General features: G+C 40.2%; 1 protein-coding gene and 1 long non-coding RNA gene across 2 annotated transcripts; one reads left to right on the plus strand and one right to left on the minus strand.

The window, feature by feature from the left end:
- Positions 1–9,203: 9,203 nt before the first annotated feature.
- LOC114134989 (kelch-like protein 10) lies at positions 9,204–19,506 on the minus strand. Its single transcript, XM_028001892.1, has 5 exons — positions 19,053–19,506; positions 16,365–16,851; positions 13,997–14,608; positions 12,000–12,149; positions 9,204–11,086 (listed from the first exon to the last, which is right to left on the minus strand). Exons 1-5 carry the CDS (start codon positions 19,202–19,204, stop codon positions 10,721–10,723), a joined length of 1,767 nt encoding a protein of 588 aa, XP_027857693.1. The 5' UTR covers positions 19,205–19,506; the 3' UTR covers positions 9,204–10,720.
- Positions 19,507–27,672: 8,166 nt separating this feature from the next.
- On the plus strand, positions 27,673–44,688 carry LOC114135772 (uncharacterized). Its single transcript, XR_003593650.1, has 2 exons — positions 27,673–27,727; positions 44,584–44,688. It is a non-coding gene; the product is annotated as an uncharacterized LOC114135772 (long non-coding RNA).
- Positions 44,689–58,152: the final 13,464 nt, after the last annotated feature.

Below are 58,152 nucleotides of genomic sequence, written 5' to 3' on the forward strand. Positions count from 1 at the left end.
TTCCCCTCCAACATGAGGACTTTGGTTCAGTACATGTGCTTTTCAATAATTTTTTTCCTCAACGAGAATACACTCTTCTCAGGGCCTCCGCCTGATTTGATTGAGGTCACACACTCGCTGTTAAAAACTGTGAAAAGAGTCAATTTCTATGACAAATTAATCCAACAACCTCTGCAGTCATGGTTGAAGAAAAACCCCAAGAAAAGTCAGGATGGCTGGACAAATGAAATATAGAATGCTTTCATATAAATCGTACCTGAACTATACAAACACACTTTACAGATTCCAATGTGTCAATGTTTATTTATCAAGGAGAAAGAGAAATTAGAAAAACAAAAAGTGCTCTCTCTTTACTTTGTTTTTAGGTTTTTCCCAGAATTCAAAATTAAAGTGAAGAAATCTCAATGTGGTACGCTTTCTACCACATACAAAATGTCAAGAAAGTCGTAAAAACCTCGTGCCAATTATTTCCTCAAGGGTGTTTTCACACCTGATCGTCTGGGAGACTTGGTTCGATTGGGGACCAAAAGTTTAACATTTCCAACTGGTGTGGTTCACACTCCACTTCGTCCAAAAAAAAACTTTGAAAAACTTGTCCACCTCCTCGCCTGTGGTGCCGCTGCACCAAGAACCAATGAAGGAAACAGCACAAAACCTCTGAAGAAGACATGAACGCAACTTCCTTTTTCACAAAACGTATATAAAAAAGGTGTGGTGTCATATTTTAGCGGTTGCAGGATTTCTCTTTTGGTTTTGGTAAAAGACCACGAGCCATTTCACAAAAACCAACAGAAGAATGTTTTTATCATTAGGAAATGTACGTTTTAGAAGGGAGTAGTCTTCAAAAATGAAATCAGTGAGGACTAAGAGATCAAGAGATTTTGAGAGCTTTTGAAATTAGACTGGACGAAGATGTTACATCCTGGCAGAACCCAACGTAGAAGACCGAATGCTAAAATGCACGACTTTTTACATACTGTATACACAAGTAGTTTCTTAAACTAAAGGTTTACTAGACAACATTTTTTTTGTATTCAACCTTTTCAACCTAGATATACTGGAAGGGCAAGACAAACCCTAAAGCTAATTCTGTTATTAAAATAAGTGTGAGCCTGTGTTTGTTCCCCACGACTAGAGTCAACGTTGAGCTCCTCTCTACACAAATGGCTGCATCATCACTTCCGTTTGTTTCCCCAACACGTCCAATCAGCAAGCCGCCTTACCTGCTACCTGTTACCATTAAATCCCCGGCACGGCGGAGGGACGAGGAGGAGCACTTAAATACCGGAGATTTAAGTTAGCAGATAAAGAGACACAGCGGGCCATAACGAGGCTATTTCAGTCAGCAAGACAGTTCATTTTCTCTGTGAATGTTTCATTTCCGCAATTCATCTCTGACACATAAATTGTATTTGAGCTGGATCTTCCGAGGGCTAAAGTGAAGTCCCTCCTCTGCAATGTTAAATGACCTCTGGAACAATTCGATTACGACGTCCCTCTGACAGACAGATTTATCGCAGCGGCAGCGCCGTGTAATGGATACGAGCGGCAGGAGAGGAAGAAGAGAAAGGGGGCAGAATGGACTCTAGCCTCAGCTTGTGTAATCCACTTAGAGGTACATCCCAAGATAAATACGTGAGGAAAAACCCGACTACGGCCTTTCCGCAGCGAATCTGAATTATGGTTTTAAAAGCAGCAACAGTATGTTAAATTCACTCAGAGCAAATGGATCCTTGAGGAGCACTTTTACCACCAAACTATAATCACTGATTACATTTATGACCCCGTTTGAATCGGGAACAGGACGCATATTTCAGTCCAAGGCGCGGGGCCTAACACGTGTTATTAACTCGACTCCCTTGTGTCCGGTCTAATGAAGCCAGGCGCGTTTTATTCAGCTCCTGCTTGTATAATTGACATGTTGTTAGCAGCGCTGGCATGTGAGCAGAAACGGCGCCGGGCCGTTGTTTTGTTTTTTCCTTCTTCTTCTTCTTTTTAAATGCAGGGATTCGAGACAGCAGGCAAAACAACCATAACCACAAGCATTTCCTAAATGTCACTGCAGAGGTTTAACCGCCCTGTACTCAGAGTGTCTCGCTGTCTCCACCTCTGACTGAGCCTCGGAGCAGAACTCCGCGGCGAAAGGTACAAGAAAACGAGTCCGACCTCGACCCCTCCACCCCCTGCCTCCCTCCGCTGACATTTGTTTGGAGACCTGCGTGTTGTCAGGAGTCTCTCCACGACGGACGGAGGATGCACATTAGCCGTGCCGCCGACGGAGGCCTCGCCACGGCAACAAGTGCTGACATTGTTCTCCTGACTGGACCTTTCCGTCAATCATGCGCCCACGGGGATTCTCGAGGGGAGGAGGCGGGGTGATGGGAGGTGAGGTGAGAAGCGGGGAGTGTGTCTGTGGGCGTATCCGTCTGAAAGTGCATCAGGACAGGAAAGAAAAGAAGAAAAAAAACAACGAATAATTTGACTGGCCCTGACAGAGCTCTCACCGTGCCTTTCTCTGACTGTCAAGCTGACAAGCGCATGTAGATTTCTTTCCTCCCATTGCCAGACCACAGAATAGTGCTGACACACCAAGTGCACCAAAAAACATAAATAAATAAAAAAGAGAGAGAGGAGGGGAGAAAAAAAAAAAGTTAAAAGGGAACTTATTTCTACACAAAGCTTCTTATGAGTTGGAGATGAAAAGAAAATTCAATTTCCGTGTCGGAAGGAGACAGAAAAATAGCACAATTTCTTAAGAGGAAATGCTGAGGAGGAGACATTTACTGGCTAACAGGTTATCATCGTCTGCTGGGCTCCCCTTCTCTCAGCTGACATTTTTCCTCCTCTTCCTTTCTGCATAACTTTCCCTTTTCCTGTTTTCTTACTGAATCTGAACTCTCTCTCTAAAAACAGACTCGAGGACCTTCTATTTTCAGAGCTGATTTGACAAATATTTCAGCACGACACCAAGACTATTTAGTCTTTCTTGGCCGTTTTAGGTCCGACAGAGAGCTTTGTTGGATGCATTTGTGAAAATGTTAAATGAAAGGGAGATTTTCTTTAGATTTCTTTTGTTGTTGTTTCACCAATTTTTTTCTTGGTGAAAAGATTCAACCTTGTGCCAATTATTTCCTCAAGAGTGTTTTCACACCTGATCGTCTGGGACACTTGGTTCGATTGGGTTCAATTATCTGCCATTATTTATCTTGTGTTATATTATATACATATATAATCCATTCCCTAACATTCTTGCATATTCTGTATAATCTGTGCATATAGCTCCCATATTTATATTTATACACAATATCTACAGTATATCTCTTTGCTATAACCCCTTATAGTCCATACATACATAGTCTTGTACGTCTGTAAATAAATATTATATCTCGTAGAGCACTTCTGGATAGATGCAAACTACATCTCGTTGCTTGTACTTGTGACAGTGCAATGACAATAAAGTTGAATTCTATTCTATTCTATTCTTTTCTTGTAATTGCTTTTAATGAGGCCAGTGAGAAACATTTTACTCTGCATTTCATATCTTTGGGGGAAAATATTTCCTCAAACTCCCTTTGAGGAATTACAATAAATTGCAGCTTGATATTCTGAAGCTTTATGAAAGGAGCAGGAAACATTCAGCAGGCGTAACGTTATGCAATTTCTGTTTGTGGGTTTTGTTACCCGTTTGCTGCCAAAACAACCCTGACCCACTTAAACATGGTTTTTACCCATTTACCTATTCACAGATTTTTATTACACCAAATTTCTAACCTAACTTCAAATGATTCATGGAGAACTTGTCTATTCACTACTTAAATATTTGAGACAAAATGCAGCTGGAAATGTGACATATCTGGGAGCAATGCTATTCAACATGCTATCGACTGGCGTTTGCATACCAGCCAATCCAGGAGTGTCATTTATTTTCTTTGTCACTGATTGGCTGAACCTCTTAGAGTGAAGACCAGGAAGATTGTAAATGTTAGCTTCTGAGCTAGCACCAAGACAGTTTCCACTGTGCATGTCAATGCAGACTAAGTTTAATTTGGTGTTTCAACTATTAATATAGGCATTTATAAGTGTTTTTAGAGGCAAAGGTATTTCAGCAATGTGCGGGATGTTGTGGTCAATGACCTGGTGGCCCACTGAATATTAAATTGAACTTTAATCCTAAGATGGTCAGGGTCATTTGTAAGAAAAAACAGACAAATAAGAAAGTTACACCGCCGCAAAAAATATCTTGATTTGTCTTTGCAAAGTGTCCAACTGTAAATGTAACTTTTTTTTTTTTTTTTATCAATGCACAGTTCCCACAATTCTGAACTGGAAGTGATCTGCACCACTAAACCGCCATCTTGGTAGGCAAGAGCAACGCAAAGCCTGGATGAGGTCAACAAAAAGAAAGTAGAATACTGAAAATTGTTATCGAATAATAGCTTTAATCTACTTATATTGCTTGTAAATTACATAGGACTGAGGTGAAAGCTTGTTCTAAGGTTGTGGCTTGTTTATTGTTGTCACAGCAACTGTCAAGACAGTTACCTGCCAAGATGGATGCCAGTTACAAAGTTCCCAAAAGTGACGTCACGTCTCAGAAAGTGAAAAGCTGCACATAATTTTGGCCTGTGTGTCGTTTTCTGTCAGGCGTTCACTCTGGTCTGACCCCGGCCTGAAGATGCCTACAGGCTTTCCGTCTTTGAACGTGGCGGGATTGAGCTTCACGCGCAAGCGCTCTCAAAAACACTTAATCGCTGCAAAGGTGAGACGGAGTAAACATCAAACGGCGGACCTAAAACAATGTCACCTCTGCTGAGGGAGACCGTCCGCCCCAATGAGTCCGAGAGAGAAAGGCAGAAAGACCTAAAACATCTTCAGAGGTCTTTCCTCTTCCCACACCACCGACGTTCCCATTAGCAGTTGCAGAGGTGAAACAAAGTTAATGAAATGAAAGCATAATCTGGGCAGTCCTGATGGTTTCCAGCATTAGTGACATCACCATTAGATTGTACCGGAGATGTTTTCTAAACAGCACAGTGCAGGAGGCTCCATCATTAAGATTTTTTTTTTCTTTCAAATTTTCCATCAGGTGGTGAAGGAAAACCTTTATGATAGCAATTTTCAACACGGCAAGAGTGCAGTTAACAACACAAGCCTGACAACGGCATGACATCCCTCCTCTGAGCCACTGTTACGACCCAGTTCAGCCAGGGGGAAAGAGAAGTAACATTAAAGAAACCTACAGTAGATGTTAAGGTTCATCAGTTTGGAATTTATTGTTTGGGTTTAACAAAATAAAAGGTAAAAAAAAAAACAACAACTCTACAGTCAAAAGTTAAGGTGTTGTAACCGAAAAGAAAAACACTGAATAAAACAAGAATCCACAAAACAACCAGAGTTGGAACCGGAGGTCTTAACCAAACAAAACAGGACCAAAACCTAAGGTTAACAACAAATAACAAAACTCTAGTAGGCTACTATAAGCTTACATACAAAGCCCCCACAGGGACTATCACAGGTAACAAAGATTTACAAAAGCTCACAAAAAGACAATGCGGTACACAGCAGTCAACAAACACCCAGCAAAGTGGCAAACTGTCTCAGTAAAGAATCAGCTGCACCTTCTCCCAGGAAGTCTTGGGTTTAAAAAGGGAGGCCTCATCAGGGATTGGTGGAGCTGATAATTGGTGAGCCAATCAGCTCTGCTGTAGACCTCAGGGAGTGGCGCAGGAGGATTAGGGCCGCAGCCAGTTCCCAATGGAGTTAATTTCATTAGAAAGCTGCAGATATACAGAAAAGAAAGAGACAAAGGAAACATACAAGGCCACCGGCCGCAACAGCCACCCTGCATGCTCTCCTGTGATCAGTGAGAACAGTCGGGTTGTTAACATCATTTGTTTTGTTCTTTTCGCAGTTTCTGGGACGAGTTTAAATGTTGTTTTTGACAGTCATCCCACTGCTTTATTGTTTAACCTGCAACCTGTTTAAGATAAAGCAGTGCAACATTTGAATTGTTTTTAACTTCCATCCCAGTTTATTTATATGCACATACCAGGGCCAGATGTTTCACAAAACGTGCTTGACCTGCATGGTTGAAGCTCTGTGAAAAGCATTTTTGGCAAAAACACTGAAGTACTCGCTCGTTAGTCCCTGTGTAACCCATTGTAAACTGCACTTGTGCTCTTCCTGTATCAAGGACCTGCACTCCTGAACAGTTTCGTCCTGCTTTCAAAAGGGTCTCGATCACCGTTTTTCCTTTCTTTATCGCAATCCTCTCCGCAAAACAACAGGCTTATTAATTATTAGTTCATACGACTGGTAGCTAAAATTCAGCAGCAAAACACTTGCTGCAATTCCACAAAACGTTAAAGCGCAGCAACACCACCTTTGACATCCATCGAAGTCTATTGCTACAATGTAAAGAAAAAAAACGATTTTTAATTTCCAAAAGCACAAATGTTGCTTGGGGTAACCTCAACCAGTTTGTGCAGGTCTGATGTTGGCTTTTTATGGTTTGGTGTCTGTGGGCAAACGCAGCTCAAGCTGCTCAATAAAGCAGTTGTCCTCATTTCACTGAAAGCCTGACTAGTTAATGACTTTTGAGGTCATGTTAAAAATTGCATTAAAAAGTAAAGGAAAAAAATGTTGAGTAATTTCCAGCTACGTGGATAAATGCAATATGTTAGTTTCAACGGCTGATGAAAAGTGACTAAATGTCTCCTTTTTTTGTTGTTTCTCCTTTCACAACCATTCTGACCTTGCTGACTAATAGACAAAAACAACGCGAGGAAGGAGCCGGAAGTACGAACCTCTGCTTTTGAGAATCGTCAGGACATCGTTCGCTCGGCTCCTTTTTGTTCCCACCACCTACAGCTGACTCTTTATTTCTTCTCTACACCTTCACCCATGAATCGAGTTCGATGAATGTTGTTGCATTCAGAAACGGTCGGGTTTTAGATGCCGTCTGCTGAATGGGTGTCTGGGTCTGTTGTGCAACGGTACCAATGGAATCGCCAAGGTTCTCATTGAACTGGTTACCCGGGTGACAAGTGCTGCTCCGGTTCGCATCAGGTGAGTCATTCACGTCAGAGAGTTATGGCGAAGGACTTGGAGAAACTACAGACGTGGAAACAGAAAACACTCTAAGGACATTTTCAGTTGACCTCATTATTGAATGCACCGAATGGAAAATTTATTTTGTCTTTTTCTTTGCGCTGGTTTAAGATACTTTATATACGCTGGTAGATTTGCTTTTTTCAAAATCAAGTAATTTTTTTTCTTGATTGGAAATGGCATAAGTACTTCAAAAAAAAAAATTAAATTAAGATAAAATTCAAGGTGCATTATTTCAATTTTATATATAAAAACATCGTGTCATGTTAAATTTATGTCTGATCTTTAGCAGTGGGAAAGCCTTTAACCCTAAAAAGATTGGCACATGTTTTCACAATGTATCCCTGGTGACGACAAACTTTGATTCATTAACAATGTCGCCTTAAAAGAGTTACGTTCCAACCCATCCATCCATAATGGCTAGGTCACAATATTTTCTAATGACTATTAGAGCTTCAAAGTCCCACTCCTGATACTGTGATCATCTCAGTTGCACCCTCAGAGTAACGTGTTGAGAATTTCAAAGATCTTGTAAAATTACAAAAGATTACAGGTTGTGTGCATTAATTTTCTGATCTAGCCAGTCTTGGTTTTCCCACTTACAAGCTAAGCCTTTTTAAGCTTTCACAAAGATGCTAAGAATGAGATAAAGGCTGCACTGTGCCTCAAATGACCGCACGAAGCTCCAGCTAAAGGAGGCAATGCAGCTAAAACGGCAGTTGTCACTTTTCATTACCTTGAAAACAAAGCTTTAAGTTTAGGAAATGGAACACATTTCCTGTATGTTTGCGGGGGGGGGGGGAAATGATAATCTGGAACTCCACAAAGATGCTACCAGTCGATTTATCAACCAGTCAAGTCAAAACGGAGCAGACCTGCTAACCTAGCATTTTAGCAATCTGCTCAGCACGAACAGCAATGAGGCATCCTCCACAGGGGCAGAACAAGAGTTTATTCAACACTGTAACTGTATATTTTTAATCAAATTTATCTTTATAAACAAATAAGGTTATGTATGTTTTAGGAGACCAGTTGGTCAGAACATAGCTTTCTAAAGCAGCTGTTCTGGTAGCAACTTGTAATATCTGTCAAGTTCAGTGTAATATTGGTGGCACAAAGGGCAACAGATTATATTAACTGTAATGATGTATGAGACTTTATATTGCTACTCATATTTATACCCAATAGCTATTCATATTGCTATTGGATACAATGTTCCTGCGTAAACCAATGAAAAAAATCAAAGTTACGCAAAACATTACTTGACACTTTTTAAAATTTTTATATTTTAACCAATTTAACAAGAGAAGCACTCAAACAGAAGTGTTTGATTTGGAAGAAATCTGGTACTTTCCATTTAGGCTGCTTATTTAGGGTTGAGTGGCACATTATGTCCAAAATTAGGCTATTCCTGCTGTAGCATAGAAACCGTCCCTCTGCAGTAAGCTACAATGCTGGACACAGGGGAATTGGCTGGAGTACATTTTAATTGTGGTTGAAAGAACAGATCCTTGTTTCCCATTTAATCTTGTAAAAGATAATAGTTGGCTACACAATATCCTAGCTAATGTAAAATTTAGCAAGGACCCTAAAGCTTATACAGCAGTTTAGTTTGTTCTTACAAAAACTTTTTTTTTTTTTGCTTGAAGTTCCTTAGTACACCTATTTTCTGGACAGGATTTTATTTATGGATTTTTTTTTTTTAATCACTATTTATTCATAGTATTTTTGAAGCATTCTCATTCAGGATATTTTCAGTGTTTCTTTGGAACCGATATAGCCGAATCACCTCAGATTTAAATATCCCCTAACTGTGTGCATGTGTTGAGTATCCGTCAGCGTTTCGGCCCAATTAATCCGTTCTCATGGAAATACGAGACAGATCAGATCACCAACATATAGTAATGCAGACTGCACTGCAGACACGTATCATGTAAAAATAACATGCCGTTACAGACAACATGCTCCATCGTCAATGAGTTGGTAACTAAGGTGACAAGCGCTGCTCCACTTCAAATTAGGTGAGTCACTCATGAAGTGATGTAGAGAAAGGAGTGGGTGTCAAAGTGTTTGTCATTTGCAACATATACAAGTTTTGTTTAACCTATGAGAGCATTTAAGACTTCTTGGGGGATTTTTTTTAATCATTATTTAACAAACATGCATTTCTTGTCTGTTTTTGTCAGACAGCAGCAAAAAAAAACAAAACATGTGAAATAATTGCCATCATTACAGTAAAACAGACTATTTGTACATGAGGTACTGCTTAGATAGCAGTTTGTCATTCTTTAACAATACTAATTTATGCTTTAAAAAAAAATTATATCCTATTCCTTCCTCTTTACTGATCCTCTACAGGTGGTGGATAAAAGATTAGTTCTCCATATTTGTCCTGGTCGCTGTGACTAATGGCCAGCCTGAGGGGGAATAAGACCAAAGTAGACTTCTGCCACCTTAACACCTCGCAGACTTTTATAATCAATTCCTCTCAAATGTTTTCCAGTGTAAAGGCAGCCAAAGTGGCAAGGCCAGTTTGTTGTTATGGCAACATTCCACAGATTTGAAACCGACATCCCTAAATGATTTCTTTAAACATGTACGTTTTTTTTATTTTTGTTATTGTTGCAATCAATGCACTGTGACTACTAAAAGCCACAACTACCAACCAATAACTGACTAGCGAACACTTTTATACTTTCACTATTTTCTTTACCTTCATAAACCAGTGGCACACAGTAGTACTGTAAAAGATGGACGTGTAAACATACAAAATATTACTGCAACATTGCATATACAACTCAACCAAGGGGTCACAAAAAATTTCTGAACAATATGAAAAGTTTCGTAAAGCTGATTTCCCTCAGTTAAGGTTCATGATTTATCAATACAGACAGAATGGACAACACACTCCTGACCTAAAATTAATTAATGGGCCACCTCGCATTTGGAAAACAACATCTTGCTGATCGCTAAGACTATTGACAAAATGTTGGTTTCTATTAATCTAAAAGGTGTTTTTTTTTTTTGTTGTTTTTTTTTACTATGTATTACATAGTGTCTTAGCAGTTCCTGGATTCTTTGTGAATATCTTTCAATCTGATTTTGACAATATGGCTCCCTCCTTAAGGCCTCAGAAAATGGAACATGGAATCAGTAAATGTTTGGAAATTGCTCAAAAAAATATTCCCAATTGATAGAAATCTACAATTCTTTTTCTTGGACCTTATCTGTGTTCCTTTCACTGACCATTGATTAATTCAACAAGTTTTGTCAAGCAAATTCATCCGAGACCGATCGCAATCACAAGTGACGTTCATGCCCGTGAGTCTGTGACAACGTCTGAAAACAGGTGCAAATGACAACTGAGGAATAAACTCTGAGAAGGGATTTGCCAGTGCAGCCAGATGGTGCATAGCCTAAAAACAACGTGTGATTTGTTATTTTAGCTCCTTCTTACTGACCTAAATGAAAATATTCATGCAAATATTAGCAAAGGAAAAAGCCTGCTAGACAGTGGTTTGATGCTCTCAATGGTATATTGACGATGCAATCTTACACTTGTTCCTGTCTTAGATGATGGCACTGGAGAGAAAGTCTTAATCCGCTAGTTTTAGGAGGAGTCTCCTGAATCCGTTTCGTGGTCCTCCTCTATAGGCAGCAGGGGCAGGGCGTCACGAGGGACCACGTACTCCGGCATGTTGGGGAGTCCGGCTATCACACAGCAGCTCACGGCGCTCCGGAAGATCCCCATGCCGCAGACCTCTAACCATTCGTTTCTTGTGGCGTCGTAGCACTCGACATGATAGCTTGTGGTGAAGCCGTTGAAGCCCCCGACCACGAAGAGCCGGTCTTCGACTACTTCAATCCCAAAGTTACTGCGGGTGGTGATCATGGAGGCCACATTTGTCCAGGCGTTAGTCTCGGGGTTGTAAGCCTCCACCGAGCGCAGGCGGCTGTTGCCATCGAAGCCACCGACCTGTTGGGAGAGAGAGGAATGTGTGCTGGGTCAGGGGTTCAACTGAGTCGATTCATATTTTAAGCTCTGATAAAAATCAGCTGGTCACAGCAACAAAAGTTGTTGAAAGGACATGTCAACTATGGTGAAGGACTTTTCTTTCTTTTGGTCTGATCCTCTTCTAAAGATCATGGGGACTTTTTTTCCAACTGTATCTCATCATGAACTCTTTAAATATAACATTTTTTCTTTTTTTTTTTCTCCGAAGAGTTTTTGCGGCGCTAGTGGCTTGTATTTTTTCTACAGTAGATAGACAGGAAGGAGGAAGACATGCGGCAAATGTCGTCGGGACCGGGAGTCGAACCTGCGACGTCCGCGTCGAGGACTAAGGCCTCCAAACGTGGGGCGTGCTAACCCCCTGCGCCACCACAGCACGCCCCATAACAAAATTTTTAATGAGATTTTGTGAACTCTACCAATAAACTTGAAATGCTCCAACATTGGTGCATTCACACCGGTCCTGCTTAGTCTATTGAACTCTGACGTGAACCAAAAAAAAAGCAAACTCCGTTCCACCAAAAAAAGCCTCATACTTGGCTTGGTTCGAATGCACTTGTCTTTGGCGAGCGGACCGGAGGCCGCTGCAAAAGCAGGAAATGGACTAGAGTGCATGGCATTCTGGGTAGATAAACGCTCTTGTCTGGCTCTGGTGGAAGTATTGGCTCGTGGTCTTTCATCAACAATAAAAGAAAAATCCAACCACTGTTAAAATCTGACGGCTCTCCATCTTTGTTCACATGTCGCGAAGAAGGACGTTGCGCTCGTGTCGTCTTCAGAGGTTTTTGTGTCGTATTCCTCGGTGGTTCTTAGTGAAGCGGCAACAACAACTTCAGCCCCTGTAACTGGTGGGTTTAGAGTTCGTTCTCGAACTTACCGCATAAACATGACCTGCATATGCAACGACGCCTATCCCACTGCGCTGGCTGTTCATGGGGGAGATCATCGTCCACTGGTTGGTCTCTGGGCTGTAATATTCAGCTGTCTGCAGGCAATCATGTCCATTGAATCCCCCACAAATGTAAATCTAAAGAAAGAAAAAAAAAAGTACAAGGATTCAACTGGGACGTTTTTAACTGTGTAAAAGTTTACGTCCCAGTAAAGGTACTTGCTGTTTCACTTGCTCATCAACTTTATTTAGAAACAATAAATTATTTTCAAAAATAATGGGATGAATGATACTGAATATATAGTTTTTTTAGTTGACTTCTTTCATTTATGTCAATGTTTTTAAGCGTTACACCTAGTTTAAACTCCACCATCGGACCTTCATCATGACCTCTGACTGCAGTCATGTTTGAATCATTACACTGCGAGAAACAATTCTTAAAGGCAGGAACAATAATAAAATGTTTGCACTCATTTCTTGAGCAAATTAACATTTTTAGCATCCTTGAAACAACAATTAAACAATGTTGGTTTTGACATACATGTAATTATTAATCATTTAACGGAACTATTATAGGGGTCAACTTAAAAGACTACAGCTGCAAATATTTGACTTTTCCTTTTTCCTCAGAGTAAGCTGGCTGACAGCAATAAGACATTATCGAGGAGGAACATTTTGGTGTTTTAACCTTACGACCATAGGTCTGAATGGTTGTCGAATTATGTAAAAATATGCAGTCAATAAGTCATGCTGCCCTTTTTCTAAGACAACCTAAACTTTAATTTTCCATCACGTATTTATTAGTTTAAAGGGTAAAACACAAAAACGCATGTCAAGTCGCGTCGGCCCTAACTTGAAGGTAATAGGAGGGTTAAAAGCTAAGAGATGCTGTTTGTACAGTTACAGTGTAAAATAATAAAAAATAAAAAAATCAGCAATATTTTGGTTTATTTAACTTGTCATAACATTAAAAAAATTGGTATTCATTTTTCAAAATTATGGTTTCATAATGTTACAACCCGAATTCCTAGTCGTTGTAAAAGAACAAAATTAAAAAAAGAAATAAAATGTTATTTGTGTATTTATAAATCTCACAGTTCCAAACTAAATATCTAATTCTCAAGCTAAATATTTAGCTTGAGAATTAAGTATTTAATAGGAATTACATTTTTACTTTGCAATCTAAACATTTAGTTTCCAAGTAAATGATAAAAAATTAGCTTGTTAACTAAAAGGTTAGGTAAAAGTGACCATTCTCACTAATAGTCTACGTGAACCACATCTTAATAAAAATCAGACATTTTTTTATTGCTAAAAAAATGTGTATAAGAGCAACTGTTTTGGTAATTCAGCCTGTAGAAGATGCTGTTTTTGTGAGCAACAACAACAGGAGAGAATAAAGCACATCGATTCATTGGCATAATCCACATAATTATTTGCGAATGACATCTTGACCTATGAACTTTATTACAGACAAATATGAAATCTCAGTGATGACCTGCTGAAGCTGCGAACCTCTTTCAGATTACTTTGGTACTGAATGATGGACATGATTTAATAAAATTTCAATCTGGCAGACTAGAAATAGTTCTTGCTGAAGGTAAACACACTTTAAAGACATGAGAAGACTTGATGTTCCCCAAAGTCCACTGAATTCAATTATGCGCAACTGACTTTTTCTTCCACTATGCTTTTTTATTTTTTAATGTGTTTTGCAGGTTCAATCGAGGGGAGACAAAGAAGGCAACAATGTGACAACAGCCTAAAAAAGACAATAAATAAACAAACAGTTGGCGGAGACAACCAACATGAACTGGTAGCTGCCATTTGCCGTGTTCATGATTACTTTTCCTGTAAACTTCTAAGACAACAACAACCATTTTATCTTAGCTTTCATCAAGGACACTTGATGGTGCTCTGCTTGTAGTGGCTAACAGAACCTAAGGCAAATAAATGTGTTTTATTGTCATTTTCGTTCCACTCACCTTGTTGTTGAGGGTGGTGCAGTTCGCGTCACTCCTTTGCTCCTGCATGGGAGCAATCAAAGTCCACTGGTTGAGCTCGGGCCGATAGTACTCAGCTGTGCTTAGTCTCATGTGTCCATCATAGCCTCCGATGGCGTAGATGCAGCCGTTCAGCACCGTGACGCTGACGTAGCATCGTTGGTAGTACATGGGAGCCACCTCGTGCCAGTTGCCCTTGATGGGGTCGAACTTGCGCACGCTGTTGAAATGCTCCAGCCTGTCAAAGCCGCCGATGCAGTAGACGAAGTTGTTGAGAAAGATGGTGCCGTGGTAGGCGCGAGGACGCTCCGTGTTGTTGGTCACGTTGATCCAGCAGTCGGCACGGACGTCGTACGCCTCGATGCCGTTGGTGGGACCGCCGCCGCTCCAGCCGCCGATGGCCAGCAGGATGCCAGTCGGCAACCGAGGGCGGGCCAGGGGGTTGCAGACGCCGGTCAAATAAGGCCTGATTGAGAGCAGCTGGGTTATAGTCTTGGTGGCTTCAGAGAGGAGAGAGAGACACGGTCCTTGCGTCAGCGTACTGGGCAGCACTTTGTCTCTGATGTAGTCCACGTCCAACAGGGCCAGCCGGATCTACAAAGAGATGACAAGACAGAGACTGTGCACAGGATGGAATTGATTTCACTTGATTTTATCAGTGGTCCTGATTGGATTATATTTTAGTACATGGGGTGCACGCGTTTGGTTTCCCTTGAAAAAGCTAAATCCGTTTAATGCAAGTTTTAAGGTGAAAATCATGAACTATTTTACTGAATGTGAAAGCAGACGTGTATATGACAAGCGTATAGTTCGTCTATGTGACGTTTTGCGAGTTTTCTTTGTTTTAACAGCAGTATATGCCATCAAGGACACTTTCATCAAGTGTCCTTGATGAAAGCTAAGATAAAATGGTTGTATAGACTGAAATGAATCACATTCAGTGCAGAACCACACAACCAGGCATCACCAACCAGCTGAATTTAGACGTCAACATGCAGAAAAAACCATTGCTACCAACATGATATTTGATATTTAACCCCCATACCTCCTCTACACACCAGCAATAAAAGTATGGTCACTTATTAGATTAACTATAACTAAACTGTGGACAGAACAATTTTCTGCAATTTCAATGAAAAACAGCAAAAAAAAAAAAACAACCAAACAAAAAAAGGTGGCGTAATTAAAAGAAATTGTAAGGATAAAATATGATAAGAATGTAACTGGTGAAATGCTTGATTCTAATGATATTTCCAGTATTTTAATTTTTTTTTTTTTTTGTATTTCTATGTTTTAGATGTAGGACGGGTCCAAGGACTTCCTTACTTGTCCACTAAATAACAAGTAAGGAAACCAAACCAGGAACCAGGAAGTAAAACTCCCAGCAAAATGAAGCACGCTTGTATTCTGGTTATGCTTAAGACGTCCACAGGAAATGTAGTTTATAATTTACGACTATCGTGAACATTGTACTGTATTCAAACAAAAGGTCTTGAATGGTTGTCTCATGGTGGCCGGAGAACTTTCTGGAAATTCAGTAAACCTTAGAAGATCCAGTATACCCTACCGCTGGGAAGTTTGACTCTTCAGACTCTTTTGGGTCTTAATTTATCATCCTGTGTTTTTGCTTCACTTTTCAAATATGAATGTTTTGTATGGCATAAATTATTTTTGTATTTGCTTGCTTACAAAAGCTGGCATCCCCACTTTTGTGTAATATTTTAATCAACATTTTGGTTTTTATTTCACACATAAAATAAACAAATTAACTCAGTAACCAAACTACATCCTCAGTGCATGTTGGCAATATAAGTAAAGAAATTTTTTTTTTTTTAAATCAATCTAGGCTGATGCCGCGCTTTCTGCTCTTATTTAGTATTTGTTCAGTTTTTCAGAACACGCGGTCCAAAAAGAGGCAAGCTGCCATGTTGCAAATCAATGAGCAGGGCGGAGCCACTGAGAGTGAGAGCTGAGCAGCGAAAGGAACAAACAAAAAAAGTGAAGCTTCAGTGTTGGCGCTGGAGTGGAGATCATATGGTTGGAGTCATTTGCAACACTGCATTACAGACAGGAGGGCAGAATATTTGCCCTCCTGTTTCAGCCACAAAGAAACAAATACTTGCATTAATATTACTCCTATTTCTATCAGTCGTACGCTTTTTATCTCCATCTGAAGGTGCCACATGTGAACGTGAAGGGAAAATAAAGAACACATTCAATCTATTAGAACATTATGGAAAAGCCGATTTATTTTTGTAACGTCACCACTAAGTGAAACAGAATATGTAGATTAATTATACACAGATGGATGTTTGACCGCTTTAAGCTACTAACTAGTTAACTACTGTACCTTAGAAAAGAGAGAAGGGAAGTGTGCCTGTCGCTCTTCGAGAGCATGACTGGTCCACCTTAAAATGGCCTCGTACACCGTCCTCTCCGTTTTTACGATCAAGTTGTCCGTTTCGATGATGTCGGTGAGCTCCCCGGCAGAGAGCAGCAGGAACTCCTCACACAGGAAGACGGCCTCGAAGTGCTTCAGAATGTAGCAGTAGATCTTGTAGTGCAGCACGGGCTGCGGGCAGACGGTCGTCGTGTACCTCCACATCCCGATGCAGTTGTCCGGGTGGATCAGATCCTCGATGAAGATGCAGCAGGCGTGCACGACTTCGGGCGCACACAGCAGGTTGGCCGTCAGCAGCAGCTGCTGTACATTGCCCGCGGTGATGGTGAGGGAGTTGGTGTACGCGTAGTCGAGGATGAGCCCCATGACTTCCGCGGATATGCCTGGTATGTGGAAAATCTCTTGGTCGAGGCTGCAACTCCGTGTGAAGAGTTCGCTGAGGAGAAGGCAGGACAGAGAATCATGTTTTACCCTCGCGCAATCGCAACTCTTCAAAAAATGTATACATAAGCACAGTAAAAAGAAAAAAATGATAAGAACAGATACTACGAAGCTAATCAACTTGTGGTTATTCCTTAAACTGACAAAAACCTTTGCGATCTAAGACAGCATTAAAATTGTTATCGCGTTATAACTTTATGTGTATTATAAAAGTGGCAGGAAAAAAGTTTCTGCGACACATTTGTGGTGACTGAGACAATCTGTGAAAACATCAATCTCCTGCACCGCCCCTCTGAGCTACAATAACGATCCACACGGATTCCTCCATCCCATTCAAAAACAACCAATCAGAGTCGGGAGGAAGGCCTCTGTCCCTGTCATGTTTGAAAGCTAGGATCAGTGTGCCTGAACTGAAACTTTTTTTGTTTGAACGATGTCTTGAGATGGCATTTGTTGTAAACCGGTGCCGTGTAAACAAACCGAACCGAACTGAATTGGATCTGGGCCTTCAGGAAAAAAACACTCAACCTGGTGAAAGGGAAGAAAAAAAGAAGGACAAGCAGAAGAAGGAGAGGAGCATTGATATTTGATATGCGGCTGAAGAATCAGAGAGCCGAAGAAGATTTTCCATGCTCAATGCCCCAATGTGTCTTAAACTTGGACAAAAAAAAAAAAAACACACCCTCAGAGGCTGGTAACGCTCCAAGAATAAAACAGCCAAAACACAAACGTGGTGTGTCTGCACACAGACCAGCACAGCAGCAAGGCATGTTCTATTCACAAAGAGCAGGCGAAAGGTTTCCTAGATGTGCTGGTGGAGACAAACCCCAGAGGACTTGCAGCTGTAATTTTAATAAAATGTGGCTCTTGAAAGGCTTGACTCGGAGGGGATGGAGCGCTTCTCAGAGTTTCACAACTCAAAAGCCAAAGTCCTTTTGTTTTTTATATATAGTTCAATGTTGTTCACCGCTTTGTACGTTCAAAAGATGAAAATACCTTTGCAAGAAGCACTAAAGCACAGTCATGTTATGATTCCTTTTTAAGGAAGTACACGATATTCCAAACTGTTTCGTCTGTGCCGTATATTTGTGCCAGTGCAAGCAAATTTTTGAAAATCTTTTTGTGATTGCACACAATTTAATTTGATGAAATATAAGTGGAAATCAAACAAAATGCAAAAAAACCCCCCAAACGAACAACAACCAAAAAACCCTTTCAAATATGTGTAGGCCAAACAGTGATGTCAAGTTTTCTGAAATCCCTGTACGTGAAATCCGTTCTGGAAGAATCGCAGGTCTGCTTCAAAATGCCTGATAAAACCGATTGAACAACGTTCAGCTTATTGAAAACTGGTCGGCTGACGCAGGATGACGTCTAAAATACGCAATGTGCGGCATATTTCAGGAAGAAACAAATGGAGTATCTGTTGATATAAGTGAACAGATAATATTAGCCTAATCTTTTTTCAGTAACTAGTTGTCCTTCTGCCTTACTTATTTATTTCCTTTTGCTTAGGAAAAATATAGATATTGTTGCTTTCTGCTTGTGTCTTGGGGAGTGACGCCTCGTGTGTAAAAATGCCACGCAGTGATGCAAACAAACAAACAATGGAGGGAGGAGAGATTGCAGGTGTACAGATAGAAATTTCCTTGAGTAAAATCAGCCCGGTTAGCTCCAAACTGACCGTCTGAGTCAGTCATCGGGGAATGCCCGGAAGCAAGATGGCATCCGGTCTAAACGTGGTGCGTCGCCGGACACAGACGTAGTTCTTCTCTTTTGTTGAAACCCGGTGTTTGACACATTTCTGTTCCTCGGGGGGGGGGGAAGCTACAATCATCTCCTTCGTTTTGTTTGTTCGCAGACCAGAGCTCCGTCAGCTCGGCCTCAAGTCTGAGTCCAGAACACCGGAGCGTGAACTGGAAGTCTGAGCAGTGCACTGCTTTTGAGATATTGATCAACTGGTTTGGATCAAAAAAAAAAAAAAAACCTTGTTGCTATGGTTATGGATCACCACAACTTGTCAGAGTGATATGTCAGAAAAACGAGGACGAAACAAAAGTGGGGGGTAAAACGGCGCAGTGCTACTCCAACCTTCTGCGCAATTCCGTCCCACTCAAATCCCCATCTGGACCAGAACATTGCCCCCCTTTTCCAGCTAATTAAAACATAACAAGTCACGTGACTTGCCCGACTTACCAGAAATACGGAGTGCAGTTGCAGAGGATGATCTTGTGAACTGGGAACCCGACGCCCTCGGCTATGATGACGGCGTCGGTCAGCTTTCCCGCCAGGCGGAGCTGGTTGTACACCGAGTCCTGCTCGTTTGGATGCTGGACTTTGTCGCTCATTTTGAACTTTGGAAGAAATTAGACACATGATCTCTGATTCGGTTGCTATGCAATCACAGCAACTTGGTGGAACTGTACCTCAGAAACTGAAAAAAAAGGGGAAAGTTTGAAAAGTGTTTACCTTCAAAATCCAACTCGGGCCTCTGACTGTCACAGCAGCGTGTTGACACACAGCGGCGGCGGATTTGAGAGAAACGGGACGAATGAATCACTCGAACATGACTCAGGATATATATGTACATATACTACATCATTTTAATTTTTTTATTTATTCGTTTATTTATTTTAGCTGTGCCACTCCAATTTTTACTGACCAGGACTGGCGCATCCTGTAGAATTTTTCCTGCTGAACTCAGAACCAAAATTGATCAAAAAAAAAAATAAATCTCAATTTAAATGTAGATTTACTGAATATAATGGCTTTGTGGTCTGATATGTCTTTGTTCTTTCTGCTTCTGTTTTATCTCTTCTTTTTACTTTTTTTTTAAACCCAAATAGATGTGCAGATGAAAAACAGTTTCCATTTTCAGACGGCAATCCAAAGAGCTTAACGTTAATTTAAAGGGACAGACTAAAAACTAAAACATTTTACGTTATCTGTAAAAACAAAGCTTTTCAAAATAAAAGAAAACCCCTCTTCAACTGGCCTTTTAGCATGCACATTTGCATGCTTTCTATCAATCAGATTGATCAGTGATGTGACAAAAAAAGTCAGATTTTTTCTTACTATCCAACAGTAAGGTGCAAACTGCCTGCTGAAATGCCACAAAACACCGAGTCAGCAGTTCTCTGATAACCTGACGGGTCCAAACGGCTCAAACTGGACGAGCAACTCAGAAATGTATTTCAGCCCAAGACCATTTAGTGCTTCTCAGACAAATAGCAGAATTTTAATGTTTGTCTTTTTTCATAAACATATTCCGATCATGACTCATTTTACTCATTTACTCCAACAAAACGAGCATAGACTTATTTAAAAACACGCACACACAACAACAACAACAACAACTACAGCCTTACAAAACATCAGTTTTAAGCAAACACCGTCTTACAAATCCTGGCACCGCCTCCATGTTTTCCATCGGCTTTTATTTACGCGAGAGCCGGTGATTATTGACGCGGAAAACGGAGGTGGGAGGCGTTGCGCCACCCATGAGCTTCACTCGCTGAGAAAGGAATGAATACATACAGTAAGTTATTTGTTTTGTTTTGTTTTGTTTGCAGCGTCTCCAGATGAAGCAAAAGCGTTCAGGCGTCACTTCGTTCCCGTTGCGTTTGCGTTCATTCCTCTTTATTTTCCTGAGAAGACAACTTCTCATTGTGTGCTAGTTTTGTGTGTCGTTATAATTATTATTAGTAGCATTCAATTCATTTTTATTATTGCTATTCATCCGTTACTCTGGGAACAGATGCTGCCTCACAGACTTTGACGGCATTTCTTATGGGAGGACGACAAGTGGAACCTAATGTTACAAAGTTAATCGTGCAAAGAATATAAAAGCTGAATTTTTTTAAATACAGTAAAAGTGCCTATTTATGCCTCTTGAACTTTTTTTACATTATACAACCTGAGAACCACTGTGATTTGATGTGACAGGCTTAACAAAAACAGCACGCAATTGCGAAGAACACAGGGGTATTGCTCGTTTTGACCCGTTTTTTTTGGTTTTTTTTTTTTTTACAAATAAAAACCTGTCGTTTATGGCGAGACGCTTTCACTCTGAAGGCCTCGGAGGTTTGTTAGGGAACACGAGAGAGGAAACGGCGATCAGGAAAAGGTTTCGGGTTCAGGTTTACGGATGTTCGGTGCATCATCTAAAGACCGAGAGGAACAACTGCAATCCTAACAAAACTAGAACCTGCCCTGACCGGGCAAGAAGAACGTTCATCCATAAAGCCGAGTCTTTATGGAAATCTTTATGGAAAAGTAGCAAGTAAACCGTTTTTGCTGAATGATGGTCATAAAGTGTCTGATTTTGCAGTTTGCTATAAAACGCGTAGGGGACGAAGCCAGCATGTTGCTCGGTACGATCAAACCAAAACGGGATTATTTGGCTTTCACGCAAAAACTCTGTGTGGCGGAAAACCAGGGCGGCCTGCTACACCAAACACGAGATCAACAGAAAACAAAGTGGTGACAGATTCGTGTTCTGGGGGAGAGGGACACAAAAGCTGGTCGGAGTTGATGGAAAGATGGAAAGCGAATCCTGGAGGAAGAACAGAACCCCGCTAGAGTCGGCAAAAGACTGAAGTCTGAGGCAAGAGGTCCACCTTCCAGCAGGAAGACGACCTCAAACGTACAGGTAGAACAGAAGGAGTCAGATCAAACTATATCCGGGTGCCAGAGTGACCTAGTCAAAGTCGGAACTGGACTCAAATGACAAACCTATGGCAAGACCCGAACCTTCCCATTCGTTGACTCTAAAACCAAAGTCTGACTTTGACTGAGCTCTTCGGCGAAGACGAATGAGCAAAAATATAAATCTCCAGATTTATGTGCAAAGCTGGTGTGGACACACGCTCCGAAACCGGAAGCGACCATTAAAGACGTTGTTGCAGGAAGGACCAACCCGCGCACAAACATACATGTTAGACATTTTATGGTCAATTTAATCTGAAATTCTGGCATATATTTCTTCTTCCAATTCACACTAATTTCTATTGATTTCTCATAAACCTCGATAAAACTGATTGCAGTTTGTGGCTGTAATGTGACAAAATGTTAAAAAGTACCCATAAGTATATTACAACAGTGTTATTAGTTATTAATTATATATATATGTTTGTGTGTGTGTGTTTTTACAGTGTGGGGTTGTGGGGGCCACTGTGGGGAGGTTTCCTTGGTCCCCTTGAGGGGGAATGCTGTTTACAGGGTTAGGGGTTTAGGTGTGTGATGTATAGGGTTAGGGTAAAGGTTAGGCTGTAGAAAATGAATGGAAGTCAATGTAAAGTGCGTGTATATAAAGCCTGTCTCCCATAAGCGGAGGGTGGGGGGGGGGGGGGGGGGGCATCTTTCTTTCTCAGTTGTACCCACTTTCTAGGAAGTGCCTTATGGAGTGAAAATAGTGTCAAAAAGATTTGTGTGTGCGTAAAATGATTTGTGCGTGCGTAACAGAATTTGTGCGTGCGTAAAAAGATTTGTGCGTGCGTAAAAAGATTTGTGCGTGCGTAACAGGATTTGTGCGTGCGTAAAACGATTTGTGCGTGTGTAAAAAGATTTGTGCGTGCGTAACAGGATTTGTGCGTGCGTAAAAAGATTTGTGCGTGCGTAACAGGATTTGTGCGTGCGTAAAAAGATTTGTGCGTGCGTAAAAAGATTTGTGCGTGTGTAAAACGATTTGTGCGTGTGTAAAACGATTTGTGCGTGTGTAAAAAGATTTGTGCGTGCGTAACAGGATTTGTGCGTGTGTAAAACGATTTGTGCGTGTGTAAAAAGATTTGTGCGTGCGTAACAGGATTTGTGCGTGCGTAAAAAGATTTGTGCGTGCGTAAAAAGATTTGTGCGTGCGTAAAAAGATTTGTGCGTGCGTAAAAAGATTTGTGCGTGCGTAACAGGATTTGTGCGTGTGTAAAAAGATTTGTGCGTGCGTAACAGGATTTGTGCGTGTGTAAAAAGATTTGTGCGTGCGTAACAGGATTTGTGCGTGCGTAAAAAGATTTGTGCGTGCGTAACAGGATTTGTAAACCTTAAAAATAAAATACATGTTGAAAAAGTACACACAAATCACCTGGTACGCACACACAAAACTGCAGTTACACACAAATCCGGTTACGAGTGCACAACTATTTTTGAGACTCATTTCACGCCTCGGTGGAAGCTCCAAGATTTGTGTGTAGATGGTGCGTTTACATGCTAGTAAAAGCTGGGACATCTGAGTTTTCTTCGGAACTGTTTCTTTTTTCCACAGTTCAATACATATTTCTCTCTTTACTTGTCTCGTGGCTTAGACATATTTTTGTGAGAGAAAAATACATATGTCATTACACCCACGACTACTTTTTAATACTATAAGATTGTTTATATATGAATCCGCATTTGGGACCTATACAACTGTAATTACTTGGGTAAAAAATTCAACCACTAGGTGGCGGAAGTTTATTCCGCTCTGACTGGGAAAAGCCTTCATTCAAACTGAGAGAAGAAACAAGAGAATGGCGGGTCAGCCGAGTGATCATGTTCGTGGTTTACCGTCCGAAGTTAGTGGATGTTAAAATTTGCACGTTTTCCTGACCGTTGTAATGCCTATTTGTTAGATTATTTCAGATTACGTTTTACGTTTCAAGTAGTTCGACCCAAAGTTCTCGCCCTTCTATAGCAATAGCTCATGTCTACGTTAGCTAAGCTACTATTAGTCCTCGATTAGTATCGGTACAGTTTAAAACAGAATCTTCCTGGCCCATTACAGCCATGTCTACGTTTATCACCATGCTCAGCTAGTTTTATGATGCCGACAATAATGTAGGCTTAGGTGACGTCTTTTATTATTTGAAGGATTCATCCCAGTTCTCCTCACTAATTGTAGTTTTTGATTTAAATTTTTTTTTAGTTCTGCTACAGACTTATGTTTCGTCTATCACCTGTATATTTTATATCTTACTGTAATCACTTAAGATTTACTCTTCTCTACATTTCTTCCTGGAATATGATGGTCATTGCTTTCGTACCAGAAATAAATACGTAGAACATCTCTTAACAAATGTACAAATGTATTCTATGCCATACATATACATCTGCACCGTTTTTTATATTAGATTCATGCAGATCATCAATATTTCAAATTTTGAAAATATAACCTCATCCAACACTGAAGCCTTTGTAAGCAGCTGAATATAAGTGTAGTAACTCGGCTGAATCTTTAAAATATTAATATTTCTGTTACTTCATTATGAGCAAACCACATTTCTCATTACTTCCATGTGATGACTTACATTTTTGGACAGATAATATGTTAAGTTGTGCTTCACATTAACTAAATTGTAATTGTAGCCATCTAGTGAAATTATATTTCTATTGTCCCCAAAAAGTGCTAATAATGTATGTGTTTTCCACATTTCAGTCAGTGTTCAATTTTTCACTTTATAAATTGCATAGTTGAAAAAGGACATATACAAATTAAATATGGAATATTTTATTAATTATCTGCCAGATAATTAATAAAATATAATTATAATAAATTATAATAAAAGACGTCACCTAAGCCTACATTATTGTCGGCATCATAAAACTAGCTGAGCATGGTGATAAACGTAGACATGGCTGTAATGGGCCAGGAAGATTCTGTTTTAAACTGGACCGATGCTAATCGAGGGCTAATAGTAGCTTAGCTAACGTAGACATGAGCTATTGCTATAGAAGGGCGAGAACTTTGGGTCGAACTACTTGAAAAGTAAAACTTAATCTGAAATAATCTAACAAATACGCATTACAACGGTCAGGAAAACGTGCAAATTTTAACATCCACTAACTTCGGACGGTAAACCACGAACATGATCACTCGGCTGACCCGCCATTCTCTTGTTTCTTCTCTCAGTTTGAATGAAGGCTTTTCCCAGTCAGAGCGGAATAAACTTCCGCCACCTAGTGGTTGAATTTTTTACCCAAGTAATTACAGTTGAATAGGTCCCAAATGCGGATTCATATATAAACAATCTTATAGTATTAAAAAGTAGACGTGGGTGTAATGACATATGTATTTTTCTCTCACAAAAATATGTCTAAGCCACGAGACAAGTAAAGAGAGAAATATGTATTGAACTGTGGAAAAAAGAAACAGTTCCGAAGAAAACTCAGATGTCCCAGCTTTTACTAGCATGTAAACGCACCATCTACACACAAATCTTGGAGCTTCCACCGAGGCGTGAAATGAGTCTCAAAAATAGTTGTGCACTCGTAACCGGATTTGTGTGTAACTGCAGTTTTGTGTGTGCGTACCAGGTGATTTGTGTGTACTTTTTCAACATGTATTTTATTTTTAAGGTTTACAAATCCTGTTACGCACGCACAAATCTTTTTACGCACGCACAAATCCTGTTACGCACGCACAAATCTTTTTACGCACGCACAAATCCTGTTACGCACGCACAAATCTTTTTACACACGCACAAATCTTTTTACGCACGCACAAATCGTTTTACACACGCACAAATCCTGTTACGCACGCACAAATCTTTTTACGCATGCACAAATCCTGTTACGCACGCACAAATCATTTTACGCACACACAAATCTTTTTGACACTATTTTCACTCCATAGTGCCTCCAGTGTCTGCTCAGTGTCATTATGTTTTAAAAGAGATGAAATATTAAATTGCATGTAAGAGATCTCCTTACATGACTTTCTGTTGTTACCTCAATAAATCATCATCATTAATCTTCCGCTGACGAACGGTGCCGACTGCTGCAGAGTGAGCCTCTCCAGAGATGATGTTAATGACTTCAACTGAGGAAAATGTAGCTGTCATCAATACACGCCCCCACGAGGAGTAAACACACACACACACACACATACATACACGCAACACACACACACACACATTTGTCAGTTGTTGTTTTTCTTAACCTTTTTCTTGTCAGAAGCCTTTTTATGTGTATTGATTGCATATTTTTGGGCTGTTTAGAAACTCCTAATGTTGCCTCATCTCTTAAAGATTAAGCTGGAGCGTTTTATTTATTTACTTATTTTATTTTTTTCTGGGAGTCAATCTCAGCTAAATTCAGTACAAGATGATGCAAGTATTTTTGGACGTGTTTTTTTCTTCTCTCCTTCAGTTTTCTTCCCTTTTTTAGATAAACACGATCTAATCACCTCAGCGCCGAGGCGACACTTAAAAATTGATACGTTGCAAATCATTGGCAGTAATTGCATGTTTGCAGAGAATGGCTCTGGTGACATTTGAGCGTGTCCCAGCGTGGCATTAAGCGGACCTTAAACTGCATCGATCACCAGGAAGCGCATTAGAGGCAAAATCCCGCGCACCTACGTCACATCGACTACATAAAAAGACATCAGCTCAAAACCCGGCTCGGTTAATGAGCTCGTAAAATCTACACTCGAGTCATAAAGGGGGGGGGAAATGAAAAAAGAAAGTTTGGTGAAGTTATTATCCGAACTCCGAGGGAACCTGAAAAACAAAAGGTAAATTACGCTTTATCTCCTCTGTGTTTTCTTTTCCGAGAGCCAATAGGGAGACTGCTGACAAAGCAGCAGCAGCATAATCGATAGATGGAAATTCACGAGGACCAGCGAGCAGCGGCGTGAAACTGTAGCCACATCACACTGCTTCTAAAAAAAAATATTTAAAAAATCAGTCGGCTAGGAAAATGTAAGATTGATTATCAGGCTTATACGAGCCACTCGGTGCTGTACTCAAACAACTGGAATCAATAAGTCATGCTGCGAACAGAAACATTCAGTCTTCCTTTTTCAGGTTGGTTCTGGGAGGGGAAGAAAAAAAAAAGGTGTAGTCGCAGCTTCAAACGCACGCGGTGTGTGCGCGCAAAAAGGCAAAGGTGCCAACCAGCTTTAGGAACTTTGTGATCTATGACTAGTTTATTCAAACTCCCGAAGTCTGGCTTAATGTATTCAGATTCTGCTCTTTTTTTTGTGATGCTTCCAAACAATTTTCTTTTCTTTTCTTTCCTGTTTTTTTTTTTTTTTTGGTCTCCTTTAGGGGTCTTGGGAGTTTGGATGGAGCTCAGAGCTGCTCTCCAGGTTTTAGGTTATCTCATACATATCACAGTTCTGCACATGAATGCACTTCAGTCCCCAATAGACGCGCCGTGTTTTCACCAACAGCTGAGTTCAATCAACTTAAACAATGAGCAGGGGCAATTACTGATGGTTCTGGGGGCACTGCATGACAATGGAGGAGTCTGCTTTGAAAGCGTAAAATAGCACCAACCTAAATAAAAACAGTCTCATGTTTTTGATGCAACTTCGGCTCATTATATCGCGTTTTTTTTGTTTTCTTTCTTTCTCCAACAACAACTGCTGCATCCTTCGACAAAACAAAACCATGTTCTGAGGTGATGCAAAAACAGGAAAATAAAGCTGCCAATCCAGGCGGCAATGTTTCTTTTTTTATAAAAACTTTTTTCCTGCAAACACACACATAAACAAAACGCTCCTGGTCCTGATGTTGATATTGAAATACGCTGCAGCAGTGGTATCACACATCAGATGGAAAACATCTGACATCAAAGTTTAGACTTTCTTGTTTTAAGTCTTAGTTTGCCTCGTCGGTTTAGTTGAATGCTAAGTTAGGGATTTGATTATTTAGTTGTTAATTATTAAAACTCTGTTCCAGAGCTTTTTGTTTGTTGCCTTCTCTGGTTTTCGAGCCGATCCAATAAACCAACCCACTTTTAGTTTTGCTCCTAAGGTTTTTGAGTGACACATTTTCCTGAGGGGCAGTATAATGCGTTTTCTAGGCCCATTGTTTAATCAAGTAACTATGTTACCTTCAGTTGTAATAAAAATGCTCAATATATCAAATATGACTTAAAAGAAATTTTACTTCCTAGTTTAACACATTGAAATTAGGCCTCTCTCTCTTTAAGTAACTCCTCCTTCAGGAAGTCCCCTCAACATGGCTCCTCTATTAACCCTTTAACAACATTTTTACCAGCGTTGCACTGAAACGTAGCTCCTATAATGAGCTCTGCAGGCAGCACAGTTTCACCAGGTGTTTGCTAATTGCTGCTGGCTAGTGTGAAGGAGCCAAGAGGGGGAGTTGCAGAGGAAGAGTCCACTGTGAGGAGGAGCTACGCCTCGAAGGCGGGGCTAGGTCCACCAAGGCATTTCCCACATCTGGATGGTTGCCGTGGGAGATTAAAGGATTTCTCAAACGTGAATGAACGAATCAAAGCAACACTCCAGGTACGTTTTTGATGATGGAATAACATTATAACATGATTTAAAGCTATTTTAAACAATACCGCCTCTTTAAAAATCATGTAAATCTGTACATACACGCTGATGTATGGACATGCAGATACAACAGGTGGATGTAAACATGATTTAAAGCCGCTGAAATTTATAATCTGCATCTCACAGATTAAAATTAGAGTGTTAAAAGTTTGTCTGAGGAAGGTGAAGCTCATGTCATACTGCCTTAACACTCACACGATGATACATTTCACGCGCTTACTGCCTTTACTTTTGATGATGATGCCTTAGAACTCATGAAAACCTAAAACTCAATTTAGAAGAAATTGGTCACTAATTTGAAAAGCATTTCAAGTCAAATCTGTGTTCATGTACTGTCCAGCATATCTGATCCAGGCTCCTTTTGCATGAATTACTGCTTCTTAAGCCTTGTCTACAGTTTGTTGAGAACAGTCCACAGTTTGTCTGTTGGGTCTTGGTTTGTTGGCACAGTAGCACTAGAGCCATCAGCAGGTGTTGGTATCTTAGTGACTGTGGGCAGGTGTTAAGTCCAGGTGGAAAGCATCATCTCCATAAACCTGGTCAGCAGAGGGAAGCACGAAGTGCAGATGGTTTCTTGCTTTAGATTTGAGAAAACGCCGGGGAGCAGCAGCAGCAGACGGCACGGCTCCCTAAATCAACACTTAACGTGAAAAACTCACATTGAACCTCAAGCGGCCAGGACTCTGTGCATCTCCACTTTTCTTCGAAATTGATTTCTAAATGAAATGGAAATTTACTTTGATATGAGAAGAGAACTTTGGATGGCTGAGCAGCAGTGCAGTCCTTGTTTCTCCTTAATCCAGGTATGTTTTTGTTTTTTTTATTGTTGTTGCTGCTGGATACATCTGTTTGTGGGGACTGCAGCTGCTGTTTATGGTTTGTGAACCTCCTCCAAACACTTAGAAGGGATTTCACTAAAAATCCTTTCAAAATAATGGGTTTTCCTGTTGCTGTTAGCACTTTTGTCCTATCACACTTTTTCCTTCCACCTAACTTTCCACTGTGACAATTGGGTACAGCACTCTGAGCAGCTGCTTCGTCATCTTCTGCGGTTTATCTTCATTGTCAGGGATGTAATCTCTGTAAAGTCATCAATCTTTTCTATTAATGGCACAACACAACATTTGAATCTACAAAAGCCAAAATGTTTAAATTGGTCTTATGTTGTATGTTTGTATATTATTTTGTGTTTTCATCAGCTGTAAGCCATAAACAAAATGACAGAAATAAGCACTTGAAATATTTTACTGTGTGTAATGAATTAATAACATATGAGGATTTTTTTGTTTATTGAAAAACGGGAATGAAAGAACCATCCAATCACATTATTCACTGAGACGGACCTGCGCGTCGTTTTCAGTCATAATTTAACGCCACGGTTTTAACATGTGGCTGCTGACAATTCTCAATGAAAAACAACTGTTGATTCTCAATTTTATTGTTGAATGCAAACACAACCAGTAAACAATTGCCATGCCTTTCCTGACTCTACTGAGTCTGGATTGAAAGTAAACACACCAGACATGACTACCAAACCAAATCAGTTTTAAAGAATATATTATTTGAGGAATTAGAATACTTTGATAGGATTATCAGTCAATTCAAACTTTGTTCCACAGAAGTAGTTTGCTTCTTCCTTATTGCCTTTTACCAAAAACACCCCGCAGGAATATATGCAGCCAAAACGTCTACACACATTAAAGATCATAGCATTTATTTCCCCTCGGTTTTTCAGATGTTGTCGCGTTGCAAAAACAAACTTAAATGTTTGGAGGAGGTTCACAAACCATGCGCAATTTTAAAAATGCTTCACATTAAAAAGCGAAAGGTTTGCCAGGTGACAAAATTCAGATTCCTAAATGAGCCCAAATCAAATTCCCCTACAATTCATAAATTACAGTAAACCAAATCAACCTGCGTGCAATTTGAGCTCGGCGTAAACCCGGCTGCTCTGAGAAAGCCTCAGAGGTTTGCCGGGGAATATTAATGAACAAACGGCATCATGAAGACCAACAAGCGGAGCAGACAAGTCAGGGAAAACCTTAAAGAAGGTAAAACAATATCTCGAGATTTGAACATCTTAAAAGACTCTGTTCATTTCAGCATCCAAACAAATATGACAACAACTAAACTAGCGTATTTAAGCACAATTAGAGTCACTGAGATTGAGAATTTACAATTTAAAAAATGCCTGAAAATAGATTCTGTTGTCAAAATGCTTTGATAGATGGATAACATTTGGTACTTTTCTAGACATAAATCCAACCTAAAGCGCAGGTGTCAAACTCAAGCTTTTTATGTGGCCCTCTAGACTCCATATATTACATCAATAAGTCTTTCCAGGTTTTCACAAATCTGCAAAATTTACACAGAATTAACAAATTTACACATTTTTATTTCTGATTTTACTGCAAATTTTCCCCCCAAAATTGGTCAAAAACATTGAGCTTAAGTGACCGCTGCCTCAGCCTCACTTGATGTCAAGTTATCGTCTGCGATCTATACGGCGAGCAATAAAACGTCACGTTCAACATCATACATTAGCGCAAATATTGTAAAAAATAATTCCTTGGAAATATTTCCAAATCATCGCCACAAAATCTGTGATTTTTGATTGCAATTTTAAAAAACCAAACTAAAACAATTACAAGATCCTAGAGGAACTCTATTTGTTGACATTTTAGCACTTTATTTGGTTTTGTCAATATATTCTGGCACAACCGGTCCTTTAAGAACACTCAGATTTTTGATACGGCCCAAAATGAAAATGAGTTTGACACTCCTGGCCTACAGTATTGCACACAGAATCTTATAGTTCTTTTACCAAATTATAGTTTGATGTGTTCCAAGAAGGAAGTGGGAATGAAAATCTCAATCTCCTGATTATGTAGGACTGTTCTCCCTGCTGAGCCACAGCTGAAGCTGTTTCAGTTCGAGTCTTAGCCTCCCTCCATCTCAAGGACAAATCCCAGGTGTGAGGAGCCGGGACCATCCGAAGACCCCGCAATGATGAGCCTGAAGAAGCTTCAATTCAACAGGTAGAAAACAAATTCTGGACTGGAGTACGCATGGTCACGAGATGGAGCGCGTTGTTGAGCCTGTTTTCTCTCCCTCGTTCACAGAAAACGGTTTTCACAATATTTAGACGCCGTTTTAATGGGAGAAAAGGCCACAATGAAAGTGGTTTCTGCTTTCATACCACATCTGATAGCCACATCGGCAGAGAAGAAGAAAATGAGAGACAAAAAACCTCAACAGTGGGTGAGAAAAATAAAATACAATACAGTAAATTGCTAGTTGAAAAATGTATTTTTTTTACTGCTACAAAAAACAGAGTCCAGGAGGAACCAGGGGGCCTAACAGTCAGCAGAGCAGACGCTTAAGAAGCATAGAGTCGAGTATAGAGAAAACCAGGTCTACAATGATGCTGCAGTTATCAGTATGGTACATTCAAGTGTCTAAGAAAAAAACTGTAAAAGTTTAATACTTGTAAAACTATATTCCCTCCAGTAAAAACGGCTCAAATCTAGTCAAAACTCTGAACCCCCGGACCCCCGATAGATCCAGGAGAATTATCCTCATTCCAAGAATACAACAGCAAAACTCACCAATATGCTCAACAGTCATTATACAAAAACAACAAACAAGCAAACACATAAAGTATTGTTGAATCTGTACTGGCAGATATTTGATGGCGTGCAAAGAGAGCTCCAACAACTTAGCAATTCATGTTTGGCCTCTTGGCATAGCAAGTCGTAACATCGTGGACAGATTGCAAACAATTACGCTGGCGCTTAAAAGACGTTGCGTCTGAGAGCAATCCACAGAGAGTCGCTGAAGCAACTGCTCAGACCGGTGTGAATTTTGTGGGATGTCTTGTTCTGTTCGGAAAGCTCTCGAGAAACTCCTAAATCCATGTCAGGCACAATCCAGTTCAAAAAAATGGACTGTGGTAAGGCTGTTGAATTCACTGAAGCAACTTCCAGTTCAATATTGTTGTCTTGTTTCTTTGGAGAAAGTTCAGAATGAAATCTTGATTTGTGCAGTACAAGGAAATTGGAGGCAGTTCTGCAAAACCCATAGAGGTCAGGAAAGAAAGCAAGGAGACCTGAAGATAGTGTCATCCATTTCACCTCAGCGTAGCGTCGTGTTTCACACCGTCTGTGTCAAATGGGTGCTATCCACTCACTGCTAACGTCACTGCATCATGGGTCAATCATTTTCTAATAAAATACATACAAGGTGTTACAAAGGCTCGGGTGATGATTACTTTGGACTGGGAGAGGGAGGTGCGCCACCCGGTGGCGAGTTCGTTATCGCACATTCAGCAGCTGCAGAGGCATTATAGCTCTGGAGACACGCAGCTGCTGCTTCCGGTTTCGGTTGAGGTGCGTTCGTGACTTACTGTGAGTAATTGCTGTTAAATGTACCAAGGCAGTTCATTTAGTACTTCCGTCTGTATTACATGTTGATGTTGTATTCGTAAGAGTCGCCGGTTTAATGCGACCTTTTACTAACTCCACGTGGGTTAGCCTGTTAGCTATAGGTTGTAGCATTCGATATACGTGTAGTCAGTTTGTGGCCAGCAAATGTCACTGCGGCAACTTGTGCGTGATAATGTGTAAGGTGAATTAACGTGGGCTTTATTTCTGTTATGATTTAGACCACATCATCTCCACATCCACACATCTCCAACTCCAAGCCTACCTTCTGCTGCACACCTGTACTACTGCTGGAACAACAAATAAAGAGATTCTCAAACAGGAAATCCCTTCCTCAGTTTGACGCACAGTGGCGAGTGTAAACATCCCACCAGCCTCAAGTTTAAAAAAAGTTTAAAAAAAACCTTTGCTACACAAGGTGTCTTAAGTTTTAAACCTCAAATAATGTCCTGTTATCAACCAAATATGGCCAAACTGTGAAAAAAACCATAACTAGCTAAGCGCTAGCCGCTAACTTTAGCTCTTTTAGCGCCTGGTGGTTAGCCACCTGTAGTCTTTTCACAGTTTACAAATCATTGTCTCTTTGTCACTGTTTCTTGTTTCCACAGTATACCACAATTGCTGCCAAATGGATAATTTTAAAGAAAAGCAAACACATAAGTTTGCACCCCCCACCTTTAAACGTCAGTCTCGTTGCTCCACTTGCTTCAGTGTTTACATACAGAGCATCCAGCTCAACGCACACACCTGTGGGCCATAATTACAGGTTGAACTCACAGTCGCATGCAGACAGTGTTTCACGAGGCAGACCGCACTTTAAATGAGAGAAATGTCAAGGAAATCTAATTATAAACGATTTAATGCAATGCAAACTATTTGTAGATCTAGATTGTAAGTTGGAAATCCTGGAGTGACACACCTGTGTTGAACCAGAGTGACGCGGTGATGCCCCTCCCAAACTTGTTGCTGCACACAATTAGTCAGCTAGCCGAAAGGCGAATGACAGATTTGAGCAGAACAGACTGCCGTACCTTGCCTCTAGCTGTTGATGCTCCCAGTGTCACTCTATAAACAGCCAATAAACAATGCACTAGTATATACAATCACAATAGTAGTGAAAAATAATACTCTGCTCAGTACCTGCTCAAGTAAATAAATACAGCAGCTTTGTATTCAATATTTTTACCAAAATCACTATTTTAAAGTTGAAGTAAAGGTCACATATAAAATTATAAATCTAATCTTTAGCGTGCTTTTTGCGTTTCAGATTTGATAAAAGTAAATCAAAATCAGATCGTTGTGTTTTATTTAATTTTTTTTTCCGTACCTTGATATCATGGTGTTTTTCATTCAAGGTTATTGTTTATGGTGAGAATCACATCTCCAAACAGATTTGAAAATCAGTATGCTAGCATCACATTACATTTGTTGCACTTTAGCACACAGTAAATGTCATGTAATAGCTAGGGGGTTCTTTATTTTCTCTCTCTTTTTTTCATCATTAAATAGCTATTAGACGCTAAGCTTAACCAAACTATCCATTACAGCGAATGCAAATAAACGAGACATGTTAAAAAAAATAAAATAAAGAGAGAGAAGGAAAGAATTTCAGTCTGAAAGTTTGCTCTCCCAACTTGCGAGTGCCTCGGGCTGCTTTGACAAACCTCAGACACAAGGACTGCTGCAGTAAGCTCGGAGGGATCCGCGCTCTTATCTCTGCTTAGACGAAATAATGCAGGCTGGCTGATGCCTTTTGGCTCCCTTCAGACTGTCATGGTGAGAGGTTTCCCAGAATCATATACACCATCCTCCAGCTCACCTGTGAGAAGGCGATTTGCATACGCGTAACTTGAAACCGTGACGTTTAAAATTCACGTTATGTTCGTGTTCTCTCTGCATTTTCCAGATTTTAATAAGTTGATGTAATGCTTGGAAAGGAGGAGAAAAAGAAAAAGACAAAAAAAACACACACACATTCCCGAAGATGGAAAGCTTCACGCAAGTAAATGTTTTATACTAAAGCGGCGAACACGATCTCGAAACCTGAAGCCGCGGTCTGAGAAAGCCTTCTCTCCCCAGCCGACTCCGGAACCGGCCTGCAGGGACGTCGCGTCGGGATTTGCGAGGCGGAGAGCTCATTGTGTGCCAAAAACCGGGGAGGGTTTACGATGAAAGATCAGCAGATTGCAGAAAGTTGCAGCATGAAGAGGAGAAGCTCAGGATAATTCGGGCCCTTTCAAGCAAAGAAATTTCCACTAGGTCCTGCTGAGCCATACACCGGGACAGATGATCTGGATAAGTTCATGTGATGGGGGGGGGTGACAGAGGGCACGGAAAACACTTTGTGTCTGTTCTGAGAGGCGTGGTGTCCAGAATCACTGAAAGGAGAGGAGGAAGGATCGGAGATGGGGAGTGAAAAAGCAGCATAAACAGAGGGGAGCACAGCAGATGATAGCAACCGAATTCAAGGAGCGTCAGCAGAAAATATGACCCTTATTTTCTTAAAGTATGTTTTATTCAAAGTCCTGACTGGGATCGATATATTAGCATTCAATACACTGCTCAACAGCACTAATTAAATCAATTACATGTTTTTAATAGAAATTTTGTTTTCGGTGTGGTGAAAAGCTTACTATTATGTATAGGCTTGTAACAATACAAAAATGTCAAACAGTAAAAAAATATTAAAGGGGGTAGTATTATGTAAAATCAAACTTTTTCAGCTTAATATCATGTTGTCATCAAAACATATCTAGAGTGTTGCTTTGATTATTTCATGCATGTTTGAGAAATCCTTTAATCTCCCATGGCAACCATTCAAGACCTGCTTCTCTTCAGAGCTGCAGCTTCCGAGTTTCTGAGTTTTCTCCTCACAGAGCAGCCCTCCACCCCGCGACTCCACCACTCGGCTCCTTCAGACTAGCCAGCAGCAGTTAGCAAACACCTGGTGGAACCGCGCATCACGCTGAGCTCATATTACGAGTTACTTCTCAGTGACACGCCTGTAACAAGGGCTTTGCTAAGGGCTTTATAGAGGAGCCATGTTGTGATGACTTCCTGAAGGCGGAGTTTCAGAAAGAGCAGGAGTTTTTAAAGAGACATAAGCCCAGTTTCAAGGTGTTCGATTACTAAATCATATTTGATATATACAGCATTTTTTCAACAATTGAAAGTAACATAGTTACTTGATTGCGCTATTAAATGGCGCTATATAACTGGAAAATACATAGTACCACCCCTTTAAGAAAAAAACTCAAATCTCTTTTCAGTATCGTAGTAAACACTTATGAAGATTTAATGTTCTTTATGGTAAAGATAACAAAAAAGCATGACTGCCTACATTGTGACAAAAGGACAAAAGCGTTTAGTAGTAGCAATCCACCATTTAGAAAAGATCATTAAAATGTTGCATCCCTGAATAGCAAAACAGTACACAAGACAGCATTTAGTGGGAGGACTCAGTCCGTTCTGAAATATGCACATTAGATTCAACTGTGCAATTAATTAGAAAACGCAATTCCTCACACTGTAAGCGTGGATTTTCAGTGTAAACAAGGATCTAATACAGGCAAATATGTCCTGCAGTAGCTTTTTGTTTCTTTCCTGTGTTTTGCATCATACTGACTCCATGCAGCTGTCTGCTAGCTGGTCGTTTCCCCAACATGTGCTGTGGTAGGACTGGTGCAGATTCGGTAGGGAAACACCGTAATGGATCCATCACTGGGTTATTAATATTTAAACTTTTATATAATTGATTGTATACTTAAGTTATTGTATTCAAACCTCCAGCAAATGTAAAGTTTTCCTCCTAATCCTCCCTCCAGATTTGACTGTGGCAACTGTGCAACTTCTGGTCTGTTCCAGGCAACAGATTTTAATCGCTATCCGTCTGTTCAGACAAATTGTAACTGAGCCAGGGCGATTACCTTAGCAATGGGTGACGAGATCTGCGTTGAGACAGCAGAAAGCTTCTTACAAACTTTTATTCCTCCTGCCTCAAGTACACATTGAGCAAATTTGGATTTGGTCGATCAAAACCTCTGCTAGAATTTCGATCTGATGCAAAAGCTGTAAACCGCTAAGATTGTGTTGAAATGGCCAATTCTATCCAAGATGTCTGACTTCTTGTTTGTTGAAGAGCATGGAGACGTCTGAGCAGGTCTTGGGAAGTTGTGAAATTCACTACCTCTATGATGAAGTCAGGTAAATACGGAGCATGTTTTGAAAGTGGCTAGGGGTTACTTTTGAGTTATTTCTATTGTGACTTTTGTTTAAAATACGCAAATTTCACGCACAACTGTTGCGTGTGAAAAGTTTAGCCACTTTTTGTATACGTTTAGGCCTCAAAAGAGGCCAATTTACTTTGGATAGAAATAAACATTCGCCTTACAAAAGTAGTAAGATTGCAAGACAGGACTGTGGTATGTTTTGTTGTTTTAATTATCCCTGTTTGAAGTGTTTTCCATATATAATGTAGCAAAAGTATCCTAACTTTACTTTTAATACTTCTATCGCACACCCACACACACAGAGAGACATCCTCACTTTGCCTTATTAGCCTTCTTCTCATACCTGGGTGAGTGTTACAGAGTGTGCTGAGAGGGTCTTTTTCACAAAAGTCATCTTGACATGTCAAAAAGTACGACAGGAGGCAGAGTCATCGCCTCATCTCCAGTGGAATCGGCTCTCAGCTTTAGTGTTCAGGGGACAGACATCATCTCCACTTTCGACTCCCACTTTCAAAGGCATGCTATGCTGAATCCTAATTAAGAGCAGCTTATATACCGATGGTCGCTGGAGGTTGGCGCCTGACCCCTCGCGACTTTTCTCACAGCAGAGAATGGATGGACGTGTTTCGCTTATGTCCTAAGACTCATTTTAAAGTGTTTTTGTTTCCTGGTCGCCTGCAGAGTGGGCTGTCTCTCAGCTGGGGCCTTTTGGCGCAGAGTTTTTATAAACTCTTCACCAAATTTACCGTTAGTTGGACGTGCCAGTGGATGGTTCTCTGTATTGGCCCGGTTACGGTCTAATGACTCGTCCAGGATGTACACCAATACCTCAATGCGTATATGACGGCAATAAAAATGCTTCCTGGATTTTGAAATTCAGGAAATCTTAACTAGTTGCATCATTCAAGGGCTATCACTTACCTTAGCATTCAGCTGATGTGTAAAGAGTTGGGTCATATTCACAACATAAGATGCTGGCAATGGTCCGATCCAAAGTTCCTACCAGCCATGTTAGAAAATAAATTACTTCAATTGTTGCAATGGAGAAAGACGCACAATGGTTTTTTTTATTATTGTAATGTAAATGTAACCCATGGATTAGACCCATATCAGAAGACCACAAGTAAATATGGTCTCAATTAGAGTCCTTAAGCAAATATCAAGTTGGTTAAGAAATGTCAGTGTCCTGGACAAAAGCAAACACGTCAGCTTTACTATTGGGGAGGTACCAAAGTTTAATTTTGGTATTTCTCTCTTGCCTCAAAATCTTTCAATAAGAAAATCCACAACTCGTCTCCAAGCCGATGAAGACCTTTATCATCAAACCAGGATATTGTTGCTGTATGGAAAATTCTTATTGAATTAATGTGATAATCATTAACATGATCCGTTCTAATGCTCCTTTGCACAGAGACTGAAGGTCTCTCTGGTACCGAACGTTGCGTCGTCATTAGTTTTGTTTCCATCTCAGGAATATAGAGCAAACTTTTAAAGTTTAAAGTCTAGTTTTGCCTAGATTGGTCAAACTGACGTGATGTGATGCCCCCCTCACATCTTTAAAAATGTTATCCGTCTAGGCATCAATCTAACCTTAGTATCAGTGTTAGGATGTAAACCACTCTTCCATCAGGAATATGAGGATAAGTTCAACGGAGACTTCCCTGCTTTGGTAAAGAGTTGAATCGCATTAATCACTCTGGTATTTTATTACGACATCCTTTTCGTCTCGGTAATTCCTCTGTTCGCTGAATGCTATGAACTTTCCTCCTATTTACTTGTCTCTGTTTACATTAGTTAGCAACAGCTCCTAAACTTGATTTTGCTTCACAAACACGCTTTGTGGCTTTGCCTTGTTAGAATTAGTTATGTACTGACATGAAAGCACCAAGAAACATGCTAACGTTAGCTTAGCTCTTCAGCATGGCGCCTCAGATTTAAACACTGTCAGTTCAGGTAAAACCTAAAACCTAGCTAGCTGTATGTTTGAATTAGCAACAAAGGATGAAGCTTAGTGCATTTTCAGTGAGATGTTGTCAGATCATTATTGTGGCTTTCTTAGAGCTAAATTGTGCAGCTAAGTGTTTCGATACATCTATGGTTGCTAGCAGTATACATAATACCGTCAATATACATATTTCTCTTTAAAAGCTACTTTTTATTTTCCACCAAATGTTTGTGTCCACAAATTTGGCTAATTAAGTTTATTCAGATCCCCCCCTCCCCCCAGATTTTTCTAACACTCCCTAAAATCCATGGGGGAAAATTACCTTTTCAGCTCAGACAATTTTAAAAATAAATAAATAAAAGAAGAATACATTGTTTTTATAGTCTGAATTGTCACTGATGTGTGTGTGTTGTAATAGCCTACTGGTGTAATGAGGTTTGTAATCTGATCCCTGACATGTAGTCTTAGCTTATATTGTGTATAGCATGCTTCTAATGCAGACCTTTGAGCTCTCATTTTAACAAAGTGCTAAAGTTTGGACTGATTCCTGGGTGAACAATGGACTCTTTAGTTATGCTGCTAGAAAGACCAAGGTGTCAGGCCTTTAGTCCAGTGAACTATGCTTTACTTCCATTCTTCTCGTTTTCCTCCCTTTTTATCTCCTGTGCTTGTATTTCTCCTTAGCATGTCATTAAATTTGCATCCTTTCTGCTCTTTATCTCTAACCTCGCCGTGGCTCAAGCAGCCTAACTAATCAAGGCAACGCTCTGAGGAATCCGACTCTCCTGGAGGTTTACTTTGTTTAAAAAGGAGTTGTTGTTTTTTTCACTTGTGGGGTAAAACAAAAAAGATCATGGTTTGTGTCCTCTTCTCTTAACCAAACAATAGAATTAGGTGGTTGTTTCGTTTTTGTTATTCTGCGAATGCCACTGATGGAAAACATTTGACTTGCTCATGATTCGTAGATGTGTGTTTTGGTTTTCTTTTGTGTTTATTTTCAAATAATTTCTGGGGGTTTTGGACAATCCTGTTTCATTTTCAGGCCATGCTCACCAAATTTAGACATGTTGAATTTACTTATTACTTCTTATGTTCTGTAGCGTTTTTGTTTGTAGGCTTATGTTTGGTGTTAGGCTTTTTGTTTCCGGTTTGTAAATCCCTCGTGTTTAATGTATCTCTGTCTGTGCTCTCTTTGTTAATTAGCCTCATTTCCTCCACTTCCCTGCCCGGTTCTCTCCATCCAGTGTCCAGACCTGCAGAGATGACGTCTCATTTCGTTCCTAAGGTCCAGAAAGAGAGACTCCTGGTCGGATCCTGACTCGGCCATCCTGGCCTCCTTACACACTTTGAGAGTTTCTTTTGGAGTCAAAGCAGGAGACAACAGCGAACTCAAAACGATGAGTTGTGGACAGGCCAGTAAAGAATCCGCTCCCTTGTTTATTCACTCCCATTATTTCCTGTTTAATTGCAAGTCAACATGAACAATGAGCTGAGATGCTTGGCACTAATTATTATCTGACACTAATGATTATTATCTAGCCTGAAACTGTTAGGAGCTACAGACAAATGACACTTTTTTTTCTCCTGGATGAATTAAATGCAAGCACTGTTTTACGCCCAACATTTGAAGCTGTCGGTGAATAATAATCGGCGACAGATGGATGTTGAGAAATGCTTTGACAAATCATTTGTCTTTCTTTAACTCTTAGTCTTCACACGTGCTTCTATGAAAATTCTCCATCAGCTGTGAGAAGCTGTGCATTATGTTAGCTTCTTTTTTTATTATTCTGTCTTGTTGGCTCAGATAAATAGTACTGTGTAGGAGGTTAAGAAAAGCAATAAAAGCAGTTATGTGTAACTTTAATGTGCAAAGTATTTACTTTGCACACTTAAATGTTTCAGGTTGTAGAAGGGAAAAAAAGGACAAATACCATTCAGGATCCTGCGTGCGTTATTCTGCCAAACCAAACGTTTCATTTAAACGGAGAAAGCTATATTTAATAACTGCAGGGTATTATTACTCAAGATGCACCGATTTGAAAATTTGTGCCAATATATAATACCAGTATTGCTGTTATAGTCGATATTTAGCAATATTATATAGTTCTCATATATTTCACTGACTTTTCAACACCTTTAAAAATACTTAAACTCCACTGTGACTGTCATTGTCACATGGTGAAACAAATACCACATGACTCTTTCAACCTCCAGAAACTAATGGCAACAAGAGAAAAATAAATATTAATTGTTAATATCAGCCCGGTTTTATTGTTGGACCGATACGGATATGTAAAAAAATGACTAATATTGGTCAATAGTGATAATAGTGCCAATATATTGTGTATCCTTAATTAGTTCAATGTTGTAGATTTGTCCTTACTTTACAACCTTCTATTCTGATTTTGCTTTTTCTTAACTTTCTGTAAATATGCTATCTCACACCTAGCTTAGCTTGCTACTTACACCTGAATTTCCCCTCTGTGGGGTGGTTAGGAATAGTTTTTTTCTATTCTTAGGTAAAAAATAAATAAATAAATAAATAAATATAACATTGAGAGAAAAGAACAACTGCACTGCTGCAGGCTGCCTCTCTTCCCTCAGTCACGGTTAGCGCTCATGGCTACCGCTATGAACGCTAACATGGGAGCGTTCATGAGAGCTCCAAGGCCAAATCCAGTACTGATGGGATGAAAATCACACAACAGCCAATCTGAAACTAACCAAATGTTCCAATAGATGGCACTGAGGAGTTTTGGTAAGTGATTTTGTGGATTGACCAGGGGAGCCGCCAGGAAACTTGGGCCCCATGAAAAAAATTGAATTGGGCCCCCTCTGCTGTTGCAATTTCTTGAGTCTATTTGACCCAAAAAAAGCAACACAATTTTAAAGGCATGTAACTGCTTTGCTTTCTTGTCATGACAGTTTGTTATGAACCAGATAATCTGTGAAAAGGGAGGAGGTGGAGGTGAATCAAGATTATGATTGACAGCGCTAAAACCCACCTCCTGCCTCTGATTGGTTGTTTCTAGAGAACACTGGGAGGAGGCAGAGGAATTAAATTATTCTCAGATATTCTCTCAACATATTGACAGTCTTAACAAATGTGTTCTTCTTGTTAATAAAAGTTACATGCTGCAGCTTTAATTTCACTGAGGAGAGGACGGGTCAGGAGGGACGTGGCAGCAGATACCTGTGATCTGATTGCAAGCTAAGCCAGGACTATCTGGACTGACAAGAGGCTGTTTTTAAGTATAATTTTATAAAGATTGTTTGAATTTCTGTCACTAATAAATATATTGTTTTATTGTGTAATTGTAAAAAGAGCAGTGGGACAGGAAAAATCTACATAGACTCCCTAGAATGATGCTAACTAGCTTGTCACTGAACACAGTGTTGCTCACCGTTTTCACTGGGACAGGAAGGAGGGATTATTCTGATTTGGTGGTTATTCTGATTATGTTGTGAATTGTGGTAAAACGTATAGGGACATTTAAATATATGAATATGTTGGTAGAATTATTTTCCCCTTCGTTCTTTAAATGCTAGTGAAATGGAGGCAAACAGTAGTCTCTAGCTAAGCTAAGTATGCTAAACGGTTGATAATCTCCCACCTCTCTTGGAGAAGAACTGGGTTATAAATTGACACCGTTGTCTTTTTCTCTCCCTCTCCTTTTGAAAACCTAACTTTATTATTTTTCTTAGCAGTATAGTAACAGCCACAGTCGTTCTCGTCTTGTACTTCCTGCTGCTGAACATCGTCACCGTCAAACGCTCCAAGCAGGAACGAACCATTTCCTGCAGATCCAGGCGGGTTCAGGGCAAATATAGATGTGTGCGTTTTGGTCTGGGAGGGGTAACATTTATTTTTTACTGATAAAAACAATTTAAAAAACACGATATAATTAATTTTGTAATTGACAGGGCCCCAAACCTATTGTGTGGGGGGCCCTGTTTGTCAATGGCCCTTGGAATTGTCCTAACTTCCCCCCTTTATGGCACCCCTGGGATTGACAATTTAAAAGAGGAACTTTTTAAAAGGTACGTGTCTCATTACATGTAGCATAAAGCTAGCAGTCTTACAGAAAAGGAGCGTCATGCCAACCGCCAGCGGCCTAGTGATTTTGGGACAGCTTCAGGACCAGCTCCACTTACCGTAACTGATGGAACTACGAGTTTTGCTCTCTACCAGAAAATCCTGTAGGAATTTATCTAGCCATCAGTTTGTGACCTGAAGCTAAATCACACATGGGTTGTGCATCACACCAACAAGTGCAGTTCAAGTGAGGAAAAAAAAAAAAATTCTCCACTGTGATGTAAAAGACTAATTTCTAGTGATCACAAATGTTTGGTAATAGTTGTTGTTGCTCAGGATAGCACATCACGTTATTAGGTTTACACAGGATCAGGTTCCTTTAAACAGGTTTCTTCAATTAACAATTGAAATAAGTTGAAACTGCTCTTAGCATTTACTCCAGTTAGAGTATCTTCATCTAATACTGAAGTCAATCCAACATGAAATATATAAGTGTGACAAAAAACCCCACCAAAACAAAAGAAAACCGGAAGGACACACATACTTTTTCGAGTACAATAGTTTTGATGATCCAGATGAAATCTTGAAGGAAGAGACAGATGAACCAGTCAGTCTCCGACATACAAAGAAACAAAAATGTACTGGTATGTTTAATATTCAGAATTCAGCTAATTGTTCATGTTCCTTTTTTACCCTTGAAATAAATAATATTCTTGAAGATAAAACTGTCTGGTTCAGAGCTTCAAGGGAAAACGAGTGTTTTTCTTTCTGCCTTTTTCTTATGCGAATTGAAATCTCAATTTACAAAAAAAAAAAGCAAAACAAAAAAACACTTCAAATATAAACTGAGTTGTACTTCACTTTCTGTATAAATGCAAACCGAATGAAGCAAGAGAAAGAATCTGACTAGTACAAGTGGCGGTGAATTCACTGCAGAGTTCCAGCCTCTGGTTTGTTGTCTCTAAGGCGAACCACCAGGCCCTCAAAGCGCTCAACTGCTTTCCGTTCCTACAAAGCCTCCAGACAGCCTTCGCTTTCCACTTTCCGTCAGTTCTCCTCTGTGCTCTTGCTGGCTCCCCGTCTCTGTGCGAGTAAATGAATTCCCCCCCTGATGGTTGGGGATGTGATGTGAGAGCAGTAATCAGATGGGGGGGGGGGGAATTTAATCTTCACAATCCATCCTGGAGGTGTCGCGCCCTTCCCCGTCACTCACTGTTCAAACAGAACTTTCCTACCAAGACGACAAGGATTACAGTACGTGCAACCCACGCTCCCTCCCCGCTTATTTCACTTTTCTACAGTGTTCGATGCTCCGTCTGTAACCCCTCGTCACGTCGTGCCGCTGCTGCGCTTTTAGGACCCGGCTGCAAAAGGGCGCTTGTTTTGAAGCAGCTAAAAACAAGCTCACCAGAACCTGGAAGTTTCGGTGCTAAAACCCGGAAGTACGAGAGCATCGCAGAGAATTCAAGCTTTGCCAGTCTTACAAAACTGGTCAAAGAGCAGTTTGATCAACAAGAATCGATTACTAGAAGGTCTTCTAAGGAAAATACAGAGAGCTAACTGCTCTCTGGCAAACACCCAGGCGACAAGGTGCTGGCTGTCTGCTCCTCTTAAGCTCCAGGATGATTGGGTGATGAGTCACAGGTGTGCTGACAGAGTCAGCGGGCACGCCCCTCCAGGTGTGCAGCCTGTGGTGGATAAAGTACGAAGCAGCAGGCAAACAGAGAAAAACCCCACAAAGAAAACCAAAAACTCCGGTTCCCAACAAAGATGACTTAAAAGAAATTTTACTTCCAGATTTGACGCCTTGAAATTGGGCCTCTGTCTCTTTAAAAACTCCTGCTCTGTCTGGAACTCCGCCTTCTGGAAATCGTCACAACACTCGTCCTCTGATAACCCTTTTACAACGTCTTACCAGCGTTTGACTGAGAAGTAGCTCGTATAACGAGCTCAGCAGTTCCACCAGGTGTTTGCTAATTGCTGTTGGCTAGTCTGAAGGAGCCGAGTGGGGGAGGGATGCTCTGTGAGGCCGGAGCTCGGAAACACCGCCTTTAAGGAGTTTTTCACAGCTGAATGGTTGCCATGGGAGATGTAAGGAATTCTCAAACTTGCATAAACAAATCAAGGCAACACTCCAGGTATGTTTTTCATGAGGGAATAATATAATAACATGATGTAAAGCTCACAAAGGTCGATTTTACAAAATGCTGCCCCATTGAAGTAAAGCAAGCAGACTAATTTGATCGTTTTTCAAATTAGTCTGGAAAAGAACTGAGAGCAGGCATCAATCTGATCAGTCCTAATGTGTCATATAGAGAAAACCGTCCATGAATGGGTGAAAAATATTAGTGTAAAACTTGCTACTAATGTGTTGGATTTGTGCTTTGGCAGCTTCTGACATTCACAGTAAAAGTAATTTCCTTTGCAGAAGACGTTCAGAGTCACAGAAAGTCTGACACACAGTTATTAGCCGTCTTAACTCCAACCATCACTTCTCAAATTACTCATCGTTTCCTTTTAAATTGTGAACGGAATATATACTGTATATATATATAATATATATACAGATAAACCGTGAAAACCCCCCCAATATACATATATATATATATATATATATATATATATAGGGGGGGTTTTCACGGTTTATCTGAAGTGTTTTTTAAGAAGTTCAAATGGCGTGCTCACGTGGTTGAGATTAATCACGTTAATGAAATTGTACCAATGTGAAAACCAGGCAAAGTGCATTTAGAACATGTGATGCTTATGTTGAAACATCTCAGATGGTGAATGAGTTTAACTGAGTTTAAAGTCTTTCAGACCATTCTAGTGCTTTTACACTTTGAGTCAAATTCACCAAGCCACACTCACCGTTGTTCACACATTCAAACGTACACCGACATGAATATGGAGGGAAAAGTATTCACAGAAAACGTCCGCTCACGGCTAGCACAATTAAAACTGTCATTTTGGCAACTTCAGAAAAAACAGAGGTAGATCTCGACATAAAGTATGTCAAAATTCCTGCTTATCAAATGGTCACCTTCCTAATATAATAATGGCCTGAGTCGTTTTTTTGCCAAAAGATTTTATTTATTTATTTTTATTTATTTTGCATAAATCGTATTTTGGCCCAAAAAAGATTGTGATTTTGGCAAAACAAAAATTGGTTTAGGAAAAAAATTACTTTGGCCATTATTTTAGGAAGGTGACGATATGTCTAATTAAGTTCGTATAACACATATAGCGCATGTATCAAACTCAAGGCCCAGGGGACAAATCTGGCCCGCCATAGCTTATTAAGTGGCCCTCTACACTCCAAATTACATCAATGAGTCCCTCCGTTTTTTTTCCACATACAAAATTCACACAAAATCATCAAATCCTCACATTTCTTCTGATTTCATTGCAATTTTTTCTCAAAAACATTGGGCTGTAGTGACCGCTCCCTCAGCCTCACTTGATGTCAAGTTATCATCCATGATCGATAAGGCGAATAATAAAAAGTCACATTTAACATCATACATTAGCGCAAATATCATAAAAATTCCACAAAATCTGTGATTTTGATTACAATACAAAATCACAAAATCCAATCAATATTTTAACAGTTTAATGGGTTTTATCAATACATTATGGCACAACCGGCCCTTTAAGAGCATTCAGATTTTTGATACAGCCCAAAATGAAGGAGAGTTTCACACCCCTGACATATAGCATTAACTTTAAGACTAATGTTAATATAAAAAAAAACATGATATGCTTATGAATGAAGCGCAAAATTGCTCCTTTCATACAGCCACTTTGTTTTGGATTGTAGTTGTGCATTTCAAACCGTCCAGCAACATCTTCTTGCAGAGAAACTTGAGTCACAGTTTCATCTGAATCCAGATCTTGGCTGTGAGACTTCCTGTCAGATCGGTCAGAACGTGTGAGGATTAACGGTGGGCTGTCATCCAGGTCCTCCTCGTCCACAGGCTCCCCTCCGGGGGGCTGCGTCCTTTTCTTCACTGCTGCTCATTCTTCATATGGATTCTTGCAGCGACACTCAAGCAGAACAGAGACATTTTGAAGTTTGCCGTTGTGACAATAAACCACAGCGAAACTGAGCTCGGGTGCTGTAGTGGATGACTTCATAGCTGGGTGCAAGGACGTTTTCCTGACAATTGATTTGATCAAAGAAAAGTGAAAGACATCCTTGCTGACTTTCAAGAATCCCATTCTAGCAGAATTTTTTTTTCAGGACGCAGAAATCAAAAACTGTAAATACTCAGGAACTGTTATTGAAACTGAGCTGAACTTTGAATCAAACGCCGAATTGCAGTGAGAAAACCGGTCCAGCAGCTGCTCTTCTTTTAACGAAAACAGAGTTCCTTTAAAGTTTGTACTTTATTAATGGCCCCATTTAATCATTGCCTTATTGAGTTTGTTCTCTTGTTACTGTTGTGTAGATTGGGTTGGTTTTCTTACTGTGTCTAGCAAAAACAGGCTGATGAGGCTCATTAATGCAGCAAAGCCTAGCTCTAGATTAAATACTCTAAACGAGTAAAAACTGGGGCTAAATTTATCCTCAGCTGTCCTGAACACCCAATTTATGGTGCGTTTGATCTCCCTCTGTTCCGTTGTAGGATGTCTGACATTTGTATGCAGGATTTCTGTAATTCCTGCTGCCATTGCTAACAAGCTTAAATCACCTGGTCTGCACTATGCAGACTGAACCTCCTCTCAGGCTTTTGAACTGAATCGCACTTGATGTTCCCGTTATCCTTGAAGCAGTATCCACATTAATGCACTACATGCAATAATTCAAGCTTATCGCGCATCAACGGCATCTGAGAATAGCAGTGTCTGCTTATGATTGATTATCTCTCCTGGAATTTGTAATTGTGTTGTACTAAGGGAAGAACTGCTGGCGTTTTGTGTGACTGTCCTTTGTTTTTCTGTCTGCTGCCATTTAATTTGCCTGTGGGAAATGAATCGAAACTGGACTGCATAAGGTTGAGCCGGCAACTTTTGTACATTTTTAGAACCACGTCAGCCACAAAATTCACAGGAAATGTGTTGCATTTGTGTAATAAAAGTGAGTGTATTGTGCATTGGCTGGGAACAAAAATGACCCGGTTCAAAGCAGTTTCAGAAAAGGTTTGAAATGTGAACAGTGTGTTACATATGTGGATAAGATTTCATGTGTTAACATGTGAACAGGCAAGAAGTGTAAATAAATAGCACCAAAGTTTCAACGCGGTAGAACGTGTTTCATATGTGGAAATCACGTCATGCGGCAAAATCTAAAAAATGTTCCACTTGGAAATTATTTAGCTTGACAAAAAAAAAACCTAAGCAAAATATATAACTTGCAAAATGTGCTTCACATGTGAAAACTACGCTGCGCATCAACATGGGCAACATGTATGACAAGTGCAGACAAAAGTCACAGCAGTGTGAAAACGTGGCTTGCATGTGGAGATTAATACTGTATGATGTGAAATATGTTTCACGTGTGAGAAAAACAAAACTCGGTGGAAAAGAATTTTTTGCAAAACGTTTAACGTGAAGATCGCGTGCCGAAAGCGTGTTGTGGAGTTACATGTGAAACGTGCTGCACATGTGACTACAGAAAGCGCATCTATAGAATATCCAGAGCACAATTTGCTACATGTGAAAAACAGAGGAGAGCCTTACCACATGTGAGCATGTCTGTTAAACATGTGCACCTTGTCTGGCGTCTCATGTTGGAGTTTAAGTCCAACGTGAGACGCAGTTTGCAGTTTATAAGCTGCTCGATCAAAACCCAAAAGAAAACACAGTGGAACGGACGCTCACTTCTTCCGTGTGGGATGATCTCTGCTTAGGATAAATACTCAAACAGAATAACATTTAAAACTCCACTTTAGGGCAGGGGGCTGACGGGAGTGGGCGGATTTTGTGCTTTGGTGCTGTTCAAAGTAGAGGACAAAAGAAGAAGAAAAAAAAAGCCAGCAACAATTGAGCTAAAACAAAAAAAAATAGGTGTGCATTTTTCTACTAGCAGATTTCTGCGTCTTTTCTTTCTCCCCCTCAACCTGCTCGTCCTCGTCTGATTAATGCACAGTTAAAATGATTATTTCCGTTAAGCTCTGGAAACCTAATCATTACAAGCTAATGGTAAGAATCGTCACACACCTACGTTTTAGGTTATTATATATTTTTTCCCTTCGGGGCAAATAAGTTATTAAGAGAAAATCCATGAATAGACGCGTACATTCATTAGAGGGTTGGCTGGTGCAGGCTTTCGTCTCCGAGCGCAGCGACTGTACTTTAATCTGATTTGTTTCCTTTTACAGGACGGAGCATTTACATGATCACAATGTCATTAGACAAATCAGTTGCTCATAAAAACAACGTGGAGGAAACATTTCAGCGTGTTTCAGGGAGAGACAGAAAGAGAGGGGAAGCATTAATTAAGATCCACTTAATTATGTTTGCATGTAGCCTCACTTTAACTGCTGCTATGAGTAATGTAGACAGATAATGAACAAACCCCAGAAAGCACTTTGCCTCTCTGAGCGCCAGTTATCAGAGTATGAAGCCCCTCATCTGCGTGCAGAGACCTTTTGATGTTATCCTCTGAAAGCTGCCGAGTAGAGTTGTTTCGCTTGAGGCACGAATGGAAGATCTGAAGCTGTGCAAAATCGGCATTTGGGACGTAGAGTCCCAATAAAAAGGTTTAGGGATTAGCCTAAAAACGAAGACGACTCTAATGGTGTCAAAATTTGTTTCAGCTTTAAGGGCTCTGTGTTATGAAAGGTGTTGAGGCGCCTGTCTAAATGATTAAGTTCACTTCCTAGAGCAACACGTGGCCCGTTCGCCTCCCAGTAACTCAAAATTAAATGTTAAAACTTTTTAAATGATGAATGTGCAGGGAAATAGGCTGGTAGAAGTTTGTTTTTAAGCTTTTTCTTTTTTTTTTTTTTGTAATGGAATGTGTCTGAGCTGCGAAAAATAGCCTCTCTCTTTGCAAGTTCAAGTTATAAAACCTGAAAATAGAAATTGGTTTTTAATTTCAATAAATAAATTGTAATTGGCTTTATGTCCGTTGCAGGAGGGAGGAATGGCATGGTGTCATTTTGGTAAATCAGCAGCAATATACAGTATATCGCTACAAACACGTGATCAATATCAATAGAAAATATGGCAGATAGAATGAAATTCCACTGAACTACAATACAGAACCGCACGGCATTCTGGGAGATGTAGGCAGAAGAAATGCTTCGGCTTCTCAACCTCTCACAGCCAGCTAAGCTAGGTTGGTGGTGCCAATTAACTCACTCGCTCTTTGATCACCTAGCAACAACCAGTTGATTAACTTGAGGCTTTCAGGTTTTGTGACCATGCCTCATAATAATATTTTTAAAAAATAAAAATAATAATAAACCAAATAGTGTGGAGTAGAAGGAGAAAATGAGCACAACAGCTCCGGAGGAAACAGTGGGTAAAACGGCCAAGTTCAAAGTCCTGAGCTTAGCTTCACAGGATAGCTTTGGAACGAAGCCATCATGCTCGCCTTCTTGTCCAACATCAGTGCCTGACCTCATGAATGCTCTGTTGAAATAGTGCTCCAAAATCTGTCACTCCCTGACCTTCCATGCCAGAAGGGTTGAAGCTGCTATGGCTACAAAGCTGGGCCATATATTAAACCCAATGTCATTGGGATGTCATTCAATTTTACGGATATATCAAGACGTTTTGCAATATGGCGTACATCGTTCATACACCAATCACATATTCCCTAGTTAAAGTTGTGACAGCATTCATCGTGTTGTTCCTATACAATAAGCCTCAGGCTGGAATTTATTGCTCTCATCGCTCTTTGGAGCCGTTTTCTCCTTTCCTTCTTCTTTTTTGTTTTGTTTTGTTTTTACAAGGTTTTGCAGTCGACACAAACAATCCTTTGATTCATAAGTGTGAGATCGCCTTCGGAGGGGGAAAATCCTGTTTCTGTCTTTTCCGAGCAGAAAGCAAACGCTGAATTTCGTCACGCCACGATTCCTGGTGAAGTGGATGAGACACGGAGATAACCCGACGTGAGCTCACCGTCGTTAAGCTGAGCGTGCGGATGCAAATTTTCACTGAAGATATGGAGATAAGTGTCATCTGAAGAGCCCGTTAGATGAGGATCTATGTGTAAAATAGGAAAGAGAAGTCCTATTATCCCAATACATATGACGTGTTTAACATCTTCATCAGTTCTTAAAAAAAACATCCACTCAGACTGAGAACCATCGTTAATGTCACCTTTCTTTTAAGTCATCACATCTAACTCCAGAAATAAGTCTTTAAAAGAAAAAAAAAAGACTCGCAAATACACTTGCGCTTATTCTTCAACATTAAACACGAGTATTAATCCTGCCCACATATTGTACGTATGGCAAACATGACAACAGGGTCAGGAACTTGCTAGCTAACGTGGCTACGGATACATGTGTTGTTCTTCCTAAATGCAGTGAAATGTTTTAATATGCAATTTATGTAATAAAAAAAAGGATGTTTTCAACAACTAGAAGAAAATCAGTTCAGTTTTGAAAAGGCATTACACCCAGGGCTACATTAGAAAGGGATGTGGGGGGGTCACGAGCACGACTTTAGAAGATATGACTCCCTAAACAAGTTTTCTGTTCTTTTTAAGCAGTCAGTGGGAAGAGTCCCAGGCGTCCTGCTGAGAAATGGGACGCATTTCTAAACTGCATGTTTTGCATGAAAGTGCTCTGGATTTTTTTCCCTGCCCAGAATCTGAGTAGATCGCCTGCAATTTAATTGATGGTAGCAGAAGGAGGGGCACCAAAAGACCACCTCTGAAGCAGAGGGAAAGCTTTCATTTGTCCTTGAGCTGAGGAATGCTAAATAATTGAGATAATCGCCCGTATCCTGATGACATTGGGTTATTTTTTGCATTTTGAGATTCTGTTTTTGGTTAATGTAAGAGGTCCATTGAATGACACTATCCAAATTGCTTTTAATTATTTGTTGAAAAGACGTTGTGCAACATATCAGATCATGTAGTTTGGATATTTCACGTTTTGTGACACCACTGCATCACACTTCAAGAAATTTCAACAGGGTTCACTGTGTTACCCATGATAAATGGCTCATAGCTGCGTCTTTAAAAATTGCAACCTGAAACGTCTCCTTGTCCAGCCTGTCAGGTTTAGGAGACGACCTTGTCTTTGGTAGGTTTCTCCATTTGACACATTTGAGATTTTCAAACCCTATAACCTAATTCTGCTTTAAACATCTCCACAACTTAATCTCTGACCATTCTGCTGTGTTCATTGTTCCCACAGCTGGCCTCTTTACTCGTTAGATACTGAGAATCTTACATTGTTTTCTTTGTACTTCATAATTATGCACTATTTTTTGTTGGTTTGTCAAATAAATTCCCCTAAAATATATTGAAGTTACCAACTTTGACATGAGAAAATGTCCAAGATCCACAGACTGTATCGCAAGAAACAGTAATGGATATTCTTCAATAAATATTAAAAATATATATTTGAGGGCGTGCCGTGGTGGAGTAGCGGTTAGCGCGACCCGTATTTGGAGGCCTTGAGTCCTCGACGCGTCCGTCGCGGGTTCGAATCCCAGACCCGACGACATTTGCCGCATGTCTTCCCCGTTTCCTGTCAGCCCACTGTCATGTAAGGGACACTAGAGCCCACAAAAAGACCCCCTGGAGGGGTAAAAAAAAAAATAGATATATATATATATTTGAGACGTCAGGTCAAACTTGTCTTAAAAGCTCCTGCACCAGGGAAACACAATCCAAAAGTAATTTTCTGATTTCGTGTCTCATTACACACCAATCGTTGTATATTACTTTTTTTTTTTTTGGCTTTTATTGTAATCTGCAGTCGTATTTCGCTGTCACTATCTCATTTTTATGTAGCATGTGTGTGTTCAAGGGCGTAAAAGTTTGACAACAGTCATTAGGATAACGAAGCAGAATAATCTTTATGGTTTGCGCCGACGTTGACGCTCGTCGAAAGAAGAACCTGTCTGTTTTCACGCAGCATCCCATCGTCCAAACTCGATTCCTCCCAATAATGACCAGGTTCCCATTATCGCGACCGGAACATCATATTCATCAAGCGAGCGTCACTCAGGCAGTTCATCGCAGAAGTGAGACGAAATGAGGACGGAGGGAGAAACAATAATGTTTCTGAGCTCCAAATTGTGTTTGCTGATGGCGCTGCTGCTTGGCTGGCTGTTGATGGATATTACTTTCCATGCCGTTCCCCAGGCCACCGTGTGAAGCAGCGCCTTTTCAAATGAACAATTGTGCGATGCTCCTCTTAAACTAGTTCAGCGCAGCATCATTCATCATCTGCAGCATTGCCAGCGGGTAACGGCGATGTCCCCGTGTTTGCCAGTCACAATAGGGTTACAGGAACGGTTGTCTCCGAACTCACAATGCGGCGCTATGTACGCCGGGCCTGAGAGATGGCAAGTGCACCTCCACTTTTCCCCCCTGCATTCAGGGGAAACAACTGCACCGCGGTACCGCTGCTATTTTAGAGACTCTTTCAGACGCTCTGCAGCCGTGCGTTTGTCTTGTTAGTACAAAAGTTTTCTCCGCGGATATTTAGTTCTGTAGGTGGGGAATAATGATGCATTATCCACACAAAACCCGACACTAAAACCTCCTCAGTGAATCGTACATTCGCTTCTAATCCTGCATGGGCGTACTTGTCCAGTTTTTTTCAGCTACACTGAAAACAATAAACTCAAAATTAAGGTGTTTCTGTACACCATCTTCTTCTCAGACTTCCTCCGGTTTAACACGAGCAATGCGGCAGCTGCGGCCTACCGCCTGCAGGTGCGTGTGTGTGTGGTGGCTGTTGAAGCAGTCTGCGCTCAAACTCATACATTTACTTCACAATCCCCTCAAGGTTCCATTGATCCTTGTTGCTGTTTTGCAACACTTTTTCCTTCCACTGAACTTCCCATTAACATGTCAGTTGTGGAGGTTGTCGGTGACTGTTGGACGACTATCAAGCCAACTTTTTCCCCCTGTGAATGTGCAGATCCTCAGCATGGACACAGCAAATCCTTTTTTTTAATGACGTGTGCTAATCTACTTTTATGAACAAATATTGATTTTGTATTATACCTGTGAGCTATTACAATCAAATGAACAGAAATGAACATTGGAAACATGAATGCCGGTTTTTATTTGAATTATTGAAATCGATAGTTTTTCGTGAAAGTCTAATTTACTAATTTTCTCTTCTGTTGCGCAGCGTGTTGAGGCAACACTCATAAGCTTAAGATTGTCTGACAGAGGAGCCAGCTGAAGTGTCTCGGGCATATTGCACATAGAAGAAAGTTGCTGTTTTTTAAGTGTTGTTATTTGTTGCTCTATACTTTTGTGTAATTTACTTCTTTTTTTTTTTTAAATCTCTTGCAGAGCCATTTGAATTTCACTTAGATCAGACTTTTTGTTGTCTTCTGACTCTAAATGCTTCATGCTTTCTTGCTCATTAGCAGTTATCTGCCACTATGTGAACTCACCAAGCCTGCAATACACACGGTGGCAGGCTCCTACCAATTATAAAGAAGAAATGTCTCACTTGAGCATGTTATACATCAGTACCAATGTCTCAAAGCTTTTAGACACTAATGGTGCTCGCCAATTAGTTTGCTTCTTATTTTCTGCAGTGAGCCACACAGGAATCGAACCTAAAGCTACATTTGATTGGTGATTATTTTTAGAGTTCAGCATCCAGCTCTCTCTCTCTTTCATTTTTTTTTTTTACAATTCATTCAGACTGGAGGTGAAGTGGAGGTCGAGGTCAGTTTATGTGGATCCACAGGTTTTCAGATTTGAAGCCACGCCTGAATCTATCCGAAAACCAGAGCCTTCGATCCAAATCAGTTAGAAAATGAAGCAATGCTTCAGCGCCCCCTGCTGGCGATAAATAATCTTTTTCATCAATTTGGTTTTTTGCAGTCACCAATTTGCTTCCAGCTGCCTCTGAATGCATCAAATACATATTTAAAGCAGCACTTTCTATGTGTACGTCTGTCATGAAGGTTTTATTTAACTTGAGGACTAGAATGAATCTCATTGATCTGAGATTCGTGTCGATGATTCTCATCTGTCCTTTCCCGTTTTGGTTGTTTCAAATTATCTACGACATTATCAACAATAATCTAAGTAAATAATGAAATGCAGTATTAAAATACTGGTTTTATTCATTAAGCAAAGCAAGGTATTGAAACCGACTTGGTTATAAATGAAGAAGAAGTGAAACATAACTAGTTGTGTCATTTGCATTGCTTTGAACAACTTTTTTTTTTTTTTTTTGCAAAATAGCTTTTGAGGAAATCCGTCATATTTGATGTTTTCTTGGGGGGGATGAGGGGGGGGTTGGTCAGGGTGACACAAATGAAAAATTTAATTCAGGTTTCCAAAAATTGGGTTAATTACTTTTAATTCATTTAAGCAGGGGATTGATAGCCGTTTCTCATAGCAATCAGACTCCCCCCCCCCCAATATATGAAATCATGATCATGATTTGAAGACTGTTTTTTGTTTTTTTGTCTTCGTCTTTTTTTTTAATATGACTTATTTGATAAAGTGTTTAAGTTCATCGAAAAAAGAACAACTTCAACAGAAACCACTGGAAGCAGACATGCTGGTTTTCACAGCGACGTGGATGTAATTTGTCATTCGCCAACATTAAAATGCGCCGCTTTTCTCAGCGGTCGATTTGTTCACGTCGCAGTTTTCTGACCGCGGTTGCATTTAATTTTATATGTGCTCTATGTGAAGTGGTGAGCTTCAGACAGCCTTGGATTGCTTTCCACTGATCTGTTGGAAAGCAGGAATTGTAGATTCAAGCTTATCTCAAACCAGTCGTCTGATTTATATAGTTTATGATAATGTCAAAATAAATCTAAAAAATTTTTTTTAAACAAATAATAGAATACATGAGCTACAGCTGATGGTGCTGGATTGCTTTAAGCTATTTAATATGCATTAAAAATGTGAGAAATATTTTATTGTAAATTAAAAAAACAATTCTATCCCTCTATTTGTTAAAGCAATAGAGTGTTAGAGGGACAGTATTATGTATTTTCCAGACATAGTACCCTTTATAGCACAATCAAGTAACTGCAATACCTTCAGTTGTTATAAAAATGTCGTATATATTGTTACGTCCACCAGGCTCTTTTTGGTGGGGTAACATTAAAGGAGACCACACAAGGATTTTCTGATTAAATGACAATTGAGTTTATTAAATTATACTAAAGAAACGAAACCTGAAAAAGGAATACCTGAAATGAGAAACCCAAATAGATTAATGCAAAACCTTTGGCTAACCAGAAGTAAAGTAAATGCAAAACAAACCTAACAAAACCCAACCGTAAGATACAAACCAAACCAAATGGGGTTCTGAGGAGGGAGAAGGAAAAGGCCTCCCATCTGCTGCATGCATGGCAGCTTTAAAGCAGCAGAGCACCAATCAGGGCAAAACATAACACCTGCAGAAGGCCTGTCTCCAGACCTCTACTAGGAAAAAGGGCAGAGACCCATTGCAGCCGTAACAAGATCAACTATGACTTAAAAGAAATTTGACTTCTCAATTTAATGCCTCGAAATTGGGAGTCTGTCTCTTTAAGAAGCTCTTGCCGCCATCGCCACATTCCTATATCAAGTGCTTAACGTCTTTACCGCTTTGCGCTAGTTGCCTTGCCGTTGACCGTATCATTGTTTCTGCGTTAGGATGAGATGGTTTTCCAGCTGTATCAAAATGAGCGCATTTCTCAGAACAGAAATGGAATTGTGCATCACAAAAGTCATGTGACACACAACCTGAGGTTAATACTGACGAAGACGAAGAAGATAACAGAGCAGCTTGTATTTTTAATAACTAATTTATTAACCAACTTATTTCTGTGTGAATTTAAGTCAGTTTCTTATTTAACCAGAACACCTTCAATCGCCAAATAGTGTTGTTTTTTTTTCCGACATTAGCGAATATTGACAAAGTTTTGCTCATATTTGTAATTGAAATGCAGCTACTAAGAAGATGCGCAGTTCCACTAGGTTTTTGCTAATTGCTGCTGGCTAGTCTGAAGGAGCTGATTGGGGCCGCCGTGGCGGACAGTTGCTATGTCATGCAGAAGCTCAGAAGCTTGAAAACTGCAGCTCTGGAGGCGGAGTTTTGTCAAAATGGCCGTTTCTACACCCAGAATGGTTTTGCCACGGGACAATAGAGGATTTCTCAAACATACATGAAAGAATCAAAGCAACACTCCAGGTATGTTTTTGATAATCAGATGATGTAAAGCTTTAAAAAAAAAAAAAAGGTCAATTTTACAAAACACCGCCCCTTTGAACTTCATAATCCTAGACAGTCGTTAAGGTCACCCCCAAAAAATATAACAAGAAGCTGAAATTTTGATGAATGTGGAAACATGCCCTAAAGCATTGCTGGTTGTCTGTGCTGCGTCTCAGTTGCTCACTGTGATGATGGCTCCGTGGGGCCCTACTTTAACTTTTTTTTTTTTTTCTTACAAGTAGACATAACAACCCTAAATAAAAGTCATGCGATCATCTTTAGAAGTCACTGCTCAGTTTAATTCAATTCGATTCAGTAACACTTCATTATTCCCAAAGGGAAATCAGACGTCGAGGCAGCTTTTATTAGTTCACATGGATGACCTAATTACTAAACAAAGTCCATTTGCGCGCAATTTAATCTCAGTATAAATACAGCTGTTCTGTGAAGGCCCGAGAGAATAGGCGTTTGAGATTGTTGGCTGAGAAAAAAAATAACAGTAGAAGAAGAAAAAGAAAAGGTACAGAGGGGATGCATGGAGAGTGGAAATCCTAAATGTAGCCAGCGACACACTGGAGGAGCTGCGGAGATCCTCAGCTCAGGCGAGATAATCTGTTGGCGGCACGACTACACGTTAAGTGTGAGCACCAAAAATGTGGTCTTTAAAAAAAATAAAACACTTTAAAGGAACTTTAAAGTTTGCCAGAAGCCTGTAGGGGGACCAAGCAGATGTGTGGAGAAGTGGTGCTCTGCTTCAAATCGGGTCTTTATGTGTTGCCTGTAACCAACACTGCAAATCTCTGTGAACACACCATCCCCACTTTGAAACATGGCGACAGGGAAGATGGACGGAGCTAAGCGAGGAGCGATGCTGGGAGTAAATCTGATAGAGGCTGAGAAAGAGAGTAAGGTGGAGGGAGGTTCATCCTCCAGCAGGACAGCAAGCCTATTCACACTGCCAGAGATACAATCCAGTGGTTTAGGTCATAGTATTTTTGTGTTTTAGAATGGCTTAGTCAAACTCCAAACCTAAAGTCAACTGAGA

This window comes from Xiphophorus couchianus, chromosome 20 (assembly GCF_001444195.1).
Source record: "Xiphophorus couchianus chromosome 20, X_couchianus-1.0, whole genome shotgun sequence".
Classification (NCBI taxonomy): domain Eukaryota; kingdom Metazoa; phylum Chordata; class Actinopteri; order Cyprinodontiformes; family Poeciliidae; genus Xiphophorus; species Xiphophorus couchianus.

Excerpts from the sequence above, each read along its gene's own strand:
- LOC114134989 (XM_028001892.1), bottom strand. The coding sequence starts at position 19,204 with ATGAGCGACAAAGTCCAGCATCCAAACGAGCAGGACTCGGTGTACAAC. Across the intron at positions 12,150-13,996 it reads GCACCACCCTCAACAACAAG|ATTTACATTTGTGGGGGATT; the intron begins GTGAGTGGAACG and ends TTCTTTCTTTAG. Across the intron at positions 11,087-11,999 it reads ATGCAGGTCATGTTTATGCG|GTCGGTGGCTTCGATGGCAA; the intron begins GTAAGTTCGAGA and ends CTCTCCCAACAG.